Below are 72,089 nucleotides of genomic sequence, written 5' to 3'. Positions count from 1 at the left end.
GTTTTCTTGGCAAAACTCTATTAGCCTTTGCCATGCTTCCTTCTGTATTCCAAGGCCAAATTTGCCTGTTATTCCAGGTGTTTCTTGACTTCCTACTTTTGCATTCCAGTCCCCTATAATGAAAAGGACATCTCTTTTGGGTGTTAGTTCTAAAAGGTCTTGTAGGTCTTCATAGAATTGTTAAACTTCAGCTTCTTCAGAATTACTGGTTGGGGCATAGACTTGGATAACTGTGATATTGAATGCTTTGCCTTGGAAATGAACAGAGATCACTCTGTCGTTTTTGAGATTGCATCCAAATACTGCATTTTGGACTCTTTTGTTGACCATGATGGCTACTCCATTTCTTCTAAGGGATTCCTGCCCACAGTAGTAGATATAATGGTCATCTGAGTTATATAATGGGTCATCACCCATTCCAGTCCATTTTAGTTCTCTGATTCCTAGAATGTCAATGTTCACTCTTGCCGTCTTCTATTTGACCACTTCCAATTTGCCTTGATTCATGGACCTAACATTCCAGGTACCTATGCAATATTGCTCTTTACAGCATTGGACCTTGCTTCTATCACCAGTCACATCCACAGCTGGGTATTGTTTTTGCTTTGGCTCCATCCCTTCATTCTTTCTTGAGTTATATCTCCACCGATCTCCAGTAACATATTGGACGCTTACTGACCTGTGGAGTTCCTCTTTCAGTATCCTATCATTTTGCCTTTTCATATTGTTCATGGGGTTATCACGGCAAGAATACTGAAGTGATTTGCCATTCCCTTCTCCAGTGGACCACATTCTGTCAGACCTCTCCACCATGACCCATCCGTCTTGGGTGGATCAACACGGCATGGCTTAGTTTCATTGAGTTAGACAAGCTGTGGTCTGTGTGATCAGATTGGCTAGTTTTCTGTGATTATGGATTCAGTGTGTCTGCCCTCTGATGCCCTCTTGCAACACCTACTGTCTTACTTGGGTTTCTCTTACCTTGGATGTGGGGTATCTCTTTATGGCTGCTCCAGCAAAGCGCAGCCATTGCTCCTTACCTTGGACGAGGGGTATCTCACAGCTGCCCTCCTGACCCTGAATGTGGAGCAGCTCCTCTTGGCCCTCCTGCACCCGCACAGCCGTTGCTCCTTGGACATGGGGTTGCTCCTCTCAGCTGCTGGACGTCATTTTTGGGTGTTAGTTCTAGAAGGTCTTGTAGGTCTTCATAGAACCATTCAATTTCAGCTTTTTCAGTATTACTGATTGGGGCATAGACTTTGATTACTTTGATTACTGTGATATTGAATGCTTTGCCTTGGAAATGAACAGAGATCATACTGCCATTTTTGAGATTGCACCCAGGTACTCCATTTTGGACTCTTTTTTTGACTATGAGGGTTACTCATCTTCTTCTAAGGATTCTTGCCCACAGTGGTAGATATAATGTTCATCTGAATTAAATTCACCCATCCCAGTCCATTTTAGTTCACTGATTCCTAAAATGTCATTGTTTCACTCTGGGGCTTCCCTGGTGGCTCAGACGTTAAAGCATCTGCCTGGAATGCGGGATACCTGCGTTCGATCCCTGGGTCGGGAAGATTCCCTGGAGAAGAAATGGCAACCCACTCCAGTACTCTTACCTGGAAAACCCAAGGAGGGAGGAGCCTGGTAGGCTACAGTCCATGGGGTCACAAAGAGTCGGACACAGCTGAACGACTTCACACCGTTTGACCACTTCTAATTTACCTTGATTCATGGACCTGACATTCCAGGTTCCTATGCATATGTATCTTTACAGCTTTGGACTTTACTTCCATCACCAGTCATATCCACAGCTGGGCATTGTTTTAACTTTGGCTCTGTCTTTCCCTTCTTTCTGGAGTTATTTCTCCACTCTTCTCCAGTAGCATATTTGGCGCTTACCAACCTGAGGATTTCATCTTTCATTGTTATATTTTTTCGCTTTTTCATGCTGTTCATGAGGCTCTCAAGGCAAGAATACCAAGGTGGTTTGCCATTCCCTTCTCCAGTGGATCACATTGTATCAGAACTCTCCACCATGACCCGTCTGTCTTGGGTGGTCCTACATGGCATGGCTCATAGTTTCATTGAGTTAGAGAAGGCTGCTGTCCATGTGATCAGTTTGACTAGTTTTCTGTGATTGTGGTTTTCATTCTGTTTGCTCTCTGAAGGATAAGGTTAAGAGGCTTATGGAATCTTCCTGATGGGAGCCACATCTCCCGGTGGCTGTTAAAAGGCCTGTCATAGTGCAGGATGACTTTCATTCTGCAAAATTTATTAAATATCCAGCATGAGAAAGGGCCTGTGCTAAGCATGGTATACTGCATTCAACATACCTATTGATAATAACTGTGTATAGTTAGCCAAGAATATGGATAGGATGCTCTGGAAGCCAGAGATGTGGAGTCTCCCACTCCCTATTGGTTAATAATGACAACAGTAATTGGTTGTCTCTATGCCAGGCAGGTCAGGAAGCAACAGTTAGAACTGGACATGGAACAACAGACTGGTTCCAAATAGGAAAAGGAGGACGTCAAGGCTGTATATTATCACCCTGCTTACTTAACTTCTATGCAGAGTACATCATGAGAAATGCTGGACTGGAAGAAACACAAGCTGGAATCAAGATTGCCGGGAGAAATATCAATAACCTCAGATATGCAGATGACACCACCCTTATGGCAGAAAGTGAAGAGGAACTAAAAAGCCTCTTGATGAAAGTGAAAGAGGAGAGTGAAAATGTTGGCTTAAAGCTCAACATTCAGAAAACGAAGATCATGGCATCTGGTCCCATCACTTCATGAGAAATAGACAGGGAAACAATGGAAACAGTGTCAGACTTTATTTTTTGGGGCTCCAAAATCACTGCAGATGGTGATTGCAGCCATGAAATTAAAAGACGCTTACTCCTTGGAAAGAAAGTTATGACCAACCTAGATAGTATATTCAAAAGCAGAGACATTACTTTGCCGACTAAGATCCGTCTAGTCAAGGCTATGGTTTTTCCAGTAGTCATGTATGGATGTGAGAGTTGGACTGTGAAGAAAACTGAGCCCCAAAGAATTAATGCTTTTGAACTGTGGTGTTGGAGAAGACTCTTGAGAGTCCCTTGGACTGCAAGGAGATCCAACCAGTCCATTCTGAAGGAGATCAACCTTGGGATTTCTTTGGAAGGAATGATGCTAAAGCTGAAACTCCAGCACTTTGGCCACCTCATGCAAAGAGTTGACTCATTGGAAAAGACTCTGATGCTGGGAGGGTTTGGGGGCAGGAGGAGAAGGGGACGACAGAGGATGAGATGGCTGGATGGCATCACTGACTCGATGGACATGAGTCTGAGTGAACTCCGGGAGTCGGTGATGGACAGGGAGGCCTGGCGGGCTGTGATTCATGGGGCTGCAAAGAGTCGGACACGACTGAGTGACTGAACTGAACTGATGCCAGGCAGGTCTGGAAGCAATAGTTAGAATTGGACATGGAATAACAGACTGGTTCCAAATAGGAAAAGGAGTACACAAGGCTGTATATTATCACCCTGCTTACTTAACTTCTATGCAGAGTACATCATGAGAAACGCTGGACTGGAAGAAACACGAGCTGGAATCAAGATTGCTGGGAGAAATATCAATAACCTCAGATATGCAGATGACACCACCCTTATGGCAGAAAATGAAGAGGAACTAAAAAGCCTCTTGATGACAGTGAAAGTGTAGAGTGAAAAAGTTGGCTTAAAGCTCAACATTCATAAAAACGAAGATCATGGCATCTGGTCCCATCACTTCATGAGAAATGGATGGGCAAACAGTGGAAACAGTGTCAGACTTTATTTTGGGGGGCTCCAAAATCACTGCAGATGGTGACTGCAGCCAAGAAATTAAAAGATGCTTACTCCTTGGAAGGAAAGCTATGATCAACGTAGATAGCATATTCAAAAGCATATGTCGACTAAGGTCCGTCTAGTCAAGGCTATGGTTTTTCCAGTAGTCATTTATGGATGTGAGAGTTGGACTGTGAAGAAGGCTGAGCGCTGAAGAATTGATGCTTTGAACTGTGGTGTTGGAGAAGACTCTTGAGAGTCCCTTGGACTGCAAGGAGATCCAACCAGTCCATTCTGAAGGAGATCAGCTTGGGATTTCTTTGGAGGGAATGATGCTAAAGCTGAAACTCCAGTACTTTGGCCACATCTTGCGAAGAATTGACTCATTGGAAAAGACTCTGATGCTGGAGGAGGAGAAGGGGACGACAGAGGATGAGATGGCTGGATGGCATCACTGACTCAATGGACATGAATCTGAGTGAACACCGGGAGCTGGTGATGGGACAGGGAGGCCTGGAGTGCTGCAATTCATGAGGTCGCAAAGAGTCGGACATGACTGAGCGACTGAACTGAACCAATGCCAGGCACTCTGCTGGATACTGGCGATTAAAAAGTGAATGAGCCCAAGAACTCACAGATGATGACGAAGTTATTCATACAGAGAAATTTTAATAAGACATGTGAGGTAGGTAAAGGAGTTACAGGACTTGGAAGAGACAACTGATATAATAGTCTAGAGCACTATGGAGAGGAGCTGATGAGGTTAGTCCAAGGTTGCAGGCCAAACAGTTAACCTTGAGACAGGTTATATCATGTAATTTTACTACTCTTTATCAGTACTTGCAAAAATAAAGCCTTTAAAACTCCTTACAGTTCATAAAATACTGGTGGTTATTTTGACTCTATTTGCAAACACTACAGTAATGAGAGCTTTATAGAGTACTCATGCAAAATAGTTTGGGTAATATCAGCTCACTAATTACCTGGTACAGGTCAGCTGACTGAATGGGGTCTAAGCTTTAAGGTAGGAAAGCCAGAGACTGCTATTAGGAACTGCTGGTCATTTTCTTCTTTTCCTGAGCTAAATGTGTGGTATTAAGCTGCTCCAACCTTAAAGTTCCCTATCAGTAATCTAGTTCATGACTTGTGACTACTGTATGTTTTGAGGATGAATGTCATGATGTCCCAGAAACAGATGGCTCAAGATGTCTAAGTATTCTTATTACACCTGGTGACACTAATATGTACTTTTACGTTTATTTTTAGGACAGACGTTACATTTGAAGTACATGAGATGAGGTTTTACATCTTGAGATATCCCTTGATATAGTCAACTAATTAGCAACATCATCTGTACCAATCATGAATAAACTTACTGAAGACAAAGTATAACCAAAACCACATTACTGGTGGAGCAAGTCAGAATCTCCATTTGTCTGGGGGACAATATATAGAAGCAGGACTAAAGTTGAGATTAATGGACTGAAATTATCCAGAATCAGGTGGTAAATTGAAGCTACTTGAGGGTAAACAGCTGTTTTTAGTCCTAACACTGAATATTATTTAAATTGGATAACAATTCTGGTTGATGCCATCATTTTAACACTAAAATATGCCCTTCACATGAATTTTCAGTCTAGACTTTCCAAATAAATCAGGACATCTGTTGATTAACCTCAACATTATATTTTATTTATTGTTGCACTAATACCCCACGCAAGTCAATGGTCTTAGTCACAAAGGGAAGGAGATAATGCCAGCTTTGAGCACATAGTAAGGCTTGAAAAGGGGCCAGCCAGTCTTCATGATGTCAGGCAGTGAGCCAAGAGAAGAAATGTCAGACTGAAAGTTATGGCATTAGGTGGAAAATCCACAAAGCATTTGGGACAGAACATATCCCTAATAGAGACTGCCCAACAGAGAGAGGAATCTTCTGCAACTTTTTGAGCAGAGAGAGCTCAGATCATCTGTACTGCCCTATGGACTGAAGGTGGAGTTAAGAAATGTTGATGTATGGCAAAACCAACACAATATTGTAAAGTAATTAGCCTCCAATTAAAATAAATAAATTTATATTAAAAAAAAAAAAAGTGTCAGAATAGTGTTCCTCACTGCCCAGCTCCTTTGGTAAGATATCTTCACTGAGCAGTGGAAATCAAGCAGGAAAAGTTTGTTTCTCCTGAGTCCTGGGCTCTATTTCTCCTCTGGCTGCCTGCTCACGAGCCATTGGAATCCAGATAAATAGTGGTATGTACTGCTTGTTCTTGGACTTCCCTGGTGGCTCAGTGGGAAAGAATCCACATGCCAACACAGGAAAAGCAGGTTCCATCCCTGGGTTGAGAAGATCCTCTGGAGAAGGAAATGGCAGCTCACTCTAGTATTCTTGCCTGGGAAATCACCCAGACAGAGGAACCTGGTAGGCTACAGTCCATGGGTTTGCAAAGAGTCACATAGGACTTAGTGATTAAAACAAAATCAACAAACGTCTTGTTCTAACAGGTCAATAATGTAAGCCTCCAACAGCAAAATCAAACATTTTATCTAGGACAAAAATGAAGCATTTTACAACATGTCTTTTTTCCTTTAAGAGAGGGATTCTTTTCCAGAAATATACAAGGTGACTTACCACACTGTGAATAATAATGAACATCCGTGTTCCAAGTCATTTCAGTCACTCGGTCATGTCCAACTCTTTGTGACTCCATGGACTGCAGTGTGCCAGGCCTCCCTGTCCACCGCCAACTCTCAGAGTTTACTCAAACTCATATCCGTGTTCCAAAGCCTAACTTAAAACAGAAATTTTTAAGAATACAGTTGAAACCCTTTCTGGTAGCCCTCCACAATGACAGCTCTCTCACTGCTCTCGGTCAGCATTACATGAAATTAGAGTTTGAAATGGGTCACCAGTCTCAGTGGGGCAAGCTGTGCTATGAAAACTTCAAGGCAGGCCTAGTGCAGGGGCATGATTTTCCCTGAAACCAGGCCCTCTGAAAGCTGGCAGAATCCCCTCCCACCTCTGTGTAAATCCCTGTTGCCAAGTAATGCCAATGAATTTTAAAAATCTGGAGCAAGCAAGTGTAGTTTAGTACATTTTTAAAAATTCAAATTCATTACCATAAAAATGAGCCTCTTCTCTGTCACAGCTTGCAATTCTCTCTGACATTCAATTGACTGATCAGCAGACCTGGGCTTTATAGTAGGAGACTTTTGCATTCCTCTTTGATCTGATTTCCCCCTATTTAATAGACAATTATAGGCTCTTTAAATCCCAAAGGTTCAGAGAGAGCAAATAATTACCAGTAGCAATTTTAGAATAAAGCCAATCTAAATGAGCTCAGTTAAATTATGTAATACTAAGCAGTGGCTTTTCTTTTTTTTTAAACATGGACAGTGAACCAAAACCCCAAACAATCATTATACTGCCTCAAATTCCTCCTGACAGCTGCCTGTTAAACTTCTGACCTGTTTGTAGAAATTTGCACACCATCTACCAAAGGGATACACACATGATTGGAAACTTCTGTTCTAAGGACATTAAATAAATTATTTCTTTAAGATCATATGGCAGATCTATAATTAATTAAACTCACCATGATATTACAGCAAAATAATTTAGCTTTTCTAAAAAGGTAAATGTAATTTGCCGATCTGGTATTTGGAAGAATGCTTTACCCCAAATCAATTCCTTTAGTTTCTAGAGAATAGAAACTAGAGGCAATCTCATTTTAATTATATCTCTTTATTGCTAACAAAGGAATGATTTATGCAATTAAATTAACTGGCTACAAAATTATTCTCAGCTGGGCTGTCCTAATTCTTTGCTTTCTGAATTGCAGGTTCTTACACTTTCCTATGTAGATTAATTTTTCTGATATGCAAACAATGCCTCTTGTGTTCGTCTTTTCCACTTTTTTTTTTTTAATTCAAAAGTCTCCTTTTCTTCTTGCTGCGACATGAGTAATATTTGTTGAACTGCTGGGCTGTGGTTAGATTTTTTTTTTTAATATGTTAAAAAGACGAAAAAAATCTTTTCCAATCTCATTATTCCAGAACAGAGCAAGGTTTGAGGGATTTCTTATCTGTGATACTAGAACAGCAGCAAAGACAGGGAAAATTTGCAAAAATGTCAAAGACTGCAAAATTTGAAAATGGTTTCAGCAGCCCTGGGAGTTGTAAATTAGCAAATGCTTTTAGAACCACCTTTTTCCTTTGCATCCCTCTGTTCTTTTTCCTGCCCTGCACCCATCCCACACCTGTCTGTATGCCACAATTACTTCTTACAAAATGTAATCAGGTAAATCCAGGCATGCTAATATCACCAGGCACAAGTCAGCATTTATGGAGTGACCTCATTGAGCAGGACACTGAACGAGGGGCAGGTGGAGGAGGGCAGGGGAAAGGGGTTATAGAGGAATCTGAAGACATTCCATCTGTCCTTCAATAGTTGATGGTCTAGAGGTAATTTTTTGTAAACATTCTTATGAAGTAAGATACATTTCTGTACTGACCAATTAAAGATAGAATGATAACATAACTTCAGGGCTGGTAGCATTATTTGGGACCTACACTGATTGAGATTATTTTAAAATAGTCTATATAGTTTGCTATCATTCTTTTAAGATAGGATGAAGTAAGAAGTCACAAAACACAGTCTGGCAATGTGAAGAAAGTGACAGAAAAGAGACGAGGTGCATGTTTCCTTTCGAAGCATAAATATGTGGCTTCACAAGTGGCTCAGACTGTAAAGTATCTGCCTGCAATGTGGGAGCTCTGGGTTTGATTCCTGGGTTGGGAAGATTCCCTGGAGAAAGGAATGCCAATCCACTCCAGTATTCTTGACTGGAGAATCCCATGGACAGAGAAGCCTGGTGGTCTACAGTCCATGGGATCACAGAGTCGGACACGACTGAGTAATTAACACTTTCACTTCATATGATATAGGCATGCTTACCATACGTCCACCTTTATTTACCAGATCAGGGGCATAACCCTTCTCTGTGAGGGGCCAAATAGTAAATATTTTTGGAAATGTAGGTCATATTGTTTCAGAAACGGGACCCCTTCTAGGGCCCAAAAGGGGGCTCTTGTCTAACACGAGGAAATGAATCGTCCCAGGAGACACTTGTGCTGAAAAAGCAAGAGATTTTATTGGGAATGGGTGCCCTGGAAGAGGGCAGGAAAGTAAAGGAAACCAGGAGGACTGCTCTGTCATGTGGCTCCCAGTCTTGGGTTTTATGGTGATGCGATTATTTTCGGAGTTGTCTCTAATCAGTCATTCTGGCTCAGGGTCTTTCTTGGTGATGCACACATTGCTCAGGCAAGATGGACGCCAGTGAGAAGGATTCTAGGAGATGATAGGACGTGTGGCATCTCCTTTAACTTCTCTTCTGGTTGGTGGTGGTTTGTTAGTTCCATGTTTCTTACTAGGACCTCCTGTTGTGAAATAACTCATCTAAATGGTTGCTAGAGTGCCTGGACAGGGTGGGTGGTTCCAGTGTGCTTCCCCTAACAACATGGTGTCTGTCACAATTACTGAACTCTGCCATCCTGGCTTGACCACAGGCATAGACAATATGTAAACAATGAGCCTGGTGGTGTTCTAATAAAACTTTATTAACAAAATCAGGGACCACCTGGGGGAATTCAGGCCCAAATCCCAAGCTTTGCTTCTTTTTTCCTTTTCATATATCTACAGAGGGGAGGGGGTAAGGGTGACTTTGGGGCTGAGTGTGTAGAAAGGAGAAGGGCTTTTACCCTGGAATGCCTTCACTTCCACAGACGATCCAGGTGTTGGGGGAGAGAGGTGTATCTCTGGGCAGATGCCCTGTAGTGCGGGTAAGGCATGTGGAGCTGATTTTTGTTCCCGTCCACCTTTCTGAGAAGTTGGAAGAATAATCACTCTGAACATAAAAATTAAGCAAGAGAGAGAGAGAGAGAGAGAGAGAGAGAGAGAGAGAGAGAGAGAAAGAGAGAGAGAAGTTACCCCTTCTCTGTATGAGCAAAAGACAAGAGAGTTTTCTGCAGAACTCTCTGGAGCCTGGTAACCTAATTTATTACATAGCAGTGGATAACTAATAAGGATTTGGGCAAAAAGGAAAGCATAACATTTGCATGGAGCCCTTGAGAGTTGACAGTGTCCATGGATACTTCTTGACAGCAGAAACTGACTTTTTCACTTGACTTCTTCCAGTGTATATACTCATATTGCGTGTGGTATAATTACTGTTAGTAAATGACCACTGTGTTATGGATTGAAGTGGACACCTAAATTCTGTGAAAGTAAATGAAGCCCAACCATGGATATGAGTAAGGGAGCAAATAGGGCCACATGTATAGCTATATATGCGGGCTAAGTCACTTCAGTTGTGTCTGACTCTGTGCCCACCATGCTCCTCTTTCCACGGGATTCTCTGGGGAAGAATACTGGAGTGGGTTGCCATGCCCTTCTCCAGGGGATCTTCCCGACCCAGGGATTAAACCTGCGTCTCATGTCTCCTGCATTAGCAGATGGGTTCTTTACCACTAGTGCCACCTGGGAGGCCCATATGTATGTATGTATGTATGTATGTATGTATGTATGTGTGTGTGTGTGTGTGAAGATATATGTGTATCTTTCACATATTTAGGGAGACCAATCATTCTGGCTTGCTCTGAACTGAGGGGTTTCCTGGAATGTGGGACATACAGGGTTAAAAACTAGGACAGTGAGAGAACTAAAGGAACCTTTCTAAGAAAAATAGAAAATGGGAGAACCCGAGGGACAGATGACTACACCTTTGAATACAGTAGGGTTTCTCCATTTGTTTCTTCAACAAATATTAGTTTGCTTCTGTTGTATGCTAAATTCTGTAAAAATTTGTGGTCTCTGACTTGAATGAGCACTTTAGATAAAGTTGCCTTGATTTACATTAGGACAAATTTGCCTCTAAGATAAAATACATTTTACTGAGAACTTTTAAAAATATATTAATATTTCTATAACCTTTTTTTTTCAAATCTAGTCTAAAAGATGGCTTTGAGCATCTCACTGTTTTCTGAATCCTTTCTCAGGTATGCCAGGTGACATACCTGAGAGCAATAAACATTAGTAGTGGGTAGATCACAGTCGCAAGTAACACATACTTTTTTTTTTTTTTCTGGTTAGATTCTATTTCTTTCAAATTGTAAAAGTTCACCTAGCACCTCTGGCAGCTATTTTTGTCATCTCTATTTCTTGGGTTTTACTAGTAATAATAGCCATTTACAAAGAGTTATAAGAAGCTCACATTTATTTTCTGATTTAATTCTTACAACAACTATGTGGAGTAAAGACTACTATAATCCCTAATTTACAAATGAGGAATGTGAGGCTCTGTGACATTCTATATCATGACCCAGTTCACATGGCTGGTAAGTTGCAAACATGGAATTTCAAAGTCTCTCCAAACCCCACATTCTTCACCACTACACTAAATATCTCATCCTAATAATTGTTAACATAATGTAAGGTGCTTGCCTATGCACAGAGTGCTGCGCTGTGCACTTTATACATACCATCACTTCCTTGGAAAGTAAAGGACTTGGTGATATGAACGTGGAATCAATGATGAGAGGCAGGGAGTGATATTGACTTTGATATTCAAAGTGTTGTCAGAAGTCCCGCAGTGTGTTTCACCCAGAAGCTGTTTAGAAATGCAGGATCTCAGTTTTTTGCATGTGTGCTCAGTTGCATCTGACTCTCTGCAACGCCATGGACTGTAGCCCACCAGGCCTCCCTGTCCATGGGATTCCCCAGGCAAGCATACTGGAGTGGGTTGCCATGCCCTTTTCCAGGGGATCATCCTGACCCAGGGATCGAACCAGGGTCTCCTGCATTGGCAGGCAGATATTTTACCACTGAGCCACCTGGGAAGCCCTGCAGGATCTCAGATTCCCACCCAAACCAGCTGAATGAGAATCTGTATTTTAACAAGATCTAGTCTAGGTGACTTGTAAGCAAATCAATGTATTTCAATTGCTATAGAAGACCTATGGGGGGGGAAAAAAAAAAAAACCTATCCCCATCTGTGAATGGATTTCTCTGTTGCAGTGATTCTCTAAGTGGGATCCCTGACCAGGAGTGTCATCTTCACCAGGGTATTTGAAATGAACATTCTAGAACCCCACCCCAGACCTTCTGAATGAGAAATTCCAAGGCAATAATCTGTCTTAGCCTTTCATGTGATTCTGATGAAACCCGAGGTTTGAGAACCATCCTTCAAAGGCTGTACAATCCTCACACCTGTGCTCTACTTGGAACGAGGAGTCAGCAGTGACACCCTGTGGAGCCAAGGGAAGCTTGCATGTTTTCTATGCAAGTGTACTTGCCTTTTTCACCTAGTAAGAAAGATAAGACCATCATGATCTATGTTCTTTGTACTAAAAATACAAAGCTGATTTGCTACCCGGTAAACTATATGCTTTAGAATCCTCTGCCCATTTTGGCCAGGCTGACAAGATCCTTTAATTCAGCAAACATTCATTCATCACCAAGTATGTATAAAGGACTGCAAATAGAGGTAGTGCAGAAAATAGAAAGATTGCTCCCTGGAGCAATCTACTACCAGTTATGTTTATAACAGCACCAGCTACCGTATATTTGCTGTGTAGTAGGCACTGTGCTGTTTTTTTTTTTTTAAAACTCACTCAATTCTTATGAGCTAAAGATGTATTTATTATTCCCATTTTATAAGAAATATAAATACTGACTCTAAAGTGTATGCTTTTAATCACACAGGAGAGATTCTTAAAGTGATCTCCAAAGATCACTGTTATAAGCACTTAGTGAACTTGTTTTAAGTGTAGCCTCCCTTTTAATCACACAGCAGAGATTCTTAAAGTGATCTCCAAAGATCACTGTTAGAAGCACTTAGTGAACTTGTTTTAAGTGTAGCCTCCCAGAGACCCCTCCAAATCAAGGCATATTTAACAAGCACCCCAGGAAAATGGTATACTGTGTATACTGTGAAAATTATACTGTGTATAATTTGGGAACTACTGTGTTATACCACATTGCCTCTGTCAAAGTATACTATCCTTCAAAGTATTATGGATCATATCCTGAAATGAGTTAGCATCAAATATTTTTAAAGCAGTAGCAAAGAGATGATTAAATTTGCATTTTAGGGAGATCTATGTATTGGCAGTATGAATGGATTAGAGGAGGATGGTAATAATAGAGAATGACTTTATCATCTTATCTTGAAGACAAACAAACAATGTCACACTAAAACAAGGCCAGGTGGTGGTCTAGGTTAATTTCCTAAGTGACTTGCTCATTCTAGTATGGGTATCTCAAATAGGTGTGCAGGAAAGCTGTTTTAAGAGCTGCATGGAATCTAAGCTAGAAATCCTGAACCAAGTACTAGGAGGCTAATTTAGGTAATCTAAAGAAAGATAACGAAATAGGGTCAGAATTGGAGCTTTGGCAGAGTCATCCTCTTAGCAAACTTTTAAAATAATTTTAAGTAACTATTTAGAACCTACTTCAATTCCTAAATAGATTGTCTATGAATTCTGATACTTTTTTTGTTGTTGTTGTTACTATCACTTTAAAAATTTTCAGTTCTGCTGTTTCAAATCTTAAAATCGAGCTATTCTATTTAATATCATTGGTTATACAAGTTGTGTTATGCCCCCTGGTGGCAATAAGGATAGGAAGCTGAGAAGCATATTTCAATCAAAATGAGAGAGCCGACTTAATTGAAACAGGGGACAGGCCCTGAACTTGAAATGGAATTTCATATAAAACTTTTCTGGTCTTACTAAAAATAGGAAACATCCCGTTAAAACTAAAATCAGATGTGTTAACTTCAGCCTGGAAGGTGCATATTTCAATTTTCCTTGCTTTGCCATAAAATGGATTAGCTCCTTGGAAAATGTCAGTTGAACTTGAAATTAAATATTTGCTCTACATAGAGCTAAGAAGTAGCTACACTCATAAAACATAACTGAAGTCTATATACAGAATTTCCTTCAAGATCAGACTTTAGCATATGTCACATATACACAATACCATCGGCTTCTTTCAGAGCATCAATTTCCTGCTATTAAACTTTTCAAGGTTACATAAGCCCAAGTAGTCATTTTCAAGAAGGTGTTAGAAAAAAGTTCTAAATTTTATAATTTGCCCTCCAATCAAAACAGCTAAATAATGGTTTTAATGGGGAATACTGACAGCTTCTTGATTAAGGCTTTTATCTGTTTGGGGACAAAAAATGGTCAGTGAAGATACTGAACTACTAGAATCTATGCTGATGTTTGGTGTGAAAAAAAAAATACATGAAAGATAAATGCTTCTTCTTGGATTAAGAGAACTTGGCCTCAGTGGATATATTATTTGGTCAAAGAGGAAAAAAAAAGCCCATTTCTTAAGTAAACAAAGTGGCTACTGGCACTATACTATCCTATTAGTACTAAACAGAGACAGGAGAGGAAAACCCGACAGCTATAGTTTGGGTTGGAGACTTGAAAAATGAGTGTTGTATGTTCAGTTGGACATACAAAAAAAAAACAAACAAAAAAACAACTGTGAGAAGAAACGTGGAAACACATGGAAGTATGAGGTGCTAAGAAAGCGAAAATAGGTATTACTCGCGGATAAAGTTCAAATGAGAACTGGCAAGAGAAAAGGCATGGGAGTCTAGAGTACAAAAGGTCTTGAAATTCATGCAAATTTCTCCTGTAAGTGACAGGCCCCAAAACTTTCTCAGTTCAAGAAGCTCTTTGTGTATCCGAAATTCTTTTACTATGTCCCTTGGCGAAAACAAACAAACAAACAACCCCCAGAGCTGAACAGTTCCATTATCAAGTAGTTAGGTTCAAACAAATTAATAGGTATTTATGCCCTAGCAATGTTCATTTAGAACTCCCTGACGGTTTGGTGGTTAGGAATCCGTACTTATATTGCAGTGGGCTGGATCTCTGGTCAGGGAACTCAGAGAAACCTATATGCAGGTCAGGAAGCAACAGTCAGACCTGGACATGGAACAACAGATTGGTTCCAAATAGGAAAAGGAGTACATCAAGGCTGTATATTGTCACCCTGCTTATTTAACTTATATGCAGAGTACATCATGAGAAACGCTGGGCTGAAAGAAGCACAAGCTGGAATCAAGATTGCCGGGAGAAATATCAATCACCTCAGATATGCAGATGACACCACCCTTATGGCAGAAAGTGAAGAGGAACTAAAAAGGCTCTTGATGAAAGTGAAAGAGAGTGAAAAGGTTGGCTTAAAGCTCAACATTCAGAAAATGAAGATCATGGCATCTGGTCCCATCACTTCATGGGAAACGGATGGGGAAACAGTGGTAACAGTGTCAGACTTTATTTTGGGGGGCTCCAAAATCACTGCAGATGGTGACTGCAGCCATGAAATTAAAAGACGCTTACTCCTTGAAAATGTTATGACCAACCTAGACAGCATATTGAAAAGCAGAGACATTACTTAGCCAACAAAGGTCCATCTAGTCAAGGCTATAGGTTTTCCAGTGGTCATGTACAGACGTGAGTTGGACTGTGAAGAAAGCTGAGTGCTGAAGAATTCATGCTTTTGAGCTGTGATGTTGGAGTAGGCTCCTGAGAGTCCCTTGGACTGCAAGGAGATCCAACCAGTCCATTCTAAAGGAGATCAGCCCTGAGTATTCTTTGGAGGGAATGATGCTAAAGCTGAAACTCCAGTACTTTGGTCACCTCATGCGAACAGTTGACTCATTGGAAAAGACTCTGATTCTGGGAGGGATTGAGGGCAGGAGGAGAAGGGGACGACAGAGGATGAGATGGCTGGATGGCATCACTGACTCGACGGACGTGAGTCTGAGTGCACTCCGGGAGTTGGTGATGGACAGGGAGGCCTGGTGTGCTGCGATTCATGGGGTCGCAGAGTCGGACATGACTGAGCAACTGAACTGATGCTCATTTAAACAAAACAAAACAAAATGGAAAGAGTATTTTCTTCTGTTGGATAGCAATTATTAACTGAGTGTGCATGCCAATTTGGCACTGTATAAGTCAGGTTGGATATTGGTACTCTCATTTCTTATTCTATAATGATTTTCATGTGATACTTGATTTGTATTGCAGCAAACCAGTGAATGCCAAAACCCAAAACTCAGCTTCGTAAAGAGGTATCATTGAAAGGAATTTAGTGTGATCTAACAGTGAAACTGTGAACTACCTTGAGCTAGCAGTTTGCATTGGTGTCTAACAGATAGTAACAATCACTGTATTTCCTTTGCAAACTTAAAATATTGAGTTTACTATGACACCCAAGCACAACTTTTTAAATTTAAATTTATTTAATTCGAGGCTAATTACTTCCCAAGCACAATTTGAAAATCTAAAAGCTTTTTTAAAAATAGACATAATCTAATTAGCATGTTTAGAGTAACCTAATACCTTTGAAGAGGTGGATTAGAAATTGTAAACCTAGTAAAAAAGATTACTGCCAGTACACCAGCTAAGAAATGAGGATGATATAAATTGCAACATGGGCAAAGATGTGAGAGGAGGCTTGGGTACATCAATCAATAGTTCTTGCTAACTAAATGGATATAAAGGAGTGAGGAGTAGTGGCATAAGAGAGAAAGTTGGCTAAGTTCCTTTTCCATAACATATTTTTGAGTATTTTGATATTTAAAATATCAAAATATTTAAAATATGTAAAATATTTTTATATTTTTAAAATATAAAATATTTAAAAATATTTTTAAAATATAAAATATTTAAAAATATTTTAAAATTCAAAATATTTGAATTTAATTGGTTCCACCTGCAATCCTGTATTCTACTTTATGCACAAAAAACATTACTCTGAAAAGGTCCGTTAGGCTTCACCAGAATGCCACAAGGTTAAAAATATCTACAGTCACCTCTCAGTATCCGCAGGGGACTGGCCCCAGGACCGGTGGTCTCAGATTGTGTCTGCTGATGCTCAAGGGCCATAGTAGTCCTCCGTATCCACAGTTCTGCATCCATGGATTCAACCCACAGTGGATCATTTATTCAAAAGTTCGACTGAAACAAATTCATGTAAAAGTAGACCCTTGCAGTTCACAGCAGTGTTGTCAGGGTATACTGTATTGGCTATTGAATACCCAAGTCTGAAATTCAGGAAAAATATGACAAATGTTAACAATGTACACAGTGCAGTAAAAGTTGCATGGATGTTTAATTCACGATTGAAGCGGTGGGTGTAGATGAAAGTTTTCAAGGAGGGTACAGAGGTTGGGAAGAGAAGGAGGGTAAAGGGCAGATGCCTAGAGAACACAAACACTCTAGGCAAGAACAGAGAATGAGACCCTCATGGGAAAACATCTAAAAGGAACAGACAAGAGAACCAAGAGAGCAGTGTTACTGAGACACAGGGGAAAAAGTATTGGACAGGTAGAATGTAAGGAAGATAAAGATTAAAATGGTCCAGGGAATTTCGATAACTAGTAAAATGATTTTAGAAAGTTCAGTGAACCAGTATGAATAGAAATAACAGCACCACTATGGGCAGGGAAAGAAATAGAGGCACATATAAATTAGGTTTTCTAGAAATTTGGTTGTGGGGGAAAAAAAAAAGAACAAGAGCTAAAAGTGGAGACAGGTGTTGGTGAGTTTAACATTTTTTAAACATAAAATGAGAGACATGGTCATGTTTACACCTGTTGCCCAGCCCCATAAATAGACCTTTCCATAGGCTGAACTTATTTTTTTAAAAAGCAAGAAAGGGACAGGGCAATAGCTCAATTTTGTGCCCCAACTAGTCCTCCATTGGACACCTAGCCCTTACCACTCTTCCTAGGGCTTTTCCTCTTACTGAAAGCCTACTCTCTACTTACTGTAGTATTTTATATTTCTGTCAAAGAGAAAAATAACTGGAACTCTGCTGCTGCTGCTAAATCGCTTCAGTTGTGTCCGACTCTGTGTGACCCCAGAGACGGTAGCCCACCAGGCTCTACCGTCCCTGGGATCTCCAGGCAAGAACACTGGAGTGGGTTGCCATTTCCTTCTCCAATGCATGAAAAAGAAAAGTGAAAGTAAAGTCACTCAGTCGTGTCTGACTCTTAGCGACCCCATGGACTGCAGCCTACCAGGCTCCTCATCCATGGGATTCTCCAGGCAAGAGTACTGGAGTGGGCTGCCATTGCCTTCTCCGAACTGGAACTCTAAATACCATTAATTAATATGTATTGTCTACCACGGCACTGTTCTAAGCAGTTTGCACATTTTACTTTCCTCAGAAAAATGTCTTAGCATAAGACCACCACAATCATACTTCCTCTTTTAATAATTACATTAGGAAGGATGGTATAGTAAAAACATTCCAGACCTCAGTATTATACAAAGCACAGTTCAAATTTTGGCTCAACTATTTACTCTTTCAGGACCGTCATAGTTACTTCACCCATCAAGTAGTTATAAAAATGTCTATTTAGAGCTGTCTGAGTGAAGACCAAATGAGATCCCACAACGCTTGGTGCAAAGTCAGGGCTCAATAATACTAGACCTCTGTATGTTGACAAACGAAGAGACAAAAGCCATGAAAATAACAGGGAAAAAAAAATTTCAAATGCAATTGTTTGTTTTATTTCAACCACTACAACAAGGAGCAGAGACATGAATACCTGCACAATTTAAGTTCATGGAAGTCTACAATAAATGTATTATCTTACAAAATAATAATCTATAAGAGTATATAAAAAATGACTGAGCCAACACTATTTGGTACTTTTGATACTTTCATTAACTTCAACTTAACTATTCCCTTTCAAAATATACAATTAAAAGTTGACAAGCTTTTTATAAAAAGATGTGTAATTCCATTAATCAGGTTGGGTTCTGAACATTTTCTTCTTCAGTTCAGCTGTTTTCGCATCTATTTTAGCATGGCAGTCCTCTGTTGCCTTTTCAATGCCCTCGTGGTATTTCTCCAAAGCAGCTTTCAAGCTGAGAAATATTTCCTAAGTAGAAAATGAAATACAATAAGGATTATTCCATGCAATGACTGAAACTAAAAGTGAGTTATAAGAATTGCAACACTCATTCATATTTATTCACAATATTTTAAAGCCTAAATTATCTTATGCACAAGCACATACAGACACACGTGTGCCTACTCTTATTAAGCCACACAGATACATCAAAAAGTCAGCTACTTAGAAAGAACAAAGCAGAAACATTAACAATGGCTTGAATTCTAAGACATTAAGGACCTATTTTTAATAACCAAAGAAAAGTTCTTACTTTGGAGCTTTACATGTTTACCAGGCAAATACCTAGATTTCTGTAAACAGCTATAACCTCTGCATTTGACTCTGATCATCATTTAAATTACATGCAAACAGGTTTAATAAGTATCTACAGGACTGAAAAATATACCAATAACTTTGTTTTAATAAACTGATTGGACAGTCCTACTATAAGCAATAATGAGTTTTCATATAAACCTATACGGATATGTTAAGAATTAAGAAAAAACGACAAAACAATTTTTATCAACTGAATAATAAACCAATTAGTCTGCATGCATTATCTTTTATCTCATGCTTATCGAATGCAATTTTAATCCATTTATTATTGATTTTTCTGGAGAAGGCGATGGCACCCCACTCCAGTACTCCTGTCTGGAAAATCCCATGGACAGAGGAGCCTGGTAGGCTGCAGTCCATGGAGTCGCTGAGGGTTGGACACGACTGAGCGACTTCACTTTCACTTTTCACTTTCATGCATTGGAGAAGGAACTGGCAACCCACTCCAGTGTTCTTGCCTGGAGAATCCCAGGGACGGGGGAGCCTGGTGGGCTGCCGTCTTTGGGGTCCCACAGAGTCGGACACAACTAAAGTGACTTAGCAGCAGCATTGCTTTTTCTTACACAAAACAATTCTCAAATCTTGATACAAGAAAAAGTAGTACGCTGAAAGATTATAAAAGGTGTTCCACCACTGAAATAAAACAGCAGGCCTTTTCCAATGGAAGAAAAAAGCAATAAATGGGTATAATGGTTATAAATATTTTCAATTTTAACTGCTGCTCCCATTAAACTTTTCTTAAACCCATAGTATAGCTAGTACTTATCTTCGTTTAAATTCTAGTGTAGATACTATCTGATTTTGTGCAAATTATATAGATTATAATTAAATATAGTATGAATTCAAAATGTTTCAAAAAAGAACAACACTATTTCCAGAGACTGCTACCTATGCAAGTTTGAAAACTATTGCTCTAGATTAAGTAAATATAAATAGATGGTGAAGGCTAAACACTTTCCTAAAATCTAAACATGGATCATTATTAAATCATAATACAAAAACAGAAGAGTATACTTAGATTCCCAACATCTAATCAGACATAAAATTACTACAACTATGATGGAATATAAATCATTAGGGAAATAAATAAAAAAATTTTGATACCTTTATTTCTTAAAGCTTATAGGAATAATAAGGTGAATTAGTTGTTAGCTTATATAAACATCATTTAAAAAAACTGGCACAATCAGCAGCTACAGATCAATGTAATTCATGGTTCTATATAGGAATATGTATTTATTCATATTAAAAGCTGAATAAATTTGATAGAAAGACATTACTCAGGAGAAACTATTAAAATGAAGTGTAGCTAAATAAAGATATATAATCTAAATATCTGAACCAACCATTTAGACACACTGAGAGGAACAATTTTCTCCTGAGGACAACTATGTTCTCAAGGAGGAATCAAATCTAGCAGGTAGAGCCTCAATGAATGAATGAAATATTAAAGCCCAATTCCACTGGCATGCCCACAGAAGCAAACGAACATCTGAAGTTCTAAGCCAGGCCTTACAGGATGGTAGCAGAAATTGATCAGAGCCCTCACAAAAGCTACGTATTTCAGTTTCCAATTAAACTCTGTATCCAAGTGGAATTTTATATTAACTTGCATAATAAGTTAAGTCTTACTGTGATGGCTTGGCTGAAGTTAAATACTTTTAAACTCAAACTCAAGTTCTACAGTGTCTAACATGACAACCATGAGAACATGTGATTATTTAAATTTAAACAGTTGCATGCTCCTCAGCTGCACTAGCCACACTTCAAATGCACTGTAGCTACAAGTACCTAATGGCTACCATACTCAGTAGCACAGAACATTCCCAGCAGTAAGTTCTATTGGACAGCATTGGTCTAGGTAATTATCTCACTTTCCAAATCAGAGATATCAGGAATATATAATATCTATGGAGTTTTACGGCCAATATAGCCATTTATCCACCAAGTATGTATTAACTCATCAACCAACATATTACTGAGTGCCTCCTACAACAGCACTGTAAGTAGTATAACAGTACAATGGGACATGCAGTTATGCTTTCTACTATGAAACATACAATCCAGACTAGTTGGGATACTCAGCCCTTAAAATATAGCTAGTATAAACCAGGAACTAAATTTTAAATTTTATTTCATTTAAATTAATTTAAATGTAAGTGTAAACAGCCACATGTTGCTAGTAGCTATGGACAGCACAGATCAGAATAGACTAATAATGCTATAGTATGTGAGGAGAGAAATCAACGATATCTGAAAGGAGCCACAGAAAGTTATACAGAGAATATATTTTTCATTACACCTTAAACAATGAAAACGATTAGCTTAGATACAAAACTTTAATAATCCTAGAAGGTAGGGATCATGGCTTCTTTGTTTACACTTATTCTCTGAATCAAATATAAAGGCTACTACCTAGTAGATTCCTTTCATGGATCATAGCTTTGTCATAGCAAAGTGGCTTAAGTAACTCAAAGACATTATGAGCCATGCTGTGCAGGACCAACCAAGATGAATGGGTCATAGTGAAGAGTTCTGGCAAAACGCAGTTCAATGGAGAAGGAAATAGCAGTCCACTCCAGTATTCTTGCCTGGAGAACACCATGCACAATATGAAAAGGTAAAAAGATACTATGCCAGAAGATGAGTGCCCCAGGTCGCAAGGCACCCAACATGCTACCAAGCAGGAGCAGAGAACAGTTACTCATAGCACCAGAAAGAATTAGGCAGCTGGGCCAAAGCAGAAAAAATGCTCCCTTATGGATAAGTCCGGTAGTGAAAGTAAAGTCCAAGGCTGTATACTGTCATCCTGCTTATTAACTTACATGCAGATAACATCAGGTGAAATGCTGAGCTGGATGAATCATAAGCTGGAATAAAGACTGCCAGAAAAGAGGGTGAGATGTATGGAAAGAGTAACATGGAAACTTACATTATCAAAGGTAAAATAGATAGCCAAGGGTAATTTGCTGTATGGTTCAGGAAAGTCCAACAGGGGCTCTGTACCAACCTAGAGGGGTGGGATGGACAGCGAGATGGGAGGGAGCTTCAAAAGGGAGGGAATATATGTATACCTATGGCTGATTCATGTTGAGGTTTGACAGAAAACTGCCTAATTCTGTAAAGCACTTATTCTTCAATAAAAAAAAAATACTGTCAGGAGAAATATCAACAACCTCAGACATAAAGAATAATACTGCAATACTCTATAAAGAATAATATTGCACAGGAACCTGGAATGTCAGGTTCATGCAAAGTAAATTGGATGTGGTCAAGCAGGAGATGGCAAGAGTGAACATCAACATCTTAGGAATTAGGGAACTAAACATGGACAGGAATAGGCAAATTTAATTCAGATGATCATTGTATCTACTACTTGGACAAGAATTCCTTAGCAAAATGTAGTAGTAGCCTTCCTAGCTAACAAGAGTCCGAAAGGAGTACTTGGGTACAATCTCAAAAATGACAGAACAATCCTGGTTTGTTTCCAAGGCAAACCATTCAATATCACGGTAATCCAAGTCTATGCCCCAACCACTAATGCAGAAAAAGCTAAAGCTGACTGGTTCTATGAGACCTACAACACTTTCTAGAACTAAAAAAGACATCCCTTTTCAACATAGGGGATTAGATTGGAAGTAGGAAGTCAAGGGATATCCAGAATAACAGGCAAGTTTGGCCTTGAGTACAAAATGAAGCACGGCAAAGGCTAACAGAGTTTTACCAAAAGAAGGCACTGCTGATAGCAAATACCCTCTTCCAACAGCACAAGAGACAACGCAACACATAGACATCACCAGATGGTCAATACTAAAATCAGATTGATTATGTTATTTGCAGCCAAAGATGGAGAAGGTCTATACAGTCAGTAAACAAACAAACAAACAAAAAACCTCGGAGCAGACTATGGCTCATTATTGCAAAATTCAGGCTTAAATTGGAGAAAAGTAAGTAAAACAACTAGGCCATTCAGGTATGACCTAAATCAAATCCCTTATGATACAGCAGAGGTGATGAAAAGATTTAATGGATTAAATCTGGTAGACAGAGTGTCTGAAGAACTATGGACAGAAGTTCCTAACAGTGTACAGGAGGCAGTGACCAAAGCCAACCCAAAGAAAAAGAAAAGCAAGAAGGAAAAGTGGTTGTCTGATGAAGCTCTAAAAACAGCTGAGGCAAGAAGAGAAGAAAAAGGCAAGGGAGAAATGGAAAAGTATACCCACTGAATACAGAGTTCCAGAGAATAGCAAGAAGACATAAGAAGGCCTTCTTAAATGAGCAATGTAAAGAAATATAGGAAAACGATAGAATGGGAATGATAGGGAGCTCTTCAGGAACATTTCATGAAAGTTCAGTTCAGTTCAGTCTCTAAGTCGTGTCCGACTCTTTGCGACCCCATGAATCGCAGCACACCAGGCCTCCCTGTCCATCACCAACTCCCAGCGTGCACTCAGACTCACGTCCATCGAGTCAGTGATGCCATCCAGCCATTTCATCCTCTGTCGACCCCTTCCCCTCCTGACCCCAATCCCTCTCAGCATCAGAGTCTTTTCCAATGAGTCAACTCTTCGCATGAGGTGGCCAAAGTACTGGAGTTTCAGCTTTAGCATCATTGCTTCCAAAGAAATCCCAGGGCTGATCTCCTTCAGAACGGACTGGTTGGATCGCCTTGAAGTCCAAGGGACTCTCAAGAGTCTTCTCCAACACCACAGTTCAAAAGCATCAATTCTTCGGCACTCAGCCTTCTTCACAGTTCAACTCTCACATCCATACATGACTACTGGAAAAACCATAGCCTTGACTAGACGGACCTTAGTCGGCAAAATAATGTCTCTGCTTTTGAATACACTATCTAGGTTGGTCATAACTTTTCTTCCAAAGAGTAAGCGTCTTTTAATTTCATGGTTGCAGTCACCATCTGCAGTGATTTTGAAGCCCCCAAAAATAAAGTCTGACACTGTTTCCACTGTTTGCCCATCCATTTCCCATGAAGTGATGGGACCAGATGCCATGATCTTCATTTTCTGAAGGGTGAGCTTTAAGCCAACTTTTTCACTGTCCTCTTTCACTTTCATCACGGGGCTTGAGTTCCTCTTCACTTTCTGCCATAAGGGTGGTGTCATCTGCATATCTGAGGTTATTGATATTTCTCCCGGCAATCTTGATTCCAGCTTGTGCTTCTTTCAGCCCAGCATTTCTCATGATGTACTCAGCATATAAGTTAAATAAGCAGGGTGACAATATACAGCCTTGACGTACTCCTTTTCCTTTTGGAACCAGTCTGTTGTTCCATGTCCAGTTCTAACTGTTGCTTCCTGACCTGCATATAGGTTTCTCAAGAGGCAGGTTAAGTGGTCTGGTATTTCCATCTCTTTCAGAATTTTCCACAGTTTATTGTGATCCACACAGTCAAAGGCTTTGGCATAGACAATAAAGCAGAAATAGATGTTTTTCTGGAACCCTCTTGCTTTTTCAATGATCCAGTGGATGTTGGCAATTTGATCTCTGGTTCCTCTGCCTTTTCTAAAACCAGCTTAAACATCTGGAAGTTCACGGTTCATGTATTGCTGAAGCCTGGCTTGGAGAATTTTGAGCATTACGTTACTAGCATGTGAGATGGAAGGATGAGCACAATAAAGGACAGAAATGGTAGGACTCAACAGAAGCAGAAAAGATTAAAAGAGCAATTGGTAAGAATACACAGAAAACAGAAGGATAATACAAGAAAGGTCGTAATGACTCAAGGAACCACAATGGTGCAGTCACTCACCTAGAGCTGGACATCCTAGAGTGTGAAGTCAACTGGGCCTTAGAAGCATTCCTACGAACAAAGCTAGTGGAGATGACAAAATTCCAGCTGAGCAATTTAAAAATCCTAAAAATGATGCTGTTAAAATACTGTACTCAGCATGTCAGCAAATTTGGAAAACTTGGGAATGGTCACAAGACTGGAAAAGGTCAGTTTTCATTACAATTCCAAAGAAGGGCAATGCCAAAGAATGTTCGAACTATTGTACAACTGCGCTTATTTCCCATGCTGGGAAGGTTATGCTCAAAATCCTTCAAGTGAGGAGTCTGAAGTATGCGAACAGAGAACTTCCAGATGTACAAACTGGGTTTAGGAAAGGCAGAGGATGAGATCAAATTGTGACATTTGTTGGATCAGGGAGAATGTAACAGAGTTTTTCAGAAAAAAACACCTATTTTGGCTTCATTTGATTTTGTGGATCACAACAAACTGTTGATAATTCTTAGAAATGGGAATACTAGATGTCCTTACCTGCCTCCTGAGAAACCTTTCCGCAGGTCAAGAAGCAATAGTTAAAACCAGACATGAAACAACTGACTGGTTCAAAATTATCAAGTTAAGGTTGTATATTGTCATCTTGCTTATTTAACTTATATGCAGATAACGTCATGAAAAATGCTGAACTGAACGAATCACAAGTGGGAATAAAGACTGCCGGGAGAATATCAACAACAACCTCAGACATGAAGATGATACCACTCTAATGGTAGAATGTGAAGAGGAACTAAAGAGCCTCTTGACAAGGGAGGAAAATAAAAAAGCTGACTTGAAAATCAACATCAAAAAAACAGATCATGGCATCTGATCCCATCACTTTATGGCAAATAGAAGGGAAAAGGTGGAAGCAGCAACAAATTTTATTTTCTTGGGCTTCAAAATCACTGCAAATGGTGAATGCAGCCATGAAATTAAGACACTTGCTCCTTGGAAGAAAGCTATGACAAACTAGATAGCATATTAAAATGCAGAGATGTCACTTGGCTGACAAAGATCTGCCTAGTCAAAGCTATGGTCTTGCCAGCAGTCATGTACGGATGTGACAGGTGGACTATAAGGAAGGCTAAGTGCTGAATAACTGATGCATTCAAATTGTGGTGATGGAGAAGATTTGAGAGCCCACTGGACTGCAAGGAGATCAAACCAGTCAATTCTAAAGAAAATCAACCCTGAAAATTCATTGGAACAACTGAAGCTGCAGCTCCAACACTTTAGCCACATGATGCAAAGAGCTGATTCATTGGAAAGGACCCTGATCCTGGGAAAGATTCAAGGCAAAAGAAGAAGCCAGCAGAAGATAAGATCATTAGAGAGCATCTCCAACTCAATGGACATGAATCTGAGGAAACTCCGGGAGATAATGGGGCTTCCCTGGTGGCTCAGATGGTAAAGAATCCGCCTGCAATGCAGGAGACCCAGGTTTGATCCCTGGGTCAGGAAGATCCCCCGGAGAAGGGAATGACTCCTCACTCCAGTACTCTTGTCTAGAGAAGTTCATGGACAGAGGAGCCTGGTGAGCCTATAGTCCATAGGGCCACAAAGAGTCAGATACGATTTAAAAACTGAACATCAACAATCTTGTAGGTATATAGACCATTTGCTGAATGGTTGACTAAATGTAGAAATAACTACAGGAAAACAGGGAATTTGGGTTTTAAACAAGAAAGTGTAGCAATAAGAGTGATATTTTAACAGGAATAATTTGGCCTTACTTAGGATTCAGGGCAGATTTGATGCAGGAAATCTTAAGGAATAAATTTTGCAAGTTTTTGCTGCAATTCACGAATATTAGAAAATGATGAATGATAGAATATAGAATATGAAATATTCTATAGAATATTCTATAGAAATGAATAATAGAAATATGATTAGAAAATAGTTGTTATGAATAGTTATCAATGAGTTTTTACAAGTCATGACATTAACTTGGTGACTGTTTGGATATCAGGATTATTTAAAGAAAATCCAAAACTGCAACTCTTTGTGATATTTTGGAAATGATGATGCCACTGAAGAATATGAGGAAACTAAATGAAAAGGAGAGGGAAAGGGAAGGGGAAGGAGACAGAGGCAGAAGGGGAAGAAGAAAGTGAGGGTGAGGAAGAGGAAAGACATTGAAAGATGTTAAATTTCATAAATGTTATTTTGTAATGATAAGCTTACCCACTGAAAATATCCATCAGGCAGCTAAAATAAGGAGTAGAGTTGAGGTGGACAGAATAGGAAAAATAGATTTTTGAAAGCTTTATAAATAAAGATGACAATTGAAGCTAGAAGTGATGAAATATCTATGGAAAAGAATTTTTAATGAAAAAGAAGGATCATTAGGATCCAACAAAATTATGAAAAGAAAAATTTGGCAATTTTAACACATCCTTCTTTCCTTTTCATGAAAGATGATTATAAAGTAAGCGAAACGGTTTTTTCTTTTTGACAAAATGTGTCTCAGTGTCATCACAGGACTTAGAGACTCTCCCAAGCTATTTTGGAACAAATGGATATGACAATGTCATCTGGGTAAAGGTAGAACAACTTAACAAGCTGAACAACTAACTGCATCAAAAGTTTTGCTGCTGCTAAAAATCCAACTTGATATTATGCTTCATTTAACAAAAGCATTGTGCTCTGTGGCTGGTGACACCATTACTTGGAAGACTACATTCAGTACTGATTTCTACATATTAAGTAGAATAAAAAAAGCAGAAAACAGAGCAGAGGACAGTAAACAGAATGGAAATTAAACTATATAAAGAGTGGCTGGAAAACAAGCACTAATTAGCCTGATGAGAAGGCTGAAAGAACCCACGATCTTTATCCTCAAATACCTTAAGCACAATTTTATTAAGTAGAAGAGGGTACAGATTTGTTCCAGAGAGATGATCTTGGTCCACTAGAGTACAGAAATGAAAAATTTTAACTCAAAACAAGAGTTAATAACTAAATAATAACTTTAATAACTAAAGCTGTCCTAGTAGAACAGCTTGCCTGGTGATGAGCTTTGTAATACTGAAACAATGAAGCAGAATACATCAGTGGTTCTCAAGAGATATGCTAAAAAATTTAGGTTCACGGGCCCCACTGCTGATGGTTCTAATTCAATATATTTGGGTGAGGGGTTGCTCATCTTTAATTTTTTTGAATTCTTTATTGTATTCTAATACACTGCTAGTTTTAAGAAACAGCATGCTACAAATATTTATGGAAAGCATACTACAATATAAGGCACCATTCTAGGCATGACATACTAAGGTAAAAAATTTGATCATTATTGTTAAGAAACTTAAAATATTATTGATGAGACACATATGCACAAAACTAAAAGGAATTTAAAGCAGGGACAGGCACCTTTTATGATCACAGACAAAAGGTACTTATATTAGTAACTGGTTCATTAATTATATCAGACAAGCTGATAATAAATCTGCTCATACGATTTGGTAAAGAAGTAGGATTAAATAAGGTTTTTCTAACCCCCATTCCAGAGATAAACTGAGGGCCAAAGGATTGGCAAATATCCAGTTGAAGGAAAGTAGTTGGAATGTAAAAGAAAAGTAATTGGAGTGTAAAAAGAAAGAAAAAACTCAGGACAGTGTACTGGGCAGACCATGGAAGAGGAATCCCAACTATTTTCTTTTTCTTTCTTTCATTTCTTTCTTTCCTTCCTTTTAAAGCAGCCCTGAGATAATTCTCAGCTGTATATATAAACTTATATGTGCACGTGCTAACAACTTAATGTTTCAGAGGATAAAGATTCCTGAGAACAGATGAGGGGACTGTTTACTGTGATTCTTTCTTTTAGTATTAAGAACCCTTGCAAATAAAATGTAAATGGTGAAAGGTAATGACAGCATGTTTAAATATCTTTCAGGTTTCAGAGGTTGTAGGATATCAATGTAGGCAAGATGAAGCAAAATGAAAAAAAAAAGAGGCCAAGGGATTTTACATGATAAAGGGCTACTTTTAGTGACTCCTGGTAGAGCAGTTTGGGACCATCTTGAGGCTACGGGACAAACTTTAAAGGTTAAAGAAAGAATGATAATGTGATAAACAGAGTAGGAATAGACGACTTCTTTGGGTCTTTGGCAGCCAAGGAAAAATAGAAGCAGGGAACATCTGTGGCGCTGTACTGATATTCTGGAAGACAAAAATGTAGAAGATGCCTGTCCACATTAAACCTGAGACTGTCTATGAAAAAATAAAATAAATATACTTGAAACAGGCAAAGCAACTTGGTAATTGTGATAAAATTATCATTAAAAAATCTCAAAATATAGGAGCCAACCTAGGCTACTTTGTTTCAGGTAACAACTCAAATACATCTAAACTGATCCTAAGAAACACTTTTGAGATTCTTTTATCAGAAAGAAGATAACAAAAATTTTTTGGAAGACTTTACTTTAAATCACCATCTAAGTTAATTTATCAAAAACATTCAGGAACTTTATGGAGCACCTACTCTTACTGCAAAGCACGACTCTAGGTGCTGACAGGGAAAAAAGGTGAGTAAGGAAAAGGTGTGAGGAGGCATACATGCAAACTATCCCAGGGTAATGGAAAAGATACTACAAATGGAAACAAAAGCAACAAACCTGAGGGGCCAATTTTTACTCTGAAGAACTGACAAAATCTTCAAAATGAGGGTGACATAATTTACATTTTAAACCCACAAGATTATCTGAAATTATTTCTTATGAACATATACTCACCTGAGACTTCAGTTTCTCCCTTTCAGCAGCATCTTTTAGTTGTTGAATTCCAAATTTAATTTTTTGGATTTCTTGATTAATTGTGGTTACTCGCTCATAGACAGCACCTCTTTTTTCTTGAACTTTATTACAGTCTCTAAAGGAAAAGAGAGACAGGTGAAATTATAATTCCACTTAAGCATTTAAACAGTCAAACATTTAACTCTAATTTTGATTCCAGAGAGATTATTTGTATCAATATCTGGCTGACACACCTACATCTCAAGATTTAAAAGCAAGCAGATGAGAATCACAAGGTGGTGCTATAATCAGCAAGAGTAAGCTCCTCCACACAAAGCTGTTATTTAAAAATGAGATTTTTAAGTCACCTCTCCCAGCTGCACTCACTCATGACTGTTGGTGGGAGTGTGAATTAATACAACTTTCCTGCAAGGTAAGTGACAAATTAAAACCCTCAGGTTCTGCCCTTTTTCTTCATCTGCATGAGGAAGAGGAACGGAAATCTTCAGACCATCCTAATATACCTTTTAAAAACTGAAATAGTGTCATCTCATAGACATATCTGGGGCATTTATTCTAAAAACACATTTTTAGAACTGATGGGAAGAAGATTCTACCAGTGAAACATCCAAACATCCTAGCCAACAACCACGGTGACAAAATTCTTGCAAAGTACTTGGTACTTAAATAAAAATGGAAGACTTTTTCTCAAAATATGCTATAATGCTCTAGACTAGCTGAACAATAACATGAACTAGTTGATTTATTCTCAGAGAAGGCAATGGCACCCCACTCCAATACTCTTGCCTGGAAAATCCCATGGATGGAGGAGGCTGGTAGGCTGCAGTCCATGGGGTCGCTAAAAGTCAGATATGACTGAACAACTTCACTTTCACTTTTCACTTTCATGCATTGGAGAAGGAAACGGCAACCCACTCGTGTTCTTGCCTGGAGAATCCCAGGGACGGGGGAGCCTGGTGGGCTGCCATCTATGGGGTCGCACAGAGTCTGACATGACTGAAGCGACTTAGCAGCAGTAGTAGCAGTTGATTTATTCTAATACAACTCTGGATAGCTGGCTCTGAAATGTACTGAAATAAGCAATAGCACTAGAACCCTTCTAACAAATTACGCAAAAGATTTAGAATTGTGATTATCAGGAAAATAAACTAAAAAACTAATACCTAAAACATCTCTATACATTTAGATGTGGCAGCATTATAAGTCACAACTGCTTTAGTCACCCAAAGGTGGAATACCTTTTTGAAATTACAGGAGGTTTGGAATCTTAAAGATATTAAAATTTTAAAAATGAAAAAATAAAAATAAATAAATAAATAAAAAATAAAATTAAAAAAAAAAAGGAAAATAAAATGAATTAGGCTTTTCTAATTACTTTCTAATACATTAAATTGAAAATAAGTTCATACTCAATCACTGTGCGTTTGTACTGCTTGACATCCTCATGCTTCTTATTTATTCTGAACTGTGCTGTGGCAAGTTTTTCCTTCTTCGCAATCATCAGTCTTTTAAAGGAGTTTTCTTCAGTCTTCAATTTCTTCAATTCTGACTCATCACTCTCAATTTGGTCCTCCAAGTTCAGGCTCTATATTTTATATGAGATTTTAAAGTCAATACAACAAATTAGAATTTACAAAGGACTGTCTTCAAGGATGAGCTGTAATAAAATACAATTTCAAAATGTGATAAAGCTGTTTAAAAACTGAAAGCCCAGTACAAGAATGCAGACTCAACAAAAGACAAGGAGAAGGAAATGGCAACCCACTCCAGTGTTCTTGCCTGGAGAATCCCTAGGAAGGCACTAGGGATACTGAGAAAGTATGTGACACATAGAGAGGTGGTCATTTTATCAGCAAGGACCAGAACAGAGGAACATATCAAGATCAGCCAACAGGCTAGGTTTCAGGGGGAAAGGGTCTGAATTAAAGGAGCAGAAATAAAGAGGAAAGGGTAGACCCTAGAAACAATTTAAAGCAGTAGATCTCAATCCTCCCCCCTGCCTCTTTTTTTTTTTTTTTTTTTTTGCTGACTCTTGATGGGAGATAGGCGAAGTATGTAATTAGGGAAAAAATATCCCAGACAATCTCACCTTCCAGCCCCTTCTTCCCTGAAAAGAGAAATCTTTCATCGAAATCTATGTTAGTGATCCTGGGGACAGTCTGGATTGGGATGATGAAGTGAAAAGGATTTTCAGGTTTCTAGCCTGAGAAACTGTCAAAATGTTGGCATTAGCGGTCCATCATCACTCACGGCAGGGTCTGTATCCTGAACCTAAATCTCTTTATATATCCTAGCTACAGTGTTAGGCAGTACGTTGGGACTTTATGCTTACTGTCTAGAAGATCATTTCCAACTGTCAGAACGAGTTTAAAATTCCATGACTTTTCCCCAAAATATACATGGCAATATGCTATGTTAATTAATTAATTATTCATTTTCTCTGAAGGTAACAATGGGTCTACTACTGCTATGTTTAAAAAGAATAGTGTTTTATTCCTGAGCATACATTGCCACATCTATTACACTGTAGAATGATCCTGCTTTTTGGTAAGAAAGTAGCAACAGAAAGTAAAAGCAAATCCGAGGGACTACAGTAAACTATTACATAATAAAAAGGCATAAAAATTCCACACAATACAAACCTCCTTTAAGATAGTAGTTAATTTTTCTCTATTATCTGCAAGGTCCTGTATTTTCTTTTGATATAATTGCACTTCCAGCTGACATGAAGGTAGGCAGTCAACAGAGTCTCGATAGATTTCATATTTTTCCATTACTTCTTGCTTTGGAAGAAAAAAAAAAAACACAGATACCGGTTTGACACTCTCCTTTATGAAACTGCAGTAATGTCAATTTGTTTGCTCTTAATTTCTGTATTTAATACTGAAAGCTTTAGAGCAAAGAACAATTAAGTTTCTAGGTCAGTAAGAAAGCAATATTACTGACATGTGTCTAAGCACATATAATTAGGTTTCCTAATTGTTAAATATCCTTGAACAAAGAAAACATACCATAATTTTACTAAACCACTCATTGAAGTACCTTCCAAAGGTTATTCGTAATGATTTTAAAAGAGTTCATTTCTGCTAATACTCAAACTACTCCCAATTACTCCTAGGTAATTATATTACCAATTACAACCTTTCTATTCATTTGTATAACTATTACTACAAGTAACTCTTTCAAAACGATTAATTCTTCTTCTAAAGTTAGGAAATGAGCACATGTTTACCACGAGCACTGCAATAATACAAAGGCTTCTTTCTGAGTCTACCCCTTCTTCCCGCTTTATTAACCAGTTGGATTTTGTCTGCAGTGAAATGCTTAATCATAGCTTAATCATAGCACCTCATTTTTCCATTAAGCTGTCTTTTTCCTACTAATTTGTAAATACTCTTTTGTGTCTTTCCATATCATGGATATAATCCCTTTACCTATCATATGCATTATATATGTTTCACAGGTCTACTTTTTTCTGCAGCTTTTGGGTTTTCGATCTTAATTTTAAAATTCTATCCAAGATAATATCAATGTTCACCTAAAACTGTTAAATTTCCAGTCCAATTAGAATTTATCTTTGTAAATGGTACAAGGTACAGACCCAACTTAATCTTCTTCTAGATGAACAGCCAATTGAACCAAAATTGCTTATTAAATAAATAGACCTCAAACACTCAGACCTATTTCTGGGCTCTCACTACTGTTCTATTAATCTTTGTCTATTCTCATGTGATAATTCTCAATTATCAGAAATGACTTAAATAACAAATTCAGAAATAAACCAGAAACTTTTTTTCAATCAATAGTTCTTAAACTTTTCCTCATAAAGGATGCTAAATTGTCTAACCACTTCTACTTCTATCCCCTCCTAAATCTACCTCCCACTGTAGCTCATAATCTTTTTTAAACATAAATCATACCATGTTCCAACATCCCCAACTCATAAATTAGCCAATGGTGCACTCCTGCTCTTATGGTAAAATCCAGCATCCTGAAAAACCTGCTCATGGCCTATTTGTCCATCATCTCACACCATTCTCCTTCTTATACATCATACTGTCTTCTTTGAATATAACTTCCTCTCTACTACTTAGCTCATACAATTGGCACATGCTATTCTCTTTGCCTTGAATGCTCTTCAGAGTATAAATTTACTAAGATAACCTCTGCTCATCCTTCAGATGTAAGCATAAATTTCTACTTCCTCCCCATCTTTACCTCTAACTTTCACAATACTAAACTAGAATACTCTCATTATGCTTTTTCTGAAGCACCCTATGCTATTTATTATTTATTTGTTTCTCTTTTTGGTGCTTAAAAAAAAACACAACACTGTTTTTAGAGCAGTTTTAGGTACACTGCCAAATTAAGCAGAAGGTACAGAATTCCCATATATTTCCTGCCTCCATACATGCATATCCTATACTTTTTCATAGTATATATTAAAATTATATAACTGATTATAAAATTATATAATTATATAATGTAAAATTATACAACTATAAGTTTAATTATATATATGTAATTATAATTGTAAACATATCATATAAATATAATAATATAATTATAACTACATTATAATTTAAAATTATATAACTGATTATAACACCATTCTCCCTTAAGATATAGTGACTAAGTCTTATGAGGACAAATCACTTCTGTTTTTGACCACCCAGGGCAAAAAAAGTCTGTTGCATAATTAAGAAAATGTCTTGAAATTATACTTCTTTTCTTATATCCACTTTAGAGAAGAGCTAAAAGTTAGAGACAAGGGCAAAATGTCTAAGAGGGAGAGATGTATAGATAATTTAGAAATTAGAAAATTAACACATGATTAAACAAGAATTGTTAAAAAATAAGAGGACAGAAAAGCATTAAAATAAAAAGAAAACTCACTCTGGAATTTTTAAGCTTCTGGACTGTATCTTTCATTTTTTCTTTATAATTCTTAACTTTCTCTGGAGAATCCACAATTTTTGTTTTCAAATTCTCTTGTATTTCTTTCAAGGAAACCACTGACAATTTTAGTTCATTCTGTTGAAAAAACATTTAAATATATTAGATATAATAATAAAACTAGTGATTTGCCACTATAATAATGGAAAAGAAAAAAGAAATTGGCTCTGTTTTTTTTGTAGTCAGAACAACATATTAAATTCTGACCATATCACTTTCCTGCTTGATGGCTCACATCTGTCTACAAGCCAGAGATTAGGCTCCCTTGTACAATATCATGTAGCTCTTACCCTCCTGTCCAGTGTCATCTTCTACCAGCTTCCTACTATAGCCTACAATCTGGTAATTCCAGTCTGCCTCATGTCTGGACAATTACAAGTGATCTCTCTCTGATCTCGGAATACTGCCATTCGATTCCTGTACTGCAAATGAATTTCCATTGACTTTGAAAATCCTGTTCCTACCTACTCTATATTCTTTCTATAAACAGTATAATCATGTATATGATAATTATAATTATGTATTTAATATGTGTCTCTGAATTAACTGAGCAACCTGGGGTTAAGAACAGTTATTTTTGCTCTCCCACAACCCAAAGAAAGTAACAGCACTGAGAAGGTACTCAGTATATATATATTTACAACAGGAATGCATTACTGTATCACTTGTATAATTGGTCTAAATTATTTTTAACTAAAAAATTTTTTAAAGTTCTCACTTTTTCATCAACTCAGAAGCCAAAACTGAATGTTTGAGACAATATATTTATTATTTTATTATTAGAATTTAGCATACCACCATGTTATCTACTCTTTTAATACCCTATGAAATTAAAGGTCATTTTCCTTACATTAGCACTGACTCTTTATCACTTTTAGTCCCTTCACAAAAACTCTAAAATTTGATATTATATATAAATACAAAGTGATTTCATTTTAATATAGATTTAAATGGGACAGAGAAATGAATAAAATTGAACCACAGTCAATACTATTCTGATAAAAACATCTGGCAATAAAAAGAGTGATTGAAAAATAAGGAATATTTAAATTAAAGTAAGTTTTAGATAGTTATAAAATACAAGTATCAAAATAATAGGGAAATCATCAAAGTACAATGAGAAAATATGGGATTAAAAAAATGAGGAATGAGATAGGCCTTTCTATACATAGACTTAATCCCAAACGTATATGTCTATCAATTTTACTACATAAAAACATGAACCTTCTAATAGGAAAAAATGATGAATTTGAAAGACAAATAGAGTTAAAACCCCTAACTCATGCAGGTTGAAAAAAAAGTGAAATTAAAAAGGAACATAAACAGGTAATTCACAAGGTAAGAAATAATAACAAACCTCTGAATAAGGTGGTCTAAATCACTGAAAATCAAAAAAACCAAAATGAAGATGAGACGTTTATTCCTCTGTAAGAATGACACAGATTAAAAAGAAAAGAAAAACATAAAAATATCCAATTTTGACAATGATGCAGAGAAAGGAATACTCTTATATTCTATACTGGTATCTTTTTAGACGTCAGTTTGGCAACGTGGGCTAAATTTAAGTGTAATTTTCTTTAGCCCCAAAACCATACATTTAGGAATCTACTAAGATAAAAAGCAGCCTGGTAGGCAAATATACAGGTACATGTATAGGTGTGTAGCACACATAGGCTATTGTTCAATAGCAAAAAGTTAGAAGCAATGTGAATGTCTATCAATAGGACACAGGATTGACATTAAGGTGCAGTTATCAAAATAATGGGGATCTATATAGATATGATAACTATTTATACCATAAAGTGAAAAAAAGCAGCTTTGAGTCACAGAGTATAATATCATTTATGTAAAATTACATATATATATGTATATTTGCTTAGAGAAATGTAATCTGTGACATGCATCTGATTGTGTGGTGAATTTGCAGGTGATTTTCACTTTTGTCATACATTTCTGTGTTTCTGTATTTTTTAAAACAATAGTCATCTATTCTATTGGAAAAAGTTAAATTAGCTTCACTTAAAGGGAAGAGAGAAACATTTAATAATAATGCACAGTTAAAATACTCCTACACACAAGATTCAAACCTTAAACGCTAGTTAAATGAAAAGATGCTTACCAAACGCTTAGTTTTCTCTGAAATATCTGATTTCTTTTGTGAATTTCCCTCTTGCAGCACTATCTAGGGAAAAAAGCAAACAACTATTTTCCAGTGATTCAAACAGATTTAAATTTAGTCAATGCTTTTTCAAAAAAAGTCAGAAAGTAGAGGAATTAAACAGATTAGACCAGATATTCCCAAACTTTCTCTGTTCATTATGACCCTAAGCCCATAATAAACCCCTAACAGATCCTTTATTGGGTCATTAAATTCCAATAATTAAATTCCAGTATTTATGTCCTAACAACTTAGTAGCCCCTTGAAAAAGTAATATATGCAAATTGAAAGAAAAATACTATTTTTATTTTATTCTTAAACAGCTACAACTACTTCCAAATTGGATGGGTATGGTATACTATAAAAACTGAGTACTGAACACATCTTAGAATCATGGGTCACAGGCAATTATCATATCCTATTGCATGATAATATTCACACAGCACTTGCGTTTTATTATGGCAAAAGCCAAAAACCCAGGTTCAAAAGATATGAAAGGAAGGTAACATGAGTTCATGTTGAAACTGTGAACCGCCTTGAGCTAGATATTCAAGCAGTGTATGACAGATGCTGAATGTTGTTTTCCTTTAAAATTTAAAACATCCTGAAGCACCCTTGAGGGCTTGCTGTAGCACCTAGGGTGCCTCAGTGCACAATTTAGAAACATTAGGACTAGATATAGAAAAAAATCTTAATTCTGGTCAACAAGATAGCATATAACCTTGACACCATCAATAATTAAAATTCTGTTGACCTGGACAACAGAAATATATATTCATTGTAAGGTAAACAAATGGACACAGCAATATATCCTATTTGTTTAATAACTGAAAGTAATGTGCTGTTGGCCCCTCCATATCACAAATACAAAAATCTTTTGAAAAAGATTTAAGGTGGCTAACAATAGACATCGTTTTTATTTATTTTATTTTTTATATATGTAAATATATATAATATATTTATTATTTATTTATTTAATTGGAGGATAATTACTGTACAATATTGTGATGGTTTTTGCCATACACCAGTCTGCATCAGCCATAGGTATATGTGTGCCCCTCCATCCCAAACCTTCCTCTCATTTCCCTCTCCACCCCATCCCTCCAGGCTGGATACCTGGGCACCGGGTTTGGGTGCCCTGCTTAGATACCGTTTTTTGACGAAACTCTTGATTCAGCGATTGCTGCAGCTCCTGAATATCATCTGAAAGCTGCTTGAACTCTGCCTGCTCTTCAACTGGAACAGAACTGAACACAGCAAAGTAAGTTAAAATAAGATGTATCAAGTTCTTAACCTAGAAAGTCCCAAAAAGGTCTCTGCTCTTCAACAACTTAAAGGAAAAAAACTATCTGCTTTCATGTTTTTGAACTCTCATCCTTCCACATGACAATAATTTAAAATCCATGACCTGGACTCTACTATCCAGCAAAAATAAAAATCAGATGAGCTCTTTAAATTTCTGCCACCAATCTATGTATGGACTCATCTGCATACACATCTACGCTAACTCCACTCCTAATTTTAGTGCTGATTCCATCTTTCTCTGGCTCTCACTTCCTCACATCTCTCTACTGTATCATCCATTTGTTTTGCTCCACAAATCCTTCCAGGAGCACTTTCACATGTTCTAGTCTCTTCCATATGAATGCTCTCAACTTTAGTTTTTGATACGTGATATGTGGTATAGAATTGTTACTTTAATTTTCATTTCCTTGACTGCTATTGAGTTTAATGATTTTTACATATTTTTAATTAGTATTTGCACTTAATCCTCTGTAAATTCCTTGCCCATTTTTAAAATTATATTTTCCCATCAGTTTGTAGTTCTTTGTATTTTAGTAATACTATATGAGCATTATTAGAGATTGAAACATTTTGCTGCAAATGTTGCAAATTTCACTTCCAGTCTGCCATTTCTCTTTTGACTTGGTTTATCATAAATGTTGTTGTTGTTCAGTCATTAAGTCATGTCTAACTCTTTGGGAGCCCCTGGACTGTAGAAAGCCAGGCTCCTTTGTTCTCTACTGTCTCTTGCAGTTTGCTCAAATTCATGTCCATTGAATCTGTGATGCTAACCATCTCATTCTCTACCACCCCCTTCTCCTTTTGCTTCAATCTTTCCCAACATCAGTCTTCCAATGAGTTGACTCTTTGTATCATGTGACCAAAGTGTTGGAACTTCAGCTTCAGTCATTCCAATGAATATTTGGGGTTGATTTCCTTTAGGATTGACTCGTTTGATCTCTTTGCAGTCCAAGGAACTCTCAAGAGTCTTCTCTAGCACCTTAATTTGAAAGCATCAATTCGGTGCTCAGCCTTCTTTATGGCCCAACTCTCACATTCATACATGACTACTGGAAAAAACACAGCTTTGACTTTACAAACATTTCTCGGCAAAGTGATGTCTCTGCTTTTTAATACTCTGTCTAGTTTGTCATAGCTTTCCTTCTAAGGAACAAACATCTTTTAATTTCATGGCTGCAGTCACCATCCACAGTGATTTTGGAGCCCAAGAAAATAAAGTCTGTCATTGCTTCCACTTTTCCCTTTCTATTTGAAATCAAGTGATGGGGTCAGATGCCATGATCTGTTTTAAATGTTGAGTTTTAAACCAGCTTTTTCACTCTCCTCTTTCACCCTTGTCAACAGGCTCTTTAGTTGTTCTTCACTTTCTGCTATTATAGTCGTATTATCTGCATATCTGAGGTTGTTGATATTTGAACACTGTACAAATCTGCCATCTTAAATTTTATTATTGGCCTCCTACTCCCAGTCTTTTCAGTTTACTGCTGTCTCTAACTTTAATGGTGGCTCAGATGGTAAAGTGTCTGCCTACAATGCGGGAGACACCCGGGTTTGATCCCTGGGTCGGGAAGATCCCCTGGAGAAGAAAATGGGCTCTCTCTAAAGGTAATTTATGCCAGAGCAGGCTAAAAACAAAGTTTTTAACTGAAACAGAAAAACCCAGAACATCAACATATTAGAAGGGATAAAAAAATCCTTTTGTTCAAAATCAATATATATAAAGCCAAGAAATTATAACCCTTGAATGATTTCTTCTCCTATCTGATCTTTAAGTCAAAACAAAACAAACCAAACAGTAAAGCTCTGTTGAAGGAATAAAAATTTTAAAGAATTAACTGATCTCAAAGAAGAAAGAGAATCCTGTCAGTTACTGCTTACACATAAGATAAATACCACTAGATATAATTTAGGAGAATTACTTAATGGCTCTAAACATGTCTGGCTAATGTGCTAACAACAAAAAAAGAAAGAAAAGAATACACTATGTGTATATTAAGAGTTAAAGGAAGCACACCCTAGTTTTTCTTCTTCAAAAAAGGTCAACTTAAATACTCTATTTAGTAAGGAAGATAAAAGAGATGAAGTAGACTGTAAATTGTAAAATACTCTTTACCTTCATTTTGCATTTTGAAATTGCATTTTATTTGTAAATTTCCTACTTACTCAAGTCTCTCCAATTTCATTAATGCCTCCTGGTGTGCAGTATTTAACTGCTGCATTTTGTCCACAGAAGATTTCTATTAAAGCAATTTTAACAATTTAATATTAACATTTTTCAACATAATCAATGATATGTTTAAAAAATATCTACCAGTGCTTGCACACTCTACAACTTTCACCATGAGAATTAAGAAATTTAAGAAAGAATTAGGCATCTATAACAAATGAGTTAGGAATTTCTTTACTTATTCAACATACAAATGTTGAGTTCTTATTAACACAGTTAATCATGGTGCTAGGTACCAGGAATAACTCCCAAGAAGACTAACTTGTAGTCCCTGGACTTTCATAGTTCAGTCTCTTTAATGAGTCAGAAAAATAAATATAAAACTATATAACTTGTCATAGGACTGAATATAATGACATTCAACCCAACTTGGGTAATGTCTGGGAAGCAGTATCACAGAGGGTTCACAGAAATGATAGAACTCTGAGCCATATCTTAAAAAAAAATGAGAAATTAGCCAAGCAAATTGTGTGTTAGTATGTGTGGGCACACACATCTGTATGCTTTGGAGAGTATTTGATGCTTAGGTAGTATAGGCGGATCACGATTTGTACAAGGAAATATTTATCTACGTAGCTCACTTGTTTAAGTACTAATTCTCTGGTGTTAACCACGTGCTTTTCTAATAGGATGGTACCCCAAACTGAGAGCAGATGGGAACAAATCACACAGATGACCCAAAATCTTTCCAAATTCTCTAAATTGTTGGTAAAAGGAGTTTAAAGTGATTTACTTGGTTCTTATAATGCAATGCTGAAGCAGATGAATAGAACAAAACGCCTAATTAGCCCATTATTTAGAAAGCAAATATAAACTTCAAATTTCTCAATTATTTAAAGAACATTATCCTATCTATTAAACTCTAAAGAAAAAAAATAGAAGTATCAATATTGTCTTCCCCTCCATTTCCTAATAAAGGAAAAGGAGTCTCTGGTACAAAATTTAAATAAATAACTCAGCCTCTCCCTAATGATACCAAATATAAAAGAAAATCTCATTCTAAGATAAGCTTACTAAATTTGAAATTTCATATATATGTAATATGTAAATTTGATTCTAATGGCCATAAGAAGTTAGTTATCTGTAACAATCATTTCAAGACATATTATTGATATATAAATGATGTTACTGAACTGGTATATGATCCCAAAAATACATTTGAATCTTACATATTGCCAAAGAAATTCCATATATGTCTCACGGCATGCTTCTCGGAAGTGAATAAAGTTGATAATGCCACTTAAAAACCGAGTTGTCCGTTTTGCCTCTAAAAATAGAAAGCAAGCCTCCTTAAATAAATCTTTGAAACAATATAAGTGAAAATTTATTTTCTCCCACCATATATTCTGCTTATAGTATACAGAAAAAAATATTTGTATGCTAATTAACCAAAGTACAGAATATCTGCTCTAACTTAATGATCACAATTATCTTAAGAAAAACCCCCAAAAACAAAAAGCATTTTTGGCCATGAGAGAACAGAAACCAGATATACTATCCCATCCTAAACAAGCAGAAAAACAGATAAAAAGTACAAAATAACAAGTTGTAAACACTGCTGCTGCTGCTGCTAAGTTGCTTCAGTCGTGTCCAGCTGTGTGACCCCATAGATAGCAGCCCACTAGGCTCCCGCGATCCTGGGATTCTCCAGGCAAGAACACTGTCGTGGGTGGCCATTTCCTTCTCCAGTGCATGAAAGTGAAAAGTGAAAGTGAAGATGCTCAGTCGTGTCCGACTCTTCAAGACCCCGTGGACTGCAACCCACCAGGCTCCTCCGTCCATGGGATTTTCCAGGCAAGAATACTGGAATATGGTGCCATTGCCTTCTCAGTGTAGACACTGAACTATAAGTAATATACAATAGCAATTTTCAAGAAAGGTAAATGAGGTGAACCCTACTAATGCACTAGCCTACCACTTGAGTGAATTTTTAGGCTATATCCTGAGGGTGATCACAAACAGAACCTTGGGTATTGCTGAGACATGAAGACAGAATTTAGAGTTCGGAGAGAACAAAAAAAAAAATAGGATTTTTAGAGTTTAAAGAGGCCAAGGAAGCTAGAATATATAAAAACTCTATCTTCTTGACTCAGTCTTCATGAACATAATCTATAAATACATTCTGTTTGTTCAGGAAGGTTCAGAAAAGCAATAGCATTTTAAGGACAGAAAGACGAGACCCAAATCAAACTTTTACAGTTGAAAAATAAAATATCTGAGATGAAAAATACAATAGATAGGATTAAGGGCAGATTATATCTACAGATGAAAGGATTAATGAAACTGAAAACATAGGAATAAAAGCTATCTAAAATGAAAGCCAGAGAGAAAAAAAATGAATAGAGTATTTAGGAACTTAAGGACAATATCAAGCAGCATAATAAATGTGTAATTAGAGTCCTACAAAAAGGAACCGTAGAAAAAACTTTTATACAATAGCTAAATATTTTCCAAACTTGACAGAAACTATAAACATATCCAGGCTTCCCTGGTGGCTCAGATGGTAAAGAATGTGCCTTCAATGCAGGAGATGTGGGTTCAATCCGTGGGTCAGGAAGATCCCCTGGAGGAGGAAGTAGCAAGCCACTCCACTATTCTTGCCAGGAGAACTCCATGGACAGAGGAGCCTGGAGGGCTACAGTCCATGAGGTCACACAGAGTTGGACACAACTGAGTGACTCACACACACACATAAACATATCCAAGGAACTATAAACATATCTAAGGAAGGGGGACAAAAATAAAATCTTTAAAGGCACATGATAATCAATTTGCTGAAAACTTGTGATAAAGAGAAAGTCTTATTAAAAACAGCCAGACATGAGGAGAATCAAGAGAGAATAACTCCAGGCTCAGTAAGCAGTTAGTTTGGATTATTAACTTTCATGAAGAAACAGCTGATCACACCTTGGACTCACATGACACAGGGAATTGAAGCTGAGGTCCCTAAAAGATGTGGGACTCTAGAAAGGCTACATCCTTAGTGAAATGGTAGATTAAGGGGAAAAAATGCAGGGAAATGACAAAGTTAGTAGTGTTTCTGCATCGTCTCTGTGAGGAAATAATCTCCTCTGAGAACTCTAAATTGTGGACCCATTGCCATAAGGATTTTTATTTTAAACTATATATTTGATCTAAGAACTATCAAAATTAGGCATTTAGATTAGAAATTGGTCTTTGACCAATGATAATCCTGAAATAACTTCCAAAAAGAAAAGATATCTCAGAAGGGATGCGGCCTCAATTCCCGAAGCCAGAGTGTCACAGGACTACTCTGTTGAAGATAAAATTAAATTTATAATCACAAATGCATGTGTGTGTGTGTGTGTGTGTGTGTGTGTGTGTCAAGTACAGGGAGGATGTAGAGGAATTCTAACTATCACACAAACATCTATAATAAGGTCATGGGATGCAGCTAAAGCAAGGCTAGAGGGAAATTTATAGCATTAAACATCTATGGTAGGAAAAAAGAAAGGTCTCAATTGATGGCCTCAGCTTCTATCTTTAAAAGACTGGAGGGAAAAAAAAGAAAAGAAAACCCAAAGCAAGCATGAAACAAGAAGGAATAACAATGAGCACAAGAACCAATAAAACAAAAAAAAGAAATAAAATAGCTAAAAATTAGAGAGACAAAAAGCTCAGCCTTTCAAAACATCAGCAAAATTGAGAAACTTCTAGCCAGATTGATCAGGGAAAAGTAAATGAATGAAGAAACAAATTATTAATGTCAAAATGAGAGAGGGACATCACTGCTGACCCCAAAGACTGTTCAATGATACAGGAAAAATATGAGCAATGCTATGTTAATAAATCTGCCCATTTAAAGTAAATAGATAAACTCTCTGAAAAAAGGTAAGCTACAAATCTCACTTAGTAGCTCTGGAAATAACCAGCATAATCTGTTATTTATTTAAAAATAAATTAATTAATAATTCATAGAGAAAACTCCAATCTCAGTTGGATTCACTGGTGAATTCTAACAAACATTTAAGAAAGAAAGAATACAAGTTTTACATAACTATTTCTGGAAATGAAAGGGAATCTCTCTAAACTCATCCTGAAAAGCCAGCAATATCTTGATATCCAAATTTGTCACTGCAGTGGCATTACAAAAAAAATACAGACCAACAGCTCTCATGAACATGCTCACAGAAACACAACAAAATATTAGCAAATCAAATTCAGCAATATGTTAAAAAACACTATATCATAACCAAATAGGGTTCATCCTGAATACAAAGTTGACTTAACATTCAAAAATCAAACAATGTAATCCACTAGACTGAAGAAGAGAAAGCACATGATTTTCTCATTAGATACAGAGAAGAAATTTAACAAAAGTGAACACCCACTCATGATACAAAATGCAAAGAGAAGTTACTTACCCTAATAAAGGCCATCTAAGAAAATCCTATAACTAACATACTTCCTGATAAAAGCCTAAATGCTTTCCCCTGAAGAATAGGAATAACACAATAATGCATACTCTCAACATTTTATTCAACATTATGCTAGAAGTCCTAGCCACTGCAGAAAGAAAGAATAATAAGTCAAATACATCTAGATTGGCAAGATGTAAAACCGTCTTTGTTCTCAAACAACTGGACTGCCTCAAACAACTGTAGAAAACCCTAAGGAATCTATTCTAAAAATCTATTAGAAATAAGGTCAATATATAAAAATCAATTGTCTCTCTACACTAGCAATGACCAATCCATCCAAAATTTAAACTGAAAGAAATACACATTACTTTCAGATAAATTTAACAAAATGAATCTGACCTGTACTCTGAAAATTATAAAACATAGTCATGAAAAATTAAAGACAACCTAAATAAATGGAGGTAAATACACTTGGATTACAAGACCTAATATTATCAAGTTGTCTCAATTATCCACCAAATGAACTATACATTCAAAGTAATCTCAGTCAAAATTCTAGGAGATTATGGAGGGTAGAGGAGCACAGAAGTGACCGGCTAGTTCTAAAATTTATATGAAAATACAAAAGACCAGAATAACTAAAACAATTATGAAATAAGAGAACAAAGTTGGAGAACTTAAACACTGCCTGATTTCCAGACTTACTATAAAGGTTGAAGTAATCAAGGTAGTATGGTTGGTGCAGAGACACCATATAGATCAACGGAGCGAAGGATGCAGCCAGAAATACATATAGTAACTGACTTTTTAATGCAGATTCTTTAGAGTACTTTAGGTTCACAGAAAAATTAAGCAGGAAGTAGAGTTTCCATGTATTCTATGTCCTGATATAGCCTACTCCACTATCAACATCCCCCACCTGAGTGGTACATTTGTGACAAAAGATGAACCTACAATGACATGTCAATATTAGTCAAAGTTCATAGTTTACATCAGAATTCACTCTTGGAATGTACATAGAAATCTGTACATTTTACAGATTTTGACAAAGGTATAGGCCTTTTTATTTATTTACTTATTTTTACTTTACAATATTGTATTGGTTTTGCCATACGTTGCCATGAATCAGCCATGGGTATACATGTATTCCCCATCCTGAACCCCCTTCCCACCTCCCTCCCCATCCCATCCCTCAAGGTCATCCCAGTGCACCAGCCCTGAGCACCCTGTCTCATGCATCAAACCTGGACTGGCGATCTGTTTCATGTATGATATTTTACATGTTTCAATGCCATTCTCCCATATCATCCCACCCTCGCCCTCTCCCTCAGAGTCCAAAAAACTGTTCAATACATCTGTGTCTCTTTTGCTATCTTGCATACAGGGTTATTGTTACCTTCTTTCTAAATTCCATATATATGACAAAGGTATAATGACACAAATATAACACTGTATAACTACAGTATTATACAGGATAGTTTCACTGCTGTAAAAATCCTCTCTGCCCTGGCTATCCATTCTTTCTCCTCCCGCAGTCCCTGGCAAACAATGATCTTTTTACTATCTTCATAGTTTCTGCCTTTTTCAGATTGTCATAATTGTAATAGTACTGTAAATAGCATTTGCAGACTGACTTCTTATACTTAGTGATACGCATCTGAGATTCCTGACGTCTTTTTATTGCTTCATAACTCATTTCTTTATAGCACTAAGTAATATTCCCCTGGCTTGATGTACTATTTCATCCATTCACCTACTGAAGGATGTCTTGCTTGCTTCTAGGTTTTGACAATTATGAATAAAGCTGCAAAAAGATGTTAACAGGTTTTTGTGTGGACATGCGCTTTCTAGATGTTTGGATAAATAACAAGGCACATGAGTATTAGATCGTACAGTAAGAATACACTTAGCTTTGTAAGAAACTGACAACTGTCTTCCAAGGCTGCTATACCATTTTGCATTCCCACAAGAGATAAATGAAAGTTCCTGTTGCTCCATATCCTTCCTCATCAGCATTTGGTATTGTCAGTGTTTTAGATTTCTGCCATCCTAATAGATGTGCAGAATCAATTAGTTTTGACAAAAGTGCCAGGGTAGTTCAATGGCAAAAGGATAAGCTTTTCAATGAGTGATGCTAGAATACTTTGATAATCATATGCATAAAGGAAAAAATTAACCTTGCCCTTTGCCTCACATGATATTCAAAAATTTTAGGCATTAAATAATAAAGGCGGAAACTATAATACGCTTACAGCAAAATAAAGGAGTAAAATTTAGTCAAATAAATCCTTGAGGCCAAGATTTTCTGATAGAATGCAAAAAATAGTTTTATGAATGACAAAAGAAAAAATATCAATTGGAATATTAAAAACTGAAATACATCTTGCTTTTGAAAAGACATGGTTATGAAATTGAAAAAGCAAGTAACAGCCCAAGGGAAAAACCTGTATAACATGTATCTGATAAACTCCTTGTTTCCAAAATATCTGAAGAAACCTTCTAACTCAATCACAAGACAAACAATTCAATTTTTAAAAGCTAGCTAAATGATTCAAATATATACTTCCAAAGCAAATAAGCATATGAAAGTTTGCTCATTATTATCTAGCCATGAGGGAGATGTGAATTGAAACCATGAAACATAACTAGACAGTCTTTGCGTGCATGCGGGCTCAGTCATGTCCCACTTTTTGTGATCCATGTACTGTAGCCCACCATGCTTCTTTGTCCATGGAATTTTCCAGGCAAGAATACTGGAGTGGGTTGCCATTTCCTACTCCACGTGGTCTTCCCTGATCCAGGAATCAAACCCATGTACTTGTGTCTCCTGCATTAGCAGGTGGATTCTTCACTACTGTGCCACCTGGGAAACCCAGAGATAGCCTTTAGCATGTCAAGTTAAAAACCTACAGCATCGAGTACAAGAAGGATGTAGAGGAATTGAAACTATCCCATACTGCCAATGGCAATGCACTAGAGCTTAACGATACAGCCACTTAGAAGAACAGTTTGGCAGTTTCCGTAAAGGTTAAGCATGTGCTTACTATATAAACCAGCATTTCTACTTTTAGTATTTATCCCATCTGAATGCAGAGTTCCAAAGAATAGCCAGGAGAGTTAAGAAAGCCTTCCTCAGTGATCAATGCAAAGAAATAGAGAAAAACAATAGAATGGGGAAGATTAGAGATCTCTTCAAGAAAATTAGAGATACCAAAGGAACATTTCATCAAAGATGGGCTCGATAAAGGACAGAAATGGTATGGACCTAACAGAAGCAGAAGATATTAAAAAGAGGTGGCAAGAATACACAGAAGAACTATACAAAAAAGATCTTCACAACCCAGATAATCACGAAGGAATGATCACTCACCTAGAGCCAGACATTCTGGAATGTGAAGTCAAGTGGACCTTAGGAAGCATCACTACAAACAAAGTTAGTGGAGGTGATGGCATTCCAGTTGAGCTATTTCAAGTCCTAAATGATGATGCTGTGAAAGTGATGCACTCAATATGCTAGCAAATTTGAAAAACTCAGCAGTGGCCACAGGACTGGAAAAGGTCAGTTTTCATTCCAATCCCAAAGAAAGGCAATGCCAAAGAATGCTCAAACTACCACACAATTACACTCATCTCACACGCTAGTAAAGTAATGCTTAAAACTCTCCAAGGCAGGCTTCAGCAATACGCGAAACATGAACTTCCAGATGTTCGAGCTGGTTTTAGAAAAGGCAGAGGAACCGGAGATCAAATTGCCAACATCCGCTGGATCACTGAAAAAGCAAAAGAGTTCCAGAAAACAATCTATTTCTGCTTTAGTGATTATGCCAAAGTATTTTAACTGTGTGCATCACCACAAACTGTGGAAAATTCTTAAAGACATGGGAATACCAGAACACCTGAACTGCCTCTTGAGAAATCTGTATGCAGGTCAGGAGGCAACAGTTAGAAATGGAAATGGAACAACAGACTGGTTCCAAACAAAGAAAGTAGTATGTCAAAGCTGTATACTGTCACCCTGCTTATTTAACTTATATGCAGAGTATCATCATGAGAAATGCTAGGCTGGATGAAGCACAAGCTGGAATCAAGATTGATGAGAAAAATACCAATAACCTCAGATATGCAGATGACACCAACGTTATGGCAGAAAGTGAAGAAGAACTGAAGAGCCTCTTGATGAAAATGAAAGAATAGAGTAAAAAAGTTGGGTTAAAGCTCAGCATTCAGAAAACGAAGATCATGACATCCAGTCCCATCACTTCATGGCATATAGATGGGGAAACAGTGGAAACAATGGCTGACTTTATTTTTCTGGGCTCTAAAATCACTGCATATGGTGACTACAGCCATGAAATTAAACGATGTTTAATCCTCAGAAGAAAAGTTATGACCAACCTAGACAACATATTAAAAAGCAGAGACATTACTTTGCCAATAAAGGTCCGTCTAGTCAAGGCTATGGTTTTTCCAGTAGTCATGTATGGATGTGAGAATTGGACTATAAAGAAAGCTGAGCGCTGAAGAACTTATGCTTTTGAACTGTGGTGTTGGAGAAGATTCTTGAGAGTCCCTTGGACTGTAAGAAGATCCAGTCAGTTCATCCTAAAGGAAATCAGTCCTGAATATTCACTGGAAGGATTGATGCTGAAGCTGAAACTCCAGTACTCTGGCCACCTGAGACGAAGAACTGACTCATTTGAAAAGACCCTGATGCTGGGAAAGATTGAAGGCAGGAGAAGGGGACAACAGAAGATGAGATGGTTCGATGGCATCACTGACTCGATAGACATGAGTTAGAGTAAACTCCGGGAGTTGGTGATGGACAGGGAGGCCTGGTGTGCTGCAGTCCATGGGGTCACAAAGAGTTAGACATGACTAAGTGACTGAAATGAACTGACCTGAAAACCTTTGACTGTATGGATCACAACAAACTGTGGAAAATTCTTAAAGAGATGAGAGTACCAGACCTTACCTGCCTCCTGAGAAACCTGTATGCGGGTCAAAAAGCAACCGTTAGAACCAAACATGAAATAAAAGACTGGTTCAAAATTGTGAAAGGTTGTATTTTGTTGCCCTGCTTATTTAACTTATACGTAGAGTACATCATGTGAAATGCCGAGCTGGATGAAGCACAAGCTGGAATGAAGACTGCCAGGAGAAATATCAATAACTTCAGATATGCAGATGACACCACTCTTATGGCAGAAAGTGAAGAGGAGCTAAAAAGCCTCTTGATGAAGGTGAAAGAGGAGAGTGAAAAGCTTCCTTAAAACTCAACATTCAAAAACCCAAGATCATTACATCCAGTCCCTTAGCTTCATAGCAAATAGATGGGGAAAGAATGGAAACAGTGACAGCCTTTATTTTCTTGGGCTCCAAAATCACTGGAGATGGTGACTGCAGCCACAAAATTAAGACACTTGCTCCTTGGAAGAAAAGTTATGACCAACCTAGATAGCATATTAAAAATTAGGAAAAACACTTTGACAACAAAGATCTATATAGTCAAAGCTATGCTCTTCCTGGTAGTCATGTATGGATGTGAGAGTTGGACCATAAAGAAGGCTGAATGCCGAAGAATCGGTGCTTCTGATTTGTGGTGTTGGAGTAGACTCTTGAGAGTCCCTTGGACTGCAAGGAGACCAAACCATTCAATACTAAAGGAAATCAGTCCTAACTATTCATTGGAAGGACTGATGCTGAAGCTGAAGCTCTAATATTTTGGCCACCTGATGTAAAAAGTCGATTCATTAGAAAAGACCCCAGTGTTGGGAAAGATTGAAAGCAGGAAGAAAAGGGTACGACAGAGGACGAAATGGTTGGATGGCATCACTGACTCCATGGACTTGAGTTTGAGCAAGCTCTGGGAGATGGTGAAGGACAGGGAAGCCTAGTGTGCTGCAGTCCATGAGGTCACGAAGAGTCAGACAAGACTGAACAACTGAACAACAGCAACCTTTATCCATAGAAATGAAAATATGTGCATACAAAGATCTGTACACTAATGTTCACAGCAACTTTATACACAATGGCCAAAACAGGAAGCAATTCAAACGTCTTACCAACTGGACAACAGATAAATAAACTGTATACTTATGATAGACTGCTACTCTAAAATAAAAGAACAAAGTACTAATAAATGCAATAACGTGGACAAATCTCAAAAGCACTATGCTAAATTAAAGAAGCCAGACACAAAAGACTAAAGACTATATGATTTCAATTACATGAGGTTCTGAAAAGTCAAAATATTACAGGGATAAAAAGTAGACTGTAAAGGGATATAAGGGAACTTTGCGGGTCATGACTGTGGTGCTGGTTATATAACTATATATTTTTACTAAGATTTATCCAGTTATGCATTTAAAATTAGTGAATTTTTATTTTGTATAATTTATATGCCAATAAACAAAAAAAGAGATCCAAAATGGGATAAAAATAAATTTTTATATAGTACACCTAATATCTTGAAACATAAAATAACTTGATTTGTAAACACTAAAGAGTCAAATAAATTAAGGGACACAAAATTAGGAGAACTTTACATTTTAATACAATATCATGACTATCATGATTATCCTGTTAAAAGTTGTTTTCTTCATGGTAAAAAGTAATTATGATATTTGATAAAACTGGTATGATTAATTCATTATGCAACATCACAGCTTACATATTGTTTGTATTCATAATCTCAAACTTACAGAACATTTTCAAATGTAAGGAGTTAAGAAAAACTAATCAAAAAAACAGCTTTTCTGTGACTTTACAAAGGAATAATTTCCAATAATGGGGTATTAAAAAATTCATCCTTGAGAATCAAGACACACTTTCTAAATCTAAGTTCCATTAAGTCTTTTCTTTTTTTCACATTATTGATAGAAAGGTAAAATGTTAGATTAAGGCCAAACATTAAAAACTGTCTTAATTTTCACTTACTTGGATATAGAATATCAGCAATCTCAAAGTCATTCACCCGACAGATGGGCAGAAATGAGTCCCTTGAAGATAAAGTGGAGCAAGCATATTGAAAAGTATCTTTTGAGTTACATACTAAGTCAAAAAGGATAAACATCTTTTTATCAAAAAGATTTCTGGATATATTTCTCAATATCATAGGACTGAGTCAGAAGTCTACAATACATAATCATATAGCACTGAAATCTACTTTTTCTGTATATTACAAAAGTATTCATGTAATACCAAGGTATAGTTATAGATTCTAATAAACAACACATACTCTTGGAAGTACTAGGACTCTCTAAGATGCAAAACTCTAACAATTTTAGACTCATAGTATCTTAATACATCAACTGAAAGAACTGAAGTGGGGGCAGCTAGCTATATTGCTGGAAATGTACAATTTTGAGTATTTAGGGAGGGAATGGAGAGAAAAATGGTAGAAATTCCTTTCCAAAGAAAATTATGTCTTTAAGAAAGCCAAATGTAATGTAAATATGAATGTGGACTAAGAAAATAATGACTCTTTACTTACAAGTGAATAAACAAATTGCTGACTGGTAAGAAGCCTTCCATTATATGTGGATACATGACCTCAGAGTTCACTGGCATCTAAATGTAATAAATCACAAAATTCAAGTTACAAATTGATTAGACAAAATGAGAAAAATTTTCAACCTTAAGAAAGTTTAATCACATATTAAAATCAAAATATATTAACTTACTATCATTAATTTGAACAAGCAAGGCAGATCCTGGCCCAAACCTGACATGTCACTAATATTAATAATGCTCAGTTCATAGTGAGTGCTCAGTAAAGACTTTTTAAATGAATGAAAAAATAAAGGGGTAATGGTTAGCATTTGCTAAATATCAGGTACCCTCCTAAATTATATAAACATATTCTTAACATATCCCTTCTTAATTTCTGTAATAACAGTAGAACAGAGTACTAACTTTATTTTATAGACAAAGAAACTAAGCCTTAACAAGTTTTCACAGCAAATAAAAGACAAACCTTTCGATTTTCAAACAATACATATTGAGATTCTACAGATATTGCTTTTTTGTACATCTTCAATTGATGCCCTGAAGACTTAACAGCAAAAAAAGATTAAGAAAAATAATCTTCCTACTAAAAATACCTAATCTGCTAAAAGCTCAACTGCTTTATTTCAACTGTTTTCAATCTCAGTGCATATCTCTTATCCCAATTTGGAAGTCTTTCCTGAGAAGAGAACAGTATCTGTGAAGACTTTGCTATTGCTTATTGTAGTCTCTGAAGATGAGCCTGGAAATTTATGAATAACTGCAGGGAATCAATAACTTGTGTCATCTAGGTTTTCAGTAGTAGTTTTCATCTTAGTAAAGCTATCAATATATATCATTACTACACCTAAGATTCCTTTGTAAATGACATTAACTTTAAATAAGCCTTTGATTTTGCTAAAAATAAAGTGAAGAACCTCCTATCCTGAAAACCAATACTCAATGTAAGCAGGAGAAATGCAGCAAAAGAACATAATTTCGCTTCATCTTAAACCCACCATGTAAAAATGCTCCAGTCGAATTCCATATACGATCTGTAAAGCTCTCATGTAGATCATATGCAAGACTTCAGGCTATAACAGAAAAATAATTTTTAACACTCTGTTGTACCACTATCACCATTACTGTCCAATACTGTAGTTAATGGATAAAAAGAAGAGTGACAACATTACTCCGTTTCCCTTGAAATATTTTTTTTGCCACTTTATTTTTTAATTGAAGGATAATTGCTTTATAGAATTTTGCTGTTTTCTGTCAAACATCAACAAGAATCAGCCATAGGTACACCCGTGTGCCCTCCCTCCTGAGCCTCCCTCCCCATCCTACCCCTCTAGATTTTTAGAGCTCCTGTTTGAGTTCCCTGAGTCATACAGCAAATTCCTGTTGGCTATCTATTTTACATATGGTATTGTAGGTTTCCATGTTACTCTCTCCGTACATCTCATCCTTAATTTTTCCATATTTTAAAACACCTTATATACTCATCAATTTGCTCATATGCGCTAAGTCATATGTACTGGTCAATAAGTTCAGTTGTTTACGCTTATACACAGAATGATAACAAGAATATTCATATCTAATCCAGGCAATCTATCCATATTAGGGAATGGAAGAATAGGTTAGTCTTTCAAAACATGTCATCAAACATATGACAAAACTAATGAGGGCGTTTTTTTTGTTTTGTTTTATTTTTAAAAAGAACATGGGAAATTTTGTTTGACGCCTCAGATGTTAATTAAGATGCCTTAGCTGTTTAAGGGACTACTATGATCCAGGAGGTATACATTTAATTAGGATAGTATGGGATTTTTAACTTTCATCTTCTAAATCAGCAATTCCAAAACACTGCGTATAGAACCTTTTGTCATCCATATACAAACAAGTTTATTTATTCTGAGATTATTGCTTCCATTTTAAGGAATTAAAGAGTCATCAAGATCAAAAAGTTTAAGTTCTACATCATTAAACTAGGTTTTATTATGTTATCACTTCAAGATGAACACAGGAAAATGGAAGGAGACTTTGGGATTTTCTGTGACACATGAATAGTTCATTTTTGCATTTAACAACTAAAGACATAAAAATATACTATCTGTCAAAACAAGACAATTCCCCGTTGGGGCCTAATGCAAGAAAATTAATCTGTAAGCTTTCCAAGAAGATTGCTTCTAAGCACTTTTTGTGATTGGAAACTACCTGGAGTAAGTTCCTTCAAGCTTTACCAATAAATGATACTCTCAGACCACTACTCCAATAATAAAAAGTTTAATATACTGTAATACATCTATGGTTTAGAAGATTTTTTTGGAAGAAAACAACTGCATTAAAGACTTGAATTCCTAATGGGAATGCAGAAGTTGCCCCACATAAAAAACAGTGTTATTTTAAAATAACTCTAGTTGACAGATTTTCTCTAGATTAAAGTTACTAGCCTATATCAAACAGTGATATACATGCCTTTCCCCACACATTACAGACCTAGTGTAGCCTGTATACTAACCACATGCAAGAAGAACCACGTTTTACCTTGGGATTTGGAGAAAGATCATTCTTGGAAAGGTTTTTACCATCAGCTCCTGTTAAGATTTTGTTTCGAATATGAACCACAACTTCAGCTGCATTATATCTGGGAAAAGACAAAGTTTCCATCTTGGGAGTCTCCTGTTGGCTTGAAGGAATTAAAAACAAAGGTCAGAAACATGGCACAACCAGCAGTTCTCACCACCTGGAAGCTGACAAATGTAAGGACAAAATTAACAAGCCAGGGTTGAGCTATATTTAACGTGGTGCTATCATCAAACCATCACACATCCTAGTAAGGTGACACTAAAAACAAATATATACACACATACACACACACATATTTACACACACATATATATATACACACATATATATTCTAAAACAGCTTTTATTCTAAAGCAACACAGTCATTTTCTAATTTAACTAATGCCGTTTTCTTTTTCATGGGAAAGAGGACTTAGGTTGAACAGACAGATGAGAAACTATGTTTTTTGTTTTTTTTAAAGTTTGGGAGGCAGAGTTCAATAAGATCCTGAGAATTAATCTTCAAAGTAAAATATATAGGTAACACTATCAGCAGAATCTATACACAAACAACAGCAACACAGGGTAAATAAACAATAAGCTGCATTGTACTCTGATTTGACATTCTATTTAATGATACACAGTGAGATTAAGAAGGTTTAAGATGTAAGTGGGACCAGAGAGAAAAAAAAAAGAGCAAGAATAGAATAGCTGTAAGTGAGTAAAAGTCATCAGTCATGTCATCATCACTCTTTGCGACACCATGGATTGTAGCCCACCAGGCTCTTCTGACCATGGAATTCTCCAGGCAAGAATACTGAAGTGGCTTGCCATTCCCTTCTCCGGGGGATCTTCCTGACCCAGGGATTGAACACAGGTCACCTGCACTGCAGGTAGATTCTTTACCGTCTGAGCCACCAGGGAAGCCTATGAATAGCTGTAACTGGCAGGAACTCAAATCACCAGAGTGAGAACTTGAAAAACAAAATAACAAAAACACCACTCCCTACAAGGTCCTTCAATAGTGAAATATTCGCACCTGTGTTCTCCTAGAGCAGTTGTTCTCACAAGTTTGGAGACACTTTTGCTTGTCTGCACTAGACTGAGGATGCTACTGGAATCTAGTGGGTAGTAGGCCCAGCAAGCTGCTAAACACCCTGAAAAGTGATTGACAAATAACTTCCCAGTTCTGCTTAAACATTTGAAACATCACAGAATTCACTGTCTCAAGGCAACTTTTTGTCCACCTTAGTGTGGCTCTAATAATCAGATAATTCTTTCTCATACTATACAGAAATCAGTTTGTTATAACTCATCTTCTGGTCCTACTTCTTGTCACTGCAGCTAAATAGAATTTATTAATCCTCAGTCACATGACTCCACTTTCAAAAATGTGAAGAAAGCTATCCTATCTCTCTGCTTAGTCCTCTCTGATCTAAAGTAAGTATAGTTTAAGAATAGCCACTCCATTTATGACTGTTTTAGAAACTATCATTCTACTCACTTTCCTCTAAAACTACTTCACGGAGTCTTCTTAAAATGTAATGCTCAAACTGAACCTAACACTCCAGATATGGTCTGATTACGGTGGAATATCAATAGAGTTGGCAATAGTCACTGCTGATCTCATGCTATTATAACACTTACTGACAAACGTGTGTGTGTGTGTGTGTGTGTGTGTGTGTGTGTGTTTGACTCCAAGTCCCAGAACTTTTTCAACGTAGCCCACTTCTCCATGACTTCTTATATGACTTTGTAGTCCACAAGCCAGGACTTCTCCATGCTCTTTTTACATAACTGATTATTTGAACCTTAAGGATTTGTATTTCCTATGACTGAATTCCCCATTATTCCTATTTCATACTATTGAATTTCATAATGCAAACATTTCCTATCATTCCAATTTCCTATTATTGAATTTCATAATTCCAGACTTTCCTTCTATCAGTTCAGTTCAGTTCAGTTGCTCAGTCGTGTCTGACTCTTTGCGACCCCATGAATCGCAGCATGCCAGGCCTCCCTGTCCATCACCAACTCCCAGAGATCACACAAACTCATGTGCGTCGAGCCGGTGATGCCATCCAACCATCTCATCCTCTGTCAACCCCTTCTCCTCCTGCCCCTAATCCCTCCCAGCATCAGGGTCTTTTCCAATGAGTCTACTCCACGTGAGGTGGCCAAAGTATTGGAGTTTCAGCCTCACCATCAGTCCTTCCAATGAACACGCAGGACTGATCTTCAGGATAGACTGGCTGGATCTCCTTGCAGTCCAAGGGACTCTCAAGAGTCTTCTCCAACACCACAGTTCAAAAGCATCAACTCTTCGGCGCTCAGCTTTCTTCACAGTCCAACTCTTACTGTCAGAATCTTTTTGTATCCAGCTTCTGACACCTCACATGTTATATGTCCCTTTTAACATAAATATGCATTCTATATTTTCATCTAAGTCATAGATTTAAAAATCATTGCCCAAAGAAAGACAGCAAAAAAGTCAATTTTCCAAAACAAACTATTAATATATCTGGATCAGAGATTATTCCAATAGAGAAAGAGGTGCAAAATACAATATCTTCATAATTATTATCACACATCTCTACCTTCTAAAACTTGTGCACTTTGCCATCAAGTTAATCTGCATAGAACAACAAATGCATCAGGTAACATCTTTACAAAAATAATTACTTGCCCTGCCCATCATATCAAATTCAAATGTTTCTGCTTGGCTTTAAAAACTTCTATAATTTAATAACCTAATAAATTTTCTGTTACAAGTTAGTCTCTTCCAGGACATTTCCCAAACTTCCAATGTTTCCCTTTGAAACCATCTCTCCTATCTAACTTCTATTTTCTTTGATAGTACAAATTCAGTTCCAATTTATTCACGAGTATGTGGAGAGGGAGGGAGAACGGAATAGGGAGGAGAGGGAGAGAAAAAGACAGGTGAAGAGGCCTTCCAATCCAGTTTGAGCTCTCTGGTGAAATAAAGTATATAAATGACCTAATATGTAAAGTAGCAGGTCATTTACTGCTAATCACCTCTCGGTGTCCCATTATCTGCAACACCACAAACCAGCGCACAGTAGGTTCATTTTTCTAAAACAAACTACATCGTGGAAATCAGAAGGCCAGGGAGCCGATGCTAAACAAAGAGAAAAGAGTCCCAACCCCCAAAAAATTAAAAGTTTCCCGAAGTTATTCAGGGAAAAATGATCGCGCCATGCACGCAAAGCGCTATATATACATCGCCCTCTTCCTCTGACTTTTGGATTAAGCATGATATTTCTAATATCACACCGCAGCATGACGAGCTGCGGTCCAGTGGATCGCAAAGAACACGACCTGGCGACTGAACAACAACATGATATTTTAGCCTTTCGATTTTTGGTTTTGACTTTGGTTAAGCGATGTGTGAGTAACGGAAATTTATGACACCATCTGGAACCCCATTAGCTTCTAAATAAATCGGTTAAAAATATAGAAATACAACCTTCAACTGACCAACTGGACTGCAAGTTTCTTCTCGAGTAATCTTTGCTGTACCAGACGGCAGATATTCGTTTCGTAGGAAATGAGTTCAGATTGTTTTGGGGACTAAAATCTAACGAAAACGACCTATGCGCTCACCCGCAGCACCCAAAGGCGGGCTTCTGCAGCCTCCTCCCCAGCGACGCGTGGAACGAAAACAGTCAGGCCCGTGGCTCCAGAGCGAGAAAGCACACACTGTCTCCCGGACTCCGTCCACGCGCGTCTCTTTGCTCTCACCTACCGCAGCAGCCGCCCACAGGACAGCGGCGAGTCCGTGGAGCAGCTACACGCAAAGTCAAAGGTCAGCAAACATCGACCGTTGTCAATTTTCAAACCAGCCGCCTCCCCCTGGAAGTCCCTCCCCGTTCCGCCCCGCCCACTTCCTGCGCTCCAGCCGCGCCGGGTACCGGCTGGGCTCAATATGCTTAGAGCGGTTGGCGCTGGAGTTGCGAGAGAGAACGCTGGGCTCTAGGCGGAACTATTTTTCGCGGAGTTGACGATCAGTCGGAACTTCTGCAGGAAGTGACAGAGCCGCGGTTTGGGGAAGTAGTCCGGCGTTGCCGCGGAATTCCCGAGGTCCATGGACGTGTTTGGCTTTGGAGATGTAGAGCGAAAATGAATAGAGGGTTTCTGGAGACTTAAGCTAAGCTCAGGGTAAGAAGGAAAGGAGGACTTGGGGCTGTCAGTGGGGCAAGGTAAGTCATAGAGACTCAGAGTGATAATAATGTTGATGTTTTTTGAGCAGAGCCCCCGGGTTCTGTGTTGGATGCTTACAGGTATTATCTCTTTTCAGTTCAGTTCAGTCGCTCAGTCATGTCTGACTCTTTGCGACCCCATGGACTGCAGCACGCCAGGCTTCCCTGTCCATCACTAACTCCCCGAGCTTGCTGAAACTCATGTCCATTGAGTCGGTGATGCCATCCAACCATCCCACCCGCTGTCGTCCTCTTCTGCCTTCAATCTTTCCCAGCATCAGGGTCTTTTCCAACGAGTCAGTTCTTCGCCTCAGGTGGCCAAAGTATTGGAGTTTCAGCTTCAGCATCAGTCCTTCCAATGAACACCCAGGACTGATACCATTTAGGATGGACTGGTTGGATCTCCTTGCAGTCCAAGGGACTCTCACCCTCGCAGTTCGAAAGCTTCAATTCTTCGGCGCTCAGCTTGCTTTATAGTCCAACTCTTATATCCATACATGACTACTGGAAAAACCTTAGCTTTTATTAGACAGACCTTTGTCAGAAAAATAATGTCTCTGCTTTTTAATATGTTGTCTAGGTTGGTAATAGCTTTTCTTCCAAGGAGCAAGTGTCTTTTAATTTCATGGCTGCTGTCACCATCTCCAGTGATTTTGGAGCCTCCAAAAGTAAAGTCTGTCACTGTTTCTGTTGTTACCCCATCTATTTGCCATGAAGTGATGGGGCTGGATGCCATGATAGTTTTTTGAATGTGAGTTTTAAGCCAGCTTTTCACTCTCTCCTCTTTCACTTTCATCAGGAGGCTCTTTAGTTCTTCACTTTCTGCCATAAGGGTGGTGTCCTCTGCATATCTGAGATTAATGATATTTCTCCCGGCAGTCTTGATTCCAGCTTGTGCTTCATCCAGCTCTGCATCTCACATGATGTACTGTGCATATAAGTTAAATAAGCAGGGTGACAATATACAGCTTTAACGTATTCCTTTCCCAGTTTGGAACCAGTCTGTTCCATGTCCCTTTCTAACTGTTGCTTCCTGACTTGCATACAGATTTCTCAGGAGGCAGATAAGGTGGTCTGGTATTTCCATCTCTTATTTTCCATAGTTTTTTGTGATCCACAATATCTCTTTTAGGATTCATTAAAAAGGGAAAAGGGGCTAATAGATACCATCATCAACTTAGGGGTTAATTCAGGGAAATTATGCCACCGAAAGCTATGTGCAGAAGTTCGTGCGTGCATGCTAAGTCACTTCAGTTGCATCCAACTCTTTGTGACCCTATGGACTGTAGCCCACCAGGATCCTCTGTCCATGGCATTTTGCAAGCAAGAATAATGGAGTGGGTTGCTAGTTCCTACTCCCATGTAGGATAGAATCCTGGTCTTTTCTTCTGCCTCCCTTCTTTCATGCTGCCACAAGAGCCAGGCACTGCCAGTGCCTTCCAACACTGAACTGTTCCCTGAACACACATGTCCCTCAGTGAGTTGGATTCTATAGTTGATGCCTGAACGAGGGGCAGGCGCCTCATACCTAGTCACAAATCAAGGCCGTGCAGCAGAAGATGGGACGATAGGATGGCTTAGTTGTCGGGGAGAATGGGGGACAACCATTTAGTTTTATTATGTATTGGGACACTGGAAGATATAATAGAACTTGCATCGGACTGCAGGGTACAGTATTAATTAGTGAGGGTGATGTACTGGTTAGGAAATCTGCACTGAATCAAGTGAAGAATAATGCTGGAAAGATTGTATTGACAGTAGACACAAATTCTTGTACTTTGTTGTATGGGGGAGTAAAGGCTCTACCTATTAATATAGAAATTTATGCTGATTTGAAGTAAAAGTGCATTTCATATTCAGTAGTTTAGGGCTTTCTTTTCCCCTTTATGTCCATTTACTGATGTCATTCTCAAAAGTCTGAATCTAATAAAACTCAAAAATTAGTTAGGAAATAGATTTTTTTAAAACATTGAGTCTGGAAAAAAGAGACCTTTCTCATTGGCACTTGCCAAATCAAGCTGATTACTTGTGAATGCACGTAACTCCACTAGGCCATATCTTCTTAGAAACAGAGAAAAGGAATATAGTTAGCAGTAAAGGCTGAGAGCTCAGATCTTGAGTCAGAAGAAGCTGGCTTTAAATCCCTCATTACACTGCTTACCATCTATGTGGACTCACACAGCTTGCTTAACCTAACTAAACTGGTTTCTGCATTTTTAAAATAGCTATAATATCTGATTTATAGGGTGTCATGAAGGTTAGATTTATTCATGTAAAGTATTTGGCAGAATAATTATTAATATTACTAGTTATTTTGACTATTATTATTTATACACTGTCTCAGTAAAATATCCTGCAAACCATACGGAGAGAGAAAAATGAGGTAAAAGAAGAGCAGAATGATGGTATTTATAGGCTAATAATTGTGTATTTGGGGGATAATTTTACTGTAGATATGGCAGGTTGGTAGTTTATTAGAATTAAAGTTAAGAAAAAACTAATAGGTATTTATTCAGGTTGTCTTGATTATAAGGGTAGATCTGACTTTTCAACATTTAGTTGTCTGTTACTGGTCATTGTGGAGTAGAAGGCAGAACATCAGAAATACAGAAATCCCAACCTAGACTGTCTAGAGTTTTGTCATCATTCATAAAGACATTAACTACCGCAGAAAATTAGATTCCATTACTCTTTGTGGCTGCAACATCTTTCTCCCCTGCACCTATATACCCTCACATGGTCCATATGTGCTCTTATATTTCATTTTCCCTCTCAGCCCTCCTGCCATTACCTTCCTTCCCAGCCTAGACCGCATGATTTATCAATATCCAGATGCCCTGTGTTTCCTTGCCTCAGACCCCAGTGCCTGTCAAGACCTTAATCCTGAATCTGTCCCACAAATCTCCAGCTGAGCACCTTGGAGGAAATAACACAAAATGACATACAGCAGATTCTTGGTCTGCAGCTTCAGCTTACTCCAGTTCTTGACACTCCTTTATCATTTGTCAGCTCCCAGTCTTATAACTTTCAGTGATAACTACCTCCTCCTTCCTCAGCTTCCAACTTCTTTTTTTATTGACTAGAGTTGTCTAAATGGTATTTTTCAAGCACTTAACACACATTCACATGTGCCTGCAATTTTTATGCCAGTTCCTTTTTTAGTTCGTGTTCTTTTTCTGTTCTAGATTGCGCTTGAGGTCCCAGATGACAGACCTGTAAAGACTGAGAGACCTTTGGCTGACAAGACGGGATGCTCAGTGAGGCCGTCACAGCCTGCAACTAGGACTTCGTCTTTAACTCAGGTGGTGTTCCTGTGGTAGCTAGTGCTTTTGGTTAAACTTTTTTAATCTCTTTTTAAGTGACAAGATTTCCAGATTGCTTCTACTTTTTTTTAGTGGGTTAGTAAGGATGAAAAATTGATTCACTTGGTCTAGTGTGGTAGGAATAGGTGAATTACTAAGACTGGGTCTTATGCCCTCCTTGCCATCAAAGACCCACTGATTTGAGGATGGAGATTTCCTAGGGGCCACAAACATTTCCAGCAACCTTGTACCTAGTTAATTGAGAAAATACAAGTAACCTATCTTAACTTCCTGTCCACCCCACATTTATCTGCCTCTCTTATTGATCTTGGAAAATGAATAGCCCCCACTCTACCCGTGCTGTTGATCAGTGCTGCTTTCTAGACCCTCTGTTACCTCTGACACCTTTGATCAGACCCTTCTTGAAACCTAAATCCCTTTGCTCTTCTCCTGTTTGTTCTACTTATCTCATGCTTCTTAGGGGCTCTTTCTTTGTGTGTCCTTTAAATAGTATAAGTTTAAACCTTGATTTTTTTTTTCTCTTTTTCTGCATGAATATTCCCCTTCAGAGTACCATACATACTGATTGTTTTAAGCTATTTGCTTAAGGATCCTAAAAGTACTGCTATATCTGACTTCTTCCTTGAGACTCAGACTTTTATTTGCCTACTAGATAGATCTATTTGGGAGGTCTCATGAGGCATTCAGATTCTAATTTGTCCCTTCCTTTTATTCCAACTACCAGTCTATCTCACTGTTGCCTCCAGCCTTACAACCCTCACCTATATCCCCCAATTTGTCTTTTCAGTAGCAGCTGGAATGATCAGTCTTAAATGTAAATCTGACCATTTTACTGGTCTGTTTAAATGTCTACAACCCTCCCCCGCCCCCTGCCACCACCACCATCACCTACAAGATAAAGTCTACCTCCATAGCCTGTATCCTAGGACCTCCATAATCTCACCACTGTTTATATTTCCGCTATCATCTCCCATCACACCCATGTCCCATTCATGATGCTGTTTTACACTTACAGAACTTTCATATTCTCATTGACACTCTCTGGACTGTCTTGATTTTCTTTGTCTAACTCTTGCTTTCTTTACTTATTTTTCAGATGTCTTCTAAAAAGCCTTTCCCTAATCCACAGACTGAGCTAGTGACTTTCCTTGTGACTTTCTGAGTGTTGATTGATTTATCCAGAAAATACTTAGCCTCTTATTTTGTGCCAGACACTGAGCTATATATGGAAATATAATAATGAACAAGTAAATGTAGAAATCAATCTAATAATTGATGTGACAGAGCTTATATTCTCATAGGGAAGGGAAACACGAATTAAAAAAATGTGGTTCAGTCTGAATGGTCCCATGCTTGTGAATAGATAGGAATTAGCCAGGTTAAAGGCTGGAGGGCAAGATAGAGATAACCGTAAAGGCCCAGATGTGAGAGGAAAGCATAGTCCAGGAACAGAGATTCTAGATGCAGGGCTGGGGAAGTAAACAGGCCCAGATCATGAAGAGTATTGCTGATAATATTAAGGCATTTGACCTTCTTCCTAAAGATAATAGTAAGTTTGAAGGGTTTTAACATGATTAGGTTTGTATTTTAGGTGATGACTCTGGCTACTGTGAGAAAATGGAATTGAGGAGTGGCAAGACTAATGGAAGGAAAACCAGTTAGGCCATGATTGTAGTAATCCAAGCCAAGGAAAAGAAGATGGCAGCCTGTACTAGGGCTGCCAGTGTGGATGGAAATATAAATCCCAGAGGAATTCAGGAAGTAGAACTGGCAAGATTTGACAACTGAATTGGAAGGGCAGAGGTGAGAGAAATAAAGGGTAGAGTTCCATAAACAAGTTTTAGTGAAGACCCTGTTTGCTATCGTATGTTCACAGCCTGGAAGTTCTTAGACACTGTAGATGCTTGATAAATATCTGCTAAGTGAGAGTTTTCTGGCTTGAGCCTGGATAAATGGAATGCCGTTTTCTGATTTAGGAAATGTAGAGGTGAACTCACTGGGGGAGGTGGCTGATGATTGAGTTTTGGATGTGTCTAGCTCAAGATGCCTGTGGGAGATACACATGAAAATGGCAGATACAATGCAACTGGGAGAAATCTCAGAAATGTTCTTTGTATACTTTAAGAAAATAAAGGTTTATATTTTGTTGAAATGATCTGTTTTGTGTCTGTCTCCATTACTACACAGGACTGATTCTTTTTTTTTTTTACTTATTTTTCAGTTGGAGGAAGATTGCTTTACAATGTTGTGTTAGTTTCTACTGTACAACAACTTGAATCAGCCGTAATTATATATATATCACTTCCTTGGGCCTCCCTCCACCCCACTCCACCACCACCCCCATCCTGCCCCTTCAGGTTATCACAAAGCACCTGGCTGGGCTGTAAGGGCTGATTCTAAATGACTTGATTCCCTAGCACCTTACACCATGTCTGGCACAAACAGGGCACCCAGTCATTGTTGAACTGAACTACTCCGTTTTAAACATGGTACATCTAACAGGAGAAATTAATAGTAGTAGTCTCTGAGGAGGGAGACGGGCTCAAAAGATTTTATTGTATATATTTTGGTTCTTCATGCCTTTTCCCTCATTTGCTTATATTTCCTATGAAAAATAAAAATGATGAGAAGTGCTCAATTTGTATGAACTTTAAGCTGAAAACAATACTCCACCTATGATCTGATCAGGGTAGAATATTAATGCTATATGAAGTCATACTGTTAATAGCATTTTTTGACCACATCACATTATCAATTTGTCTACAAATTTGATGATCATATCATTGTTGCTGTTGTTCAGTTCATTTACATAAATAATATTTATTTATGTCTTAAAAAAAGTGAAATTATCAGCACATACTTCATATTAAGGGCATCAGGAAATCTTTGAAACTACGTATTGTGAGGTATAGTTAAAACTTATCAAGCCAAAGGAGTATGGTACTTTTATATCTGCCTAACAATTAATATGAGAGAAAACAGTGTGCGTCTTTGACCTGTCAGCTAACATTTATTGTTTGCTAACATTACAAGTAGTATCCAACAGGCAAAACCCTTTCTTTACAAGTGTTGGAATGTTCCTTTTACATCTTAACTGTAGTTAATTATGAATGAATATGTAATAATCCTTTTATATATTGTGAATTGGCATTTTAGTGTATAATTTTATTTAAAAGGTTGGGGTTCTAGGTGTACTGCTAAGTCACTTCAGTCATGTCCGACTCTGCGCAAGCCCGTAGATGGCAGCCCACCAGGCTCCCCCATCCCTGGGATTCTCCAGGCAAGAACACTGGAGTGGGTTGCCATTTCCTTCTCCAATGCATAAAAGTGAAAAGTGAAAGGGAAGTCGCTCAGTCGTGTCCGACCCTTAGCATGGACTGCAGCCTACCAGGCTCCTCCATCCGTGGGATTTTCCAGGCAAGAACACTGGAGTGGATTCCACTACAGATGCACTAATATTTAGAGGTAAATTCTAGTAGCATTTTTGTTTCCACAGCATATTCACTGGGTGGCGCTGTTGTATTAGTGTTGACCTTACACAATTTAGACGTTTTCATTTTCTTTTACATAAGTAAACAGTGATGAACATTGAACACAGTATTTATTCTAGGTGGAAAAGTTAGATTCTGAATTTGTTGGCTTTAAGATACATATTTAGAGTTCAGGCTTAAGACAAACAGCATTGAATTCAAAGTAGGTGTCTGTATTGCCTTTTAGTCATTCCAAATCTCTTAATCTACTTCATTCCTCATCTGTGTCCATCTTTATTAGTAGATTTGGGAACTGGGCTATACATTTGAGTTACTTTAAACAGTATCTTTGTTTTGGATTCAAATGAAATTTTTAGTCTGAAACGATAAAATATATGACCTTTGTTAATTTGTGATGAACTCTAAACCGGATGTAAGGAAGCAAACTTTTGGTATATTCAACTTTAACCTCCTAGTATCCTATCCTCAACTTTCACATCAACCTGTATTATTGTAACATAGCATAGAGAACCTTGGGCTTCCCTGGTGGCGCTGGTGGTAAAGAACTGGCTTGCCAATTCAGGAGACAAAAGAGTTGCTGGTTCAATCCCTGGGTTGGGAAGATCCCTTGGAGGAGGGCATGGCAACCCATGCCAGTATTCTTGCCTGGAGAATCCCATGGACAGAGAATCCTGGTGGGCTATGGTCCATAGGGTCTCAAAGAGTCAGACTTGACTGAAACAACTTAGTAGCAGCAGCAGAGAGCCTAAGAAATCAGGAGCCCATGCAAATTGAATATTGATAAAAATATTTGTCTAATGTGACTTTTTAAAATACGATTTTTATACTCTGGGTATTTCTGATTTTGGTATTGTAATATCCTATAGTGCTAACAGTTATTTCAAGGAAGTTTAAGAGATTCTTGGGGAGGAGGGCTAGGAAATGTGAACACTTATGTTAAAATTAATCATTTATAACAAATTTTGTAAAAGGAAGTTAAAAAATAGGACCAGTAATGACAGTATCAGAAAACTCTGGAGATAACTAGCTTTTTTTGTCAGAGTTTTAGTGTCACATTGTCATTCCAATAGATTCTTTTAGGCTAGTGATTTCTGTTATCTAGAGTAAATCTTCTAGTATGGACTTTATTTAATGAACTTTTAGAAGGAAATCACTTCTAAGTTCTCAACATCTTCTTTCCATAGCCCCTAATCTTATTTCTCTCAAAAAGAAGGCTGTATCTGTGTGTTTTATCAAAACATTTCTACATAAGTACTAGGTGCTGCTGCTAAGTCGCTTTAGTCGTGTCCGACTCTGTGCGACCCCATGGATTGCAGCCTACCAGGCTCCTCTGTCCATGGGATTTTCCAGGCAAGAGTACTGGAGTGGCTTGCCATTGCCTTCTCCTAAGTGCCAGGTAAGAGTATCTAATTTCGTCATTAGTATTTGAAAAAGTTACCCTTCAGTTTTCACTGACTGTTAAGCAGGCAACAGATAAACAAATTGATGTCTGAATGTTGTCCCTAGGATAACCCATTAAGACAATTTCCATTTATATACCTTTCGCATACAGCATTTAAATAATACTAGTTCACATTCATAGAATATATTCTAGGTGCTAGGTCCATGCATTTTCTCATTAATTCTCACAACTGCGTGAAGTAGTTTCCATTCCCATTTTTCAGATGTAAAACCAAAAACTTCAGTCACTTAAGAAAAACAATTTGTTTATAGTCATACATTTAGAAAAAGAGCCAAACTTTGAACCCATGTAGTCAGTCAAACAGTGGAAGCTGTCTTTAGCTACTCTACTGTACTGCCAAATCTCAAACCATTATAACTGGTCCAATGCATGAAAGTGAAAAGTGAAAGTGAAGTCACTCAGTAGTGTCTGACCCTCAGTGACCCCATGGACTGCAGCCTTCCAGGCTCCTCCGTCCATGGGATTTTCAAGGCAGGAGTACTGGAGTGGGGTGCCATTGCCTTCTCTGATTATAACTGGTAGGGGCAGTGTTAATTTTGTCACAGACCCCTTCTTGTGTTCCTCAGGTTGTGTCCCTGGGTCCTCCCAGGAAGGACTGTATGCCCAGATACCTTCCAGCCTTTATAATACTCACACACAAAAAACAGTGTTGTTTTTGACACTATCTACTTGGCATTAGTGCCAAAGCCCGCAAGTTAACAGGGAGCTCTCTCTCACAAGACTACTGCCCCTTCAGCAGCCAGTTGCAAGTCCCACATTGTTATCTGTACTTCTGACTGATGGACTATAAATTGGAGTTACCACAATTCCTTCCTCAGGTTTCAATAATTTGCTAGAATGACTCAGAACTCGGGGAAACAAGTCTACTGGTTTGTTACATGATAAAGGATATAAAGGAGTAGCTAGATGTGAGCTACATACGGCAAGGTCTTGAAGGGCCCCAAGCACAAGAGTTTCTGTCTCCATTGAGTTGGGGTGCTCCCTGGCACATGGATGTGTTCAACCCAGAAGCTTTCTGAACCCCACCCTTTCATCCTGCAGACATGATTGATTACTAACTCAGTCTCTAACCTCTCGCCTCTGGCCCCTCTCCAAAGAATGGGGATTGCAGCTAAATTTCCAAGCTTCTAATCATGGCTTGGTCTTTCTGGTGATCAGCCTTCATCCTGATGTTATCCAGGAGCGCACCATAAATTGCCTCAGAGCAAAAGATGCTCGTATTACCCAAGGTGTTATAGGTGCTCTGTGTTAGGAATTAGGGTCAAAGACCAATTATTGTAACAAAAGATATTCCTAGCACCTTTATCAGTTAGCAAATTACAAATTTTAGCAGTGCTAGCCAGGAGCCAGGGCCTAAAGTCAAATTTTCTATTATATCACAATAGCAGAGTAAGAAACTACAGTGTCCTTTTATCTGCTCATGTTTAGACTCACTATTTCAGTACTAGTGTGTTTCTCACATCATCCAGTCCACTTTTCTTATTTAACTTAACCTTCCACTACATGTATTTTATTTAAGTGTAGTTAATTTATAATGTGTTAATTTCTACTGTACAGAAAAATGACTCCGACTCAGTTATACATATGTGTGTGTGTGTATATATATATTCATATATACACTTTCCTTTTTATATTCTTTTCCTTTATGGGTTATCCCAAGACGTTGCTCTCTATGCTCTGCGGTAGGACCTTGTTGTCCATGCATTCATATGTAATGGTTTGCATCTACTGACTCCAAACTTCCATTCCATCACTCCCCCAATTCTCGGACCTGGCCTCACCCTTGGCAACCACAAGTCTGTTCTGTATGTCTGTGAGTCTTTTCTGTCTTTCACTGTCTTTTAAAACATACCCTCTGTTCTCATCAGACTGGTCTCCTCACCATAATCCCAGCTCCCATCACTGTCAGCCCTCAGTAGCTTATTTCCATCCTGGTGTATTTTGTTCCTTTTCCATTTAGGGTTCTCTTTTCCTCTATTTCCTGTCGAGCCAAATTGAATTCAGCTATCACTTCTTTCACCCATTCCTCACTTCCTGCTCTAGTCCACACAGATCTCTCTTTTATTTGTTCTCCTAGTATGTACCACATAGTAACATACCATGTTATAAGTTCTTAGATCATTCCATACAGGTAAATTTGATTATCTTAATTAAATTGCAAATACTCTTAAAGTCCTAAAATTACTCCCAAGTCCTAAAATTTCTTCTTTATACATCCTATAACAGTGAACTTTAGTTGGTCTATAAATATAGTCTGACACTGCACAATTGCACTCATCTCACATGCTAGTAAAGTAATGCTCAAAATTCTCCAAGCCAGGCTTCAGCAATACATGAACCGTGAACTTCCGGATGTTCAAGCTGGTTTTAGAAAAGGCAGAGGAACCAGAGATCAAATTGCCAACATCTGCTGGATCATGGAAAAAGCAAGAGAGTTCTAGAAAAACATCTATTTCTGCTTTCTTGACTGCCAAAGCCTTTGAATATGTGGATCACAATAAACTGGAAAATTCTGAGAGAGATGGGAATACCAGAACACCTGACCTGCCTCTTGAGAAATCTGTATGCAGGTCAGGAAGCAACAGTTAGAGCTGGACATGAAACAACAGACTGGTTCCAAATAGGAAAAGGAGTACGTCAAGGCTGTATATTGTCACCCTGCTTATTTAACTTATATACAGAGTACATCATGAGAAACACTGGACTGGAAGAAACACAAGCTGGAATCAAGATTGCTGGGAGAAATATCAATCACCTCAGATATGCAGATGACACCACCCTTATGGCAGAAAGTAAAGAGGAACTAAAATGTCTCTTGATGAAAGTGAAAGAGGAGAGTGAAAAAGTTGGTTTAAAGCTCAACATTCAGAAAACGAAGATCATGGCTTCAGGTCCCATCACTTCATGGGAAATAGATGGGGAAACAGGGGAAACAGTGGAAACAGTGTCAGACTTCATTTTTGGGGGCTCCAAAATCACTGCAGATGGTGATTGCAGCCATGAAATTAAAAGACACTTACTCCTTGGAAGAAAAGTTATGACCAACCTAGATAGTATATTCAAAAGCAGAGACATTACTTTGCCAACTAAGGTCTGTCTAGTCAAGGCTATGGTTTTTCCTGTGGTCATGTAGGGATGTGAGAGTTGGACTGTGAAGAAGGCTGAGCGCCGAAGAATTGACACTTTTGAACTGTGGTGTTGGAGAAGACTCTTGAGAGTCCCTTGGACTGCAAGGAGATCCAACCAGTCCATTCTGAAGGAGATCAGCCCTGGGATTTCCTTGGAGGGAATGATGCCAAAGCTGAAACTGCAGTACTTTGGCCACCTCATACGAAGAGTTGACTCATTGGAAAAGACTCTGAGGCTGAGAGGGATTGGGGGCAGGAGGAGAAGGGAATGACAGGTGATGAGATAGCTGGATGGCATCACTGACTGGATGGATGCGAGTCTGAGTGAACTCCAGGAGATGGTGATGGACAGGGAGGCCTGGTGTGCTGCGATTCATGGGGTCACAAAGAGTCGGACACGACTGAGTGACTGCACTGAGCTGATGGACCTATTTAGATCCCTGATAAAGTTTTATCAATTTAAATGAGAAAAATAAGACAATGTGAGTTTCTCATAAAGCTAGATTTATTTGGTTTAAAAATCAGCTTAATATTACATCATATCTTTTCTAAACTTTTTGGGTTGAATCACCTTTTTTTTCTAAGGTGACTGTAATAATAGATGGCTGTTTTCTAAATGTTCCTGTTCATCAAAGTACATAATTGTCAGTCCTGTGTCAGTACCTCACTTTTGCTTGTACTGCTTCAGATAATGCAAAAGTCAGAGCCTCACTGCCATCACATATGAATTTAATGATTTAGTTACTTTAATTCATGTTGCATGGCTCATTTATTCAAGTTTCAGTTGAGTACCAATTCAATTTAAAATGCATTAAATATTAAATACATTGAGTACATGCTGGTAAACACTGAAATGAGAGATTATTTTTATTCAGTTGTTGTCTGGCAGACCATGTTCTCTGGTAAAGTGATCTGAACTAAAGGTTAAGAATCACTCTCACAGAGAATTTTTTTTTTTTAATGTAGTTCAGTAGTCAAAACTATTTGTGATGGTGAACTTGTTTGAAATTCAAATTTTTGGACCCCCACCCTCAGACCCACAGAGTCAGGATCTCTGGGTTTAAGAATTTTAGCATTTTAAAGTCGTTTCCCCAAGTCATTTTGATGCAGTTCGTTAGAGTTGAGAACAACTGCTAACCTAACAGACTAATTATAGATCTAGATTCAGGACCCAGTTGTGCCAGTTGCTAGTCATCATTTTTGGTGGGAAAGTTTCTTAACATCTACAAACCTCAGCTGTTCTAGAAAATATGGTTAATAAGTCTGCTGAGATGAGGATTAAGTGAGATGGTGACTATAAGGTAGTGGTCCAATGAGTATGGTCAATAAATACTAGTTAACTTCCTTTCCTTCCTTTGAAATTCCTTTACACTTTGATGAGTAGAATAGTTTCTCATAATTTATTTGACATTACTCTGACTGCAACCAATTGTGTGTTACTTGGTTTTTTTTTTTTTTTTTCGTCTTTTTTTCTTATTGCTGTTGAAGCCAAGGTCATCCTACTTGTCATTAAGGAGCAGAAATATAGTACTTTCTTAATCGCCAGGTTCCTGCTGCTCCTTTTCTTACCAGCAAGTAACCAAATGGTCTAGAAAACATTTGGGTGTTGGTTTCTGTCTGGGGAAATTCTCCTTAATTTGCTTTCACAATACTTCTGACACCGGATATGGGGGAAAGAGGGTACTCAGAGGGGGAGTGCAGTTTCTGGCAAGCA

General features: G+C 37.8%; 1 protein-coding gene and 1 long non-coding RNA gene across 12 annotated transcripts; one reads left to right on the top strand and one right to left on the bottom strand.

Annotated features, from left to right (window-relative positions):
* Window positions 1–18,392: 18,392 nt before the first annotated feature.
* NUF2 (NUF2 component of NDC80 kinetochore complex) lies at window positions 18,393–58,699 on the bottom strand. 11 transcript variants are annotated; one of them, XM_069547456.1, is made up of 15 exons: window positions 58,376–58,640; window positions 56,955–57,160; window positions 54,731–54,872; window positions 53,203–53,277; window positions 52,191–52,267; window positions 51,635–51,696; window positions 41,486–41,583; window positions 40,253–40,326; window positions 37,935–38,031; window positions 36,746–36,808; window positions 34,567–34,704; window positions 32,313–32,453; window positions 31,080–31,255; window positions 29,650–29,785; window positions 18,393–18,789 (listed from the first exon to the last, which is right to left on the bottom strand). In XM_069547456.1, the coding sequence occupies exons 3-15, from the start codon at window positions 54,851–54,853 to the stop codon at window positions 18,652–18,654; spliced, it is 1,398 nt and encodes a 465-aa protein (XP_069403557.1). In that variant the 5' UTR covers window positions 54,854–54,872; window positions 56,955–57,160; window positions 58,376–58,640; the 3' UTR covers window positions 18,393–18,651. The 11 variants fall into 11 exon arrangements, with proteins under 11 accessions (XP_069403557.1, XP_069403531.1, XP_069403535.1 ...); XM_069547430.1 differs by having other exon boundaries at window positions 54,731–54,865; window positions 58,376–58,627; XM_069547434.1 differs by lacking the exon at window positions 56,955–57,160 and having other exon boundaries at window positions 58,376–58,699.
* Window positions 58,700–58,704: 5 nt separating this feature from the next.
* Window positions 58,705–64,449, top strand: LOC138417393 (uncharacterized). Its single transcript, XR_011248103.1, has 3 exons — window positions 58,705–58,971; window positions 62,157–62,273; window positions 63,886–64,449. It is a non-coding gene; the product is annotated as an uncharacterized lncRNA (long non-coding RNA).
* The last annotated feature ends 7,640 nt before the right edge of the window (window positions 64,450–72,089 follow it).

This window comes from Ovis canadensis, chromosome 1 (genome assembly GCF_042477335.2).
Source record: "Ovis canadensis isolate MfBH-ARS-UI-01 breed Bighorn chromosome 1, ARS-UI_OviCan_v2, whole genome shotgun sequence".
In the NCBI taxonomy this organism is placed as follows: Eukaryota; Metazoa; Chordata; class Mammalia; order Artiodactyla; family Bovidae; genus Ovis; species Ovis canadensis.
This window is presented reverse-complemented; position numbering and strand designations above follow the sequence as displayed.

Excerpts from the sequence above, each read along its gene's own strand:
- NUF2 (XM_069547430.1), bottom strand. Across the intron at positions 51,697-52,190 it reads AGCAATTTGTTTATTCACTT|GGACTCATTTCTGCCCATCT; the intron begins GTAAGTAAAGAG and ends TTTATCTTCAAG. Across the intron at positions 32,454-34,566 it reads AGAAGCTTAAAAATTCCAGA|CAAGAAGTAATGGAAAAATA; the intron begins GTGAGTTTTCTT and ends TTTCTTCCAAAG.